This window comes from Uloborus diversus, chromosome 9 (genome assembly GCF_026930045.1).
Source record: "Uloborus diversus isolate 005 chromosome 9, Udiv.v.3.1, whole genome shotgun sequence".
Classification (NCBI taxonomy): Eukaryota; Metazoa; Arthropoda; class Arachnida; order Araneae; family Uloboridae; genus Uloborus; species Uloborus diversus.
The window spans coordinates 54049748-54121836 of record NC_072739.1 but is presented as its reverse complement, the minus strand read 5'-3'; the positions used below and the strand labels follow the sequence as shown (position 1 = coordinate 54121836).

Below are 72089 nucleotides of genomic sequence, written 5' to 3'. Positions count from 1 at the left end.
TAATAAAGTTTGGTATTTTGCAGCATCTTTTAGGTTTCGGCGATAGAAATTGATCAGTCCTAGAAAGGTTCTAAGGTCATGAATAGTTTCAGGCCGATTATAATTAAGAACGGCTTGCACTCTATCTGGTAGAGGACGGTAACCTTCGGATGTAATAAGGCAGCCCAAAAATTCTATTTGTTTAACAGCAAAAACAGTTTTTGAAAGGTTTATGCGTAAACCAAAAGAATTTAGTGTATCCAACACTAGCTTAGATGTTGTTCATGTTCTTCTGAATTCCTATATGCCACAAGTATATCGTCTAAGTACGGGAACACAAAATCTAAACCTCGGAGGACATTATGAATAAAACGTTGAAAGGTCGATGGGGCGTTTTTTAAGCCGAAACTCATAACGTTAAATTCGTGCAACCCAAAAGGGGTGATGATAGCAGTTTTACATTTGTCCTCATCAAATCCTCCTCAAAAATCTTCAATTCTTGGAATGGGATAGCGGTCACGCACTGTTTGGGCATTTAGCTGACGATAATCACCGCATGGACGATAAGATCCATCTTTCTTTTGTGCGAGATGCAAATGATTTGACCATGGGGAATTTGACGGTCGGATTATATCATTTGTCAACATGAACTGAAATTTCTCCTTAGCTATAGCTAATCGAGTGGGATCAAGTTGCCAAGCTTTGGAGTGGAAAGGTGGGCCATTAGTTGTGATAAAATGTTTAACATTATGTTTTATATCCGTTGGAAAAAGATTAGGTTTCGAAATTTCGGGATAGTTGGACAGTAAATTAAAGGATTTTGCAGTTTTATCTAAGGTGCTAATGCTATCAATAATATTGGTAATAGATGCAATATCACAACAAATACTAAGTTGGGTTAATCCATCAATTAACTTCTGTTTACTTATGTCTATAAGTAAGTTACATTTATGTAGAAAATCAGCTCTTAAAATGCCTTTTGTAACATTAGCTATAATAAATGGAAAAAGAAAATCACGGCGTAATCCTAAGTCAAGATTTAAAGTTTTTATACCGAAGGTAGAAATTTCAGTGCCATTTTGTTTATCCTTACAATGTGCTGGTATAATGCTGAAGTTAGCACCACTATCCGCAAGGAAGTGCAAATTCGATCTTCGGTCTCGAACGAATAAGCGAAATTTGCGACAACCAATAATTTCATCCGCAGAAGAGCTTGTCGCTAAATCATCTGCAGATATTAGCTTCCCTGTTCAGTGGTTAAAGTGTTGCTCCAACTACAAGGAGGTTTGCATTTATTCGGAAGGCACTTGGCTTCAAAACGAAAATGATAATAACAAAATTTTCCTTTGGGGTCAAATTTTAATCGGCGGCCACTAATTGAACTCTGGCGATTCCGAGAAAAGGAAGAATTACGTGAACTGGACCGGGCGGTTCTATGAACACTCAATTCTGCAATTTGCTGTTCAAGCATATTTATACGAGTGAGCAATGCGTCAGCGTCAGGGCGGACGGAAGAAGAACCATGAATTTCATTCGCAGGACTGATATCATACATTTTGTCAGCCATTATTGCCAGACTACTAATATCTTCGTTGCTCACAATTAAGATGTTTTTAATAGATTCGGGCAATTTGCAGAACCATGAAGTCTTAAGTAATTCCTCTGAAATATCACTAGTTGCCACAGTTTTTAGTTTTTGTAATAACTGACTGGGCTTCATGTCACCTAACTCAATTCCAGTAATCAAGCGCTGGATTCTAGCCTGTTCACTTTCTTTGAAAAGTCTTAAAAGTCTCTTTCTAGAATCTGTGTATTTAGTAGTGCTAGTGCTACTAATTATATCCCATATGTTATGTACTCAACGTATTTGGGATCTAATTGGGAAACACGATAATTAAATTGAGTTTCTTTGGCAGTAATACCACTGATTTTAAACTGCGCTTCTACTTGATAGAACCATATTTCAGGTCTATCTATCCAGAACGCTGGTATTTTTACACTCACCTTGTATAGTTCTTGATCCTTGTTATCAGATTCCTGATTCTTGTTCTTAGAGTCCTCCTGCGACACGTTGTTTCGATAGTTTCAAAAGTTGCGTGAACGCAATACTCCGGCTCACCAACTGTAGGCCGCTTATTTATTCATCTTGGCTGCAACTATGATATCGTGTTATTATATTTAAATAACTTGAACGCACTAATTTCAGCAACTGCTTTATTTTCAGTACCGATCAAAACATCATAGCATTCGAACCCGAACCAAAACTTCTCTGGCGTTGCCAATTACAAACGAATAACTTATAAATTGCGTGAAATACACCGCCAGCTCACTCATTTCCAGCCGAGGACTGCAGTTTCGTGCTTATTAGCACTCATCAGCCCGGCATAGAAAAGTGACTGAGCTGGAGATGGAAAACCTCTTAAGAAAGTCGAGAGTGTCAAACAAACTGGTAGCTAATACAGAATTAGCACTGACCAGACGAGTGACCGAAGCAATGGTTCGGTTCAACTCGAATTTTGGAGGCAAGGCAGGTATATTCAGTAAGTTACCGCCCTATACCCCTTGTTCCATTGGTGGCTTGCAGCAAGTCTCAGGAATTAAGTTGGAGGAGTCTTTGGTCAAGTTGTGGTAATGATGCTGTTCCGAATCGTTCAAAACGAAAGCAGACTTTAGACGATCAATTGAAATGAATTTATGTTTTCCATCAATCTGCAGCTTGAAAACTTTATCCGTTCTCTCAAGAACCGGGAAGGGTCCGTCATACGGCGGTTTCAGTGGGGGTTTACAGCATCATGTCGTAAGAAGACTTCTGCATAGTCTCTTTTAATTGTTGGACGAACTCGGCAGCGCTTAAGTCCTTTGGAGTAGGTGCGAGGAATTCTCCAGGTAGCTTTAAGGCAGTTCCGTAGACTAGCTCAACTGTTGTAGCTTTTATTGTCTCACGGAATGCAGATCGCATTCCCAGCAACACAGTTGGTAAGACCTCTGTCCAACGGTCAGTTAAGTGAGCTTTTAAAGAGGCTTTCATTGTGCGGTTCCAATTCTCGATCAGTCCGTTTGACATTGGATGATATGCAGTCGTATGAGTATGTTTAACTCCCAATAATTTTAGTAATGAGTTAATAAATGGGATTCAAATTGTCTTCCTTGGTCGGATGTGACAATTTTGGGAATTCCAAATCGGGCTACCCAAGTTTCGTAGAATACTCTAGCTACAGTCTCGCCAGTTATATCGGTGATTGGACAGGCTTCGACCCAACGCGTATGACGATCAATCATTGTTAAGCAATATGTATATCCACGAGAAGGAGGAAGAGGGCCAACGATATCAATATTGATATGTTCAAAACGCTTGTCCGGAACTTTAATATTATGCACTGGACTGTTGGTATGGCGGCATACTTTGGCTCTTAGGCATGGGATACAAGTCCGTGTCCAAATTGTGACTTCTTTTTTATTGCGGTCCATACGAAACGGGATGTTAACAGTTTGACTGTAGCTTTGACGCAGTATGAGCTAGGTTATGGAGCATGTCAAAAGCTACTTTACGAAATTCCAAGAGAAGGTATGGACGAACATTTCTTGTAGAAGAGTCACAAAGAAGTTGAACTTCGGTTCCAGGCAGTAGCATTTTTTGAAATTTCAAAGTTGTGTCTGATTTTAATAAGTCTTGCAGCTCGGTATCGGTACTTTGGGCTTCAGCCACAGCTGTGTAATCCAAAATAGTCGGAAGCTCTAATGCCTCAATTCTTGACAAAACGTCAGCGGGTATATTGTCAGAACCTTTTACAAATTGAATATCAGTATTAAATTGGTCAATATAATCTAAATGTCGTAGCTGTCTCGGTGAGCATTTATCCAACTTTTGTTGAAAAGCGAATCGGAGAGGACGATGGTCAAAAAACGGTGAACAAACGGCATTCGAGCATGTGCTTGAACTGTTTAATGGCAGCGTCAATTGCATATAATTCACGATCGTAAGTAGACCATTTTCGTTGCGGTGGAGACAACTTTGATGAGAAAAATGCAAGAGGTTCGATACTTTGTACGTTGTCAAGTTTCTTTACTTGATTTAGCGAAGCTCCAACTGCTGTATCACTAGCATCTGTGAAAAGCGTTAAATAGGCTTCAGGGTCCGGATGAGCTAAGACTGTGGCCTGAACCAACCGTGTTTCACAAGCTTCAAATGCTGACTTTTGGTCTTCAGTCCATTCCAAATTACACTTCTTTTTACCTTTTTTACCTTTTAGCATTTCATTGAGGGGCGCTTGAATATGGGCAGCATGTTTAACATTAGTGAACAATAATCCTAGAAAACGCTGGAGTTCTTTCACAGTTGTAGGCAATGGATATTTTAAAATAGGCTCAACACGTTCTGGCAGTGGTTTGATGCCTTTTTGATTTACTAAATATCCTAGGAAAGATAACTCGGAAACACCTAAGACACATTTGTTCAAATTAATGCGAATGCCATAGTCTGAGAGTCGTTTTAGAACCAACTCAAGATATGTCTTGTGCTCTTCTTCAGAATGGATTGCGATTAAGATGTCATCTAAATAGGCAAAGGTAAAGTCCAAATCTCGTAAAACTTCATCAATAAATCTTTGAAAGGTTTGAGTAGCATTAGATAACCCGAAAGGGGTGTAGAGGAATTCGAATAACCCGAAAGGAGTGGTTATTGCGGTTTTCGGGACATCGTCAGGATGGACCGGAATTGGGTGGTATGCCTGAACTAAGTCTACTTCAGAAAAAATAACTTTACCATGCAATTGACTTGAAAAATCTTGTAAATGAGACAAAGGATATCTATCTGGTATTGTAATATGGTTTAGAGATTGTAATATGGTTTAGAGCTCTGTAGTCGCCGGTAGGACGAAAATCCTTACCATCATCTTTAGGCACCATATGCAAAGGGCTCGACCAGTTTGAGGTACTAGGTCTGCATATTCCATGTTCAATCATCTATTCGAATTCTTTTTTGGCTGCTGCCAGCTTTGCGGGGTGCAACCGACGAGGTCGGGCAAAAACCGGTTGTCCCCGAGTCAAAATGCGATGCACTGTATTATGCTTAATTTCATTCATTTTAGGGTATGGCCGAAATACATTGCTGTATTTGTTTAATATATCCTTGTAAGATGAGTCGCTTGCTATTAAAGTTATTTGTGGAGTGTTATCAAGTGATTTTTTCCCGCTGCTGATTAAATTAGTGAGTGGATCTTTAAGGCACCCATGTTTCAAAGCGATCAGTAATCCGTAATGCTTTAAAAAATCCGTGCCAATGATTGGTTTGCTTAACTCTGCCAGAATAAACGGCCACTGAAATTTTTAACGCAAGTTTAAACTTAACGTAACCATTTTATTTCCATATGTTTTAATTGTGGAGCCATTAGCAGAAAATAAAGTAAAATTTGTACTATCAGAATTGCATTTTTCCTCTGAAAAGTCAATACGCATACGTCACTGCCACTGTCGACAAGATAAGTTAGTTTCGAAAATGGATCTTGTACAAAAAGGTGACTCTTATTATTTGGCATGAAATCACATTGCGCCAAATTATGTGATTTCTTATTTAGTTTTCCGAGTTTTTAAAACGACAAGGGGAATTGCAATGTTTTGCATCATTTCCAAACTTCCAGTGATACCAACACTGATCATAAGTTTTCTTGTTTTTACCCGAGTTCGAACGTGTGCGACGAGAAAAATGTCGATTCGATGCATCCTTGGCGCGACTTCGCGAGAGGCGTTTAACTTGTTTACTAAGTTCTGCAATTTACAGTTTTAACCTCAATAACGTCAGAAATTGCCGTATTTACGTATTTTACTTCAACTATAATTGCGCTTGCAGTCTCATGTATTTTATCGGCCATTAAAGCTAATTTATCCAAATTATCATCAGATACGGAAAGAATAGCTTGAACCTGACGAGGTAGACGTTGAAGCTAAAGCGTTTTGAGAAACTCATCGCCAAGTGTTTGTCCTGCCAATTGTTTCATTTTTCGTAGCAAATGCGAGGGTTTGTCATCCTCCAAAATTAATTCGGAAAGGACCGCTTTAATTTTCTTCTGCTCGGAGTCGGAAAAATCAGATATAAGCCGCGATTTCAAAGTTTCATATTTGTTGTTCTCAGGCGGCGTTATTACGATATTCAAAATGTCCGAAGTGAGAGCCGCTATTACATTGTAATATTTCGTTTAATCTTGAGTTGTTCCAGAAACAATAAATTGCGATTTAATATTTTAAAACCAAAGTATAGGATGCCAGAGGGATGCCAAGGATCCCAGAAGGGAAGAAGTTTTAATCCAACTCGATTAACTTGCACCAACGTTGGAGTTGCAGCTGTCTGTTGTTCTGGAGCGTCTGTCATGGCGGCAGCAAATTTTAAGCTCACTAACTGACAATTCGAGTATAACATAGCGATATTAAGAGGTCTTACCTTTAGATTCGAAATTGACGGGTCACCACTACACGTACTGGTGTGTCGTTGAAGTCAAGTACCTGCTTAAAGTGTAAGCTGTGACAAGAATACAGATGATTCTTTTTGTCATTTTATTACGAAAATTGAAATTTATATATATATATATATATATATATATATATATATATATATATATATATATATATATATATATATATATATATATATATATATATATATATATATATATATACTTTACTTATACATTTTAAGGAAAAACTATAAGATTTGAATTCTCTCACCGAGCAGTGGAAGAACAGAGAACGCGCGAGTAAACAAAATGCACGCGGGTGCAGTTGCAGTTAAAAAAATTCGAGTTCAGTTCAGTTCAGTTCTTTTGATTAGAAAAGCTGACACCGCAATTAACTTGGTCCGCGGGCCAATTTGCAGGTACTGGGTACTGAATGCACGCAAAAACAGTGCTAAACCAAATTATTTTCTAAGTCTCAATTTTTATATTATGATACTCAGGGAACTATTCCAAAACATTTTTTAAGCAGCCAGACCAATCGTATGGGCCAAACATCCCGTCTGACACAGTTATAACAACCTACCAAGTTACCAGACACGTCCCGTGGGCACTAATGGCTGCCAGCGGCGCAACCTTACTTATTTTCTAAGTCTCAATTTTTATATTATGATACCCAGGGAACTATTCCAAAACATTTTGTAAGCAGCCAGACCAATCGTATGGGGGCCAAACATCCCGCCAGATACAGTTAAAACATCGCTCTGAGTACGAGCGCGATATAGGATTTTAGTGAAACCCCGATTTTACGTCCCCCGAATCTACGTTTTCTCCACATTTCACATTTTTTCATCAGGGGCCCTACAACGTAAGTAACGGCCTATTCTGGTGACGACGTTTTCTCCCTCACGAGAAGCGACAACAACCGAGAAAATAGTCGGTTCCTCCCATTTACTCTTACCACCATTGTATCGAATGAGTATTTTGTCTCTGTTTCCAGCGTTCCGAGAACTACTCGTGACGCGGGAAAGGAATCTCTTCAATCTGACTGGAGTTCTTTTTTCCTACGGCAAAAGAGGCTTGCAACTCCGTTTTCCACGGCATTTGCGGTTACCCGTACTTATTGAGTTTTTTCGTCCACAGCAACGGGGATCCGCAACTTCTAATTCCACGGCGTTTCGGGATCCGAGGAGTTATCTCATGGCCAAACAAATTGGCAGATACATTTCTTGATATGTCATAACCAACTTTTTTTTTCTTTTGTGTTTACGCATTTTATTAATTTTATTTTTGGCTTATTTTTTTCTTTTAAAAATATTCTTTCGGAAGAATACTTTAAAATGCAAAGTACCTTTTTGTTTGCCTTTTGTTTAATATACATCGGCTTTCAACACCTTTTCACGGTAAGTAAGCGAATAAAATTTGACAATGGTATAGTTTTAAGATTACCCCCCCCCCCCTGAATTGTTGACCATGTAGTCTCATTCTTACGATTATGTTTCGTATAATTAGAAATGCCGATTTGGGAAGCACGGTTGCTTTAGTTTGAAACTAGTGACTGTTAATCTTCGTTTACACCAAAGAATTCTCTTTCTTAATGAACTTTCATGCGCCACATATTTGTTTTGATTTCATGATTCTGTACAAAGCCTTGAGAAAGGTGGAATCTTTATTAATTAAAAAAAAAACTGTAAGCAATTGTTATACTTTTTGAATAAATAAACGATGGACTCGCTCTTGATTATCATCTTTCAAAAGCAAAACAAACGGCCTTTCAGAACCATTTGACAGAATTTTTTTGGTTCATAATTACCCCACAAGAAACCGTGAAAACATTATACCTATTAACGCAAAAACAAATCTACTCTTACCGACCAAGATTGTGGACACCTTACCCAATTGTTTAAAAAACCATTAATTATCGAAATTTGTTTAAGGCAAAAAAAAAAAAAAAATTATACTTAATTCTATTGCAGTCAGTTTAGGATAAAGTAGCATATTTGTAATAGTATACCTGAGTTCCGTTATAAAAATAGACGTACTTTATTACATTACTTGTGTTGTGTTTATGTGTTCTTTGTATGATTATGCATTTATTTATTGTTTATTCTATCTTATGTTATAAACTGGCCCTAAATTAAGTTCTTTTCTGAGTGGTGGGAGCTAGTCAGGCTACTGTTATAGCCTTTACTCCCATCTACTCAATCAGGGATTTTCTAATGGACAGGGTGAAATATATTTCGAAAAAAAAAAAAACTTTTTTTATTTGATGCAAATTTGAAGAATAATGGATTAATAGTAAAGCTGGGGAATTCAAAAACGATCGCTTTGAATTGACTACAGTGCCCTTCCTCATTACTTCTAATGAAAAAACAGTGGTCCAGCAAACCAATTTGGCTAGAATACTGTATAACTTATAACTTAACATGAAAAGTGCTGTGGGGTTTTAACTTTATTTTTTTTAATTAATTACATGGAAAGTGTTTCGTGTTGATTTGGTACTGAGGTTACAACAAAACAATGCGTAAACATACTGCGGAAAAAAAAACTGAATGCAATTTGATTCGAAAAATAAAGTTTGATATTTTATGAAATGTAAATTAAAAAATATTTGGTTAGTGAAAAATTTCTAAGGATCTTGAGGTTCTATTAAAATGATCAAATGTCATACCCGACTATTTTTTAAGACAAAATCATATGTACAAAAAAATGAAGGGGGGGGGACTGTAAAAATATTCTCAGTTATTAGAAAACGTCTATCTGTAGAGCAACGTTGCTTAACGTCGCAAAATTGAATCCAGCAATATGCATGTCAAAACTATCAAAATATGTAATTTAAAGGCAGAAACACCAATATGTAAACCAAGAAATGAGTCATTTCTCGCGATTGAAATTGTTAAAAGTGTGTCTATTTGCCCTCATCATAATTAATGTTCATTTAAAAACATCCATATTCGGAGAATGAGCCTAAGAAAAATATGTTCGTACCACTTTATAACGAAAAACATGTTCATAATATTTTGAAACCGAAGATATTTAATTTAAATTACTAACCGATTTAAACAATGCGTCAGTGTTTAATGAAAACCATGTTCCTATAATAATGTTATTATTATTAAAAGTAACTTGGCTGCAATATTTCCTAGACTCCTCCTCTGGCAAAATTACAAGCATTGATTAGAAATCCCACAATTGCAAAATTTCCATCACTACGCAAGTGTAAACAGCCACCGCCATCTTGAGTAGGAAGCACTTCTCACCTCCCGAGAAAGCCATCTCACCACCTGCCACCCGGGTGAAAACGAGAATGGTCCTTCTCGGCAGCTAAAGTCGGCAGCAAGACGTTTAGGATAGCTTCATGGTAGGGAGAAATGGTGCGTCACGGAAAGTGACGTCACGCACGACGAAAAACTGGTTTTCTGACCAGTTTCTCGTTAACGACTCCCTTCTAGATATAATCATTGTAAGGCCCCAGGTCCCCCAATTATGCCTGCTAACTTAAACCGTTTACCAAATTTCAGGTACGATTACTGAATGTACGCAAAAACATTGATAAAGTTACTTATTTTCGGAGTGCTGATTTTTCACGTGCTCGTACTCACAGCGACGTTTTAACGGTATCTGGCCATCACCGTACTAGAGTCTCTAGTGACTCTAGTGTAGTGATGGTCTGGCGAGATGTTTGGCCCATACGGTTGGTCTGGCTGCTTACAAAATGTTTTGGAATAGTTTCCTGAGTATCATAATATACAAATTGAGACTAAGAAAATAAGTTAGGTTGCGCCATAAGTAAGGTTACAGTTAATTGTTTCTGGGGCACACTCCCCCTCTCCTTAACGAGTGCGTTCGCCGACCTCGACTGGTCGCTGAAGCACGTGACATTTTTGACCAAATCGACCCTCCATGTTTTACATAAAAATATAACAAACAAGAGAGGGATCTCGAGGGCTCTCCAACCATAGAGTAAATAGTCCAAGAGCCCAGGGCCGCCAGACCTAAGTTACTTTCTAAGTAACAAAATGTGTAGGACAGCATAGAATTAGCATGTACTTTCAACATACGCGTGTTTATGGACTTGGTCCGAGGGCCAATTTGCAGGTACTGGGTACTGAGTACGCAAAAACAGTGCTAAACTAAGTTATTTTCTAAGTCTCAATTTTTATATTATGATACTCAGGGAACTATTCCAAAACATTTTTTAAGCAGCCAGACCAATCGTATGGGCCAAACATCCCGTCTGACACAGTTAAAACAACCTACCAAGCTACCAGACACGTTCCGTGGGCACTAATGGCTGCCAGCGGCGCAACCTTACTTATTTTCCAAGTCTCAATGCTTATATTATGATACCCAGGGAACTATTCCAAAACATTTTCTAAGCAGCCAGACCAATCGTATGGGCCAAACATCCCGCCAGATACAGTTATAACAACCTACCAAGCTACAGTGCTGGATTAAACCAGCGCGGGGCCCGTAGCAAATGTTTCCAAGGGGCCCTCGTTTTTACATGATATAGCAGAAAATTGTGCACTTCTTCATGGATACGGGAGGTGGACTTAAAACACGATGAATACATAAATATGGATATGATTTTAGAGCTTTACGAGGGTTATAACTCATTTTCGCCTTATATTGCCGCTTGTCTTTCCCATCACTACACGTTTTTAACTTTAAATTCCAAAAACGCAATTTTTGGACAAGGTAAAAAAAAAAAAGAAAAGGGGGCCCGGGGGGGGGGGCTTACCCCTGGAAAATTTTCGAAATTTCAATTCTAAAAACTCATTTCTAACGCCCCTGATGACATTTGGAAGAGAGACGGTTCAGAGTTGACATTTTTTGAAACTGAAGTTGAAAAACGCGATTGCATACCATCTTAGGTAAAATTAAAGGCAAAAATATGGGTTTACAGCGAATCTCCACGCAATTTTAAAAATTAATGTCTTAAAGAAAACTGTTGATTATCTTTTTAATGATAGGGGTGTCCCAAGAAGCCCCAATGGAAAATTTTCGAATTTATTATCTATTATTAATCTAAAAATACAATTTTAAGTAGAATATTTTTTATACGCTAAAATGGTAATTTTATACGATTTTTGCTGATTTTGGAGCGGGGGGGGGGGAGTTCACGAAAGTCATCCTCTTTAGATTTCTTGAAATCGAAGTATTGAAAGTGTGATTGTAGGTCATCGCTGGTTACTTTTAATATGGGATGGGGTTCAGGCACTCTCCAAGGCAACCCGGAAAATTTTCGAAATTGAAGTCTTAAAAGTACATTTTAGCCCATCGTTAACAATGTTGGAGGGGGAGAGGTACAATCCCAAAGAAATTTTTTTGAAATTGTAGTCAAAAATACGCATTTATAGGCCAAATTAGATGATGTTATAGGAAGGGATCGGGTTCGGGATTTCACCCATGGACATTTTTCGAAACTTGAAGTTCCAGGAAGCAGTTTTAGCGGGTTTTCGATTATGTTCAATAATTTTATCCCTGAAATTTTCTGAAATTTAAGTTCGAATAAAAAATTTCAGCTACCTTTGGTGATGCAAAAGAAATGGGTTTGTTTCAGGGCATTGGCGGCAGCTTTTTAGTTCCCTCCCACTCAGAGGAAAATACTTAAAAACGAGATTTAAAATCTTTCTTCCACGCACAATTATTTTAGTTCTTCAACAAATTATACTCTAATAACAATTTATTTATTTTGCTCAGCATACGTGTGAACAGTCAAAGAATCTTTTCTTCTCTTATGTCATGATCTCTTATTTTGCTCCTTTTAGTGTCGTGGGCGGCAATTTTTGAGGGCGATAAATTGAAATGACGTTAAGCGACCAAAGAGTTCAGGACGACTAATTATTACCTTTTCAGGACACTAATTTCGAAAGCTTTAAGACGAAAGACACTTTCAATTTCTGGATGGTAACCCTTTTCCCCTATATTGTCTAATATCGCCCCCTCCCCCCTCCCCAAAGACTGTTTTTAGGATTTGTGCTTAGGGAATATCTAAATCCTCCTTATTATAGGTCGATCCCTCAAACCCTTTCTTCCCAAAGATAGCTTGAAATTGACTTCAGTTTTGAACACAATTTCAGGAAAGAACCCCACACCCTTTCCTCAATTCTAAACAAACAGCCTGAATTTGCTTTTTTAGGCTTGAACGGCTGAAAGTTTTAGGAAGGATCCCTAAATCCCTTAAATTTAATAAAATTTCTTTTTGAAAAAAAAAGAGAAAAACCTATTACTCGTTCTCCTAAAATTACCAAACATTGCCTAAAATTGTAATTTTTAGGTCAGTTTTCAAAATTTTCTGACCCAACTGAGCTTTTTCTTCCAACACAAAGAAAGATTAAATAAAATTGCGTTTTTAAGACTTCAATTAAGAGAAATTTCTGGAAAGCATCCAGTGATTCCCCACAAGCCTTTCGTGCTTCCTCTGAATGACTAAAGATATTGTTGCTACCATCTCTAAATGACGCAAGAAGCCCCCCCCCCCCCGCCTTCCTCTCTGCACCGATGATACTGGTCAGCATAATATTATTTCATAACGAGTCTGCGCTTTAATGAAAAATATAAAATTTTTAATTTGCCTGAACATTTAGAAAAGTTAGATCTAAATAGAAAAATGTAAACGGGTAAAAGTATGGGAAAGTAGTTTTTTCTGGAATGGCGCGGGGCCCCCCGAAGCGCGGGGCCCGTAGCATTTGCTACTTCTGCTCTATGGCTAATCCGGCCCTGCCAAGCTACCAGACACGTCCCGTGGACACTAATGGCTGCCAGCGGCGCAACCTTACTTATTTTCTTAGTCTCAATTTGTATATTATGATACTCAGGAAACTATTCCAAAACATTTTGTAAGCAGCCAGACCAACCGTATGGGCCAAACATCTCGCCAGACCATCACTACACTAGAGTCACTAGAGACTCTAGTACGGTGATGGCCAGATACCGTTAAAACGTCGCTGTGAGTACGAGCACGTGAAAAATCAGCACTCCGAAAATAAGTAACTTTATCAATGTTTTTGCGTACATTCAGTAATCGTACCTGAAATTTGGTAAACGGTTTAAGTTAGCAGGCATAATTGGGGGACCTGATGAAAAAATGTGAAATGTGGAGAAAACGTAGATTCGGGGGACGTAAAATCGGGGTTTCACTAAAATCCTATATCGCGCTCGTACTCAGAGCGATGTTTTAACTGTATCTGGCGGGATGTTTGGCCCCCATACGATTGGTCTGGCTGCTTACAAAATGTTTTGGAATAGTTCCCTGGGTATCATAATATAAAAATTGAGACTTAGAAAATAAGTAAGGTTGCGCCGCTGGCAGCCATTAGTGCACACGGGACGTGTCTGGTAACTTGGTAGGTTGTTATAACTGTGTCAGACGGGATGTTTGACCCATACGATTGGTCTGGCTGCTTAAAAAATGTTTTGGAATAGTTCCCTGAGTATCATAATAAAAGATTGAGACTTAGAAAATAACTTAGTTTCGCACTGTTTTTGCGTACATTCAGTACCCAGTACCTGCGAATTGGCCCTCGGACCAACAAGTTCATAAACACGCGTATGTTGAAAGTACATGCTAATTCTATTCTGTCCTACGCATTTTGTTACTTAGAAAATAACTTAGGTCTGGCGGCCCTGGGCTCTTGGACTATTTACTCTATGGTTGGAGAGCCTTCGAGATCCCTCTCTGGTTTGTTATATTTTTATGTAAATCATGGAGGGTCGACTTGGTCAAAAATGTCACGTGCTTCAGCAACCAGTCGAGATCGGCGAACGCACTCGTTAAGGAGAGGGGGAGTGTGCCCCAGAAACAATTAACTGTAACTGCTATTAATCAAATAAAATCTGTTTTTGTTTTGCTCGTGTCACGGAAGTAAAATCAAAAATGAAAATTATCTAGTTGTGTGTACGTACTCCTATTTTGCAATGGATGCAATATTAAGGGACAGATTAAGTCTTGTTGCTGCTTTAGGAGCAGGTGTTGTTGTTGGAATTAGTGGAATCTATCTTTATTACAAAGTAAACAAATGTGTTACTAGAGAATTAAATCATTTGTCAGGTACCATTGACAGTTTGAGAAGAGAAATAGAAGAATTAAAATCCAGTGCTTCTTTCAATAAAGACAAATCTGGTAGCTCTCCTGCTCAAAAAGGGAACATTCTGAATTCAACCACAGTCGGTAGTAAATATTACAGTTACACTAGCAGCTTGGAGGATGCTGATGAAGAATATTTTGATTTTACTGATACGTGAGTCAGGACGTTTCTCTGAATGTTCTCCCTAAGCTCCTTCCTCATTTATCCGATAAGAATTTCCACTGTATTGTTTCTTTACTTTTTGCTTTACATTTGTACGTGCATAATGTTATGAACGGTACTTTTCCTTGCAAGTACGTCATGGCGCATATTTAATCCATTAAAAGAATTCGCCTAATCAATTTAAAAGATTTTTTTTCCTGTTTTTGCCAAGGTAGATGGAGAACAAATCAGCAAGCCAAGTGTACCTATAACAGAAAAGTTGCCTCTGACCTAGCTGATTACTAATTAAGTTCTCGCCTATCAGGAACAGTGCCCTCTCACTTACGCGTGACCAAAGGAGACAATGAAATTTTTATGCACAAGTGAGATCCGCACATAAGTGAAAAACCCAAATAATAAGCTTAATTGCAATATGTTAACATCAGTTATACTAAAATTAATAGCACACTACTAATACTAATGAATAAATATACACATAATTTCCGCCTATGCATTGTAATTAAATAAAAATGCAAAATTTGAAGTTGTACGTTTTATCGTTTTTAAAAACTACAGTGCGTAAGCGAATTCGCCAAAATTTAAAAAATGTTGCGTGATCAGAGCTATAGTCTGCGAGGATGCAAAAGATCCTTGATAATCTATGTCAATGCCTACCGCTTGATCTCGACTTTTAGTCACATCAACCTTTTCCTGTGTAATCCGTTCTCACACGCTCGGTGTCAATCACTAGACTAATTCCACCCCAATTCGCACACTTGCGCGAAAAAGAACGCGTTCTTAGAAGAATCCGAGCCATGGAATAAAGGCATATGAATGCATTCCAAGTGACAGAACATGAAGGGTACAAATCTTCCAATAAGCAAAGCGTAAATACGCAATTTAACTAAAACTTGAAAAAAAAAATTTGCGCATAAATGAAAGGCTCATTTTAGGTTTTTCGCACACAAATGAATAAGAGTTAACCATGTTTTCCTATATCGCTGGCCGGGCCTGCGAAACACCACACATAAGTGAAAAAAGTGTGTAACAGAGGTCGCGAATATAAGCGAGAGATCACTGTAGTTTACACCTTTCTTTTTAGTTGCTCAATTTTTTGTTCTGATCTCAAATGAACATAACAATGAAAGTATAATAGTTGATATCTGAAGTTAGAGATAGGTAAGAACCTATAACTGAATCATTATTGTGCAAAGTAGGGAGGTCAGATTTAAAAAAGTGTAGTATAGTCAAAGGGGATGATGCTCTCCCATTTTTTAACTTTCACAAAAATCCCCCTTTCCCTATTCTTATTATAATTATGGGTTTGTGTGAGCACTATGTTAGCATCTGCAAGCATCCATCCACCTTTTACTTGAAGATTGCCACTGGTTTAAGTTGAATAAATTCAAGAAATAAATGAAATGTTTACTGTAATCTTCAATTTCATAAATGTTGTGAATCATTTGACTAATATTTCAGGGAAGAAGTTATCGGCGCTTGGTCAACTGTTAATGGTGCTGACGAAGACATTCCAAGTGAATCAAGTTTAACTGTTTTGTTGGATGAACTCGATGCTTTACTAGACTCCGATTCTTCTGACAAAGAATCAATGTATTTTCGACTGACATCAAAAAAGGAAGAGGTAAGTAGTTCAGTTCATTGTTGCAGGTGGGACATAATATTTGGATTTTAATCTAGGGATCCAGTGAAACTTTTCTGGAGCGACCACTCTCCATTCCTGAAGAAAGTGCTGCTTAGTAATGGAGGTTGGTCCCTGTCTGAGGTCTTTTTTGAATATGCAAAAAGCAATCATAGCCTCAATAAAAACAATTTGTGTTATGGTTGCACTATGTTAAGACTATATTTAAAAAAATATATATTTAAATGAGAGAATTAAAAATTTTTTCTTTTAAAATTTTAAATTTAAATTGTACTTCTTACATTTTTATATCTAGAAACTAGTTCACTTTTAAAATTTGAGAAAAGATTCGCCCACTTCAAATTCTTTGACTTTTCTGAAAACCTTTATCTTTGAGTTGCAAAAAATAATGATTATGTCTTTATCATTAATACAATCCTGTCATTAATCTCTAAGTATCTCCAAGTTCTTTCAGTAGTGGCAACTGAAACAGGAGCACTTAAATTCGCTAAGACACTTCTACTGTCATACTTGGTTTCACATAAACTTCTCTGCCATAACAAAGAATTCATACTCTCTAATCCTTCCCACAATATTTTATTTCACCACAGCCCAATCTTTTTGTTGTATTGAACTTGTGTCTTCAGTTGAACTTTAGGTAAAAAAAAGGGCTTTAGGTAAAGTCAAACCATCAAGTAGAGCAGATGGTTTAAGCTCCCCCCCCCCTGTATGGTAGATTCAAAATCTCTGCTGCGAAATGAATTTTTAAAATTTATCCAACATTTCTCTTCAGATTTTTGCGAGTCATTGGAAGCTATTCCAACAATACATCATCTATCTTGTAGGGCTCGACCGATGGCATTTTTTGGCCGATGGGCCGATGCCGATTGTTGGCCGATTGTTCAAAGAAGGCCGATGGCCGATAGCCGATTGTTTTTCTCCAAATGGTCGATTGCTGATGCCGTTGGCCGATGGCAAAAAAAAAAAAAAAATCAAACAGAAATAAATTGATAAGATTGTCAGGGATTTAAAGGATCATTGATTCATTTCACTTTATTTCCTTTCGACGAATAAGGAATTGTAATCATAAAAAAAAAAGATAAAAGAAAAAAATCAGATTTCGACCTAAATTTCTATTTTACGATCACCCAATTTATAATTCACAAATTTTTTCGGCATATCTGTACCTGATATGTACCTAAGAACATATAGATGACTGAAATATGCATTTTGAACGCCTCCTCAGTTAATTATCGCAAATTCTCTTGTGATACCTTCATGCGCATAAATTTGCGTCACTCAAAAACGTTATGAAATAGTAATTTGAAAACTCATACTTACGTAGTACAGACCCCGAAGTGGTTTTTTTTTTGGGGGGGGGGGAGTAGGAAATAAGGAATCAAAAATTAAAGAAGTAGGAAAAAAATTACTTTAAAAAGTAGGAAGAGATAGGAATACACACACATCAAGAGGAAATAAATTTAGTGTAAATTTTATTTCAAATGTAAAATAAACTAACAGTACTTTTGATTTAAAACTGTCTCAAAAATAAACTAACACTACTTTTGAAGTATTCAAGGGATTTAATGAAATACCGAGTTGCAAAAACAAAACGAAAGAAACAAGCTGACAATCATCAATATTAAAAATAAACTGGTGGGAACAAAGATATTAATTACAAAAATATGAAAACAAAATTTAAAAAAAGAAACACCTTTAAACAATACAGTAATAAAATTTTTAAGTGTGAAAGAGTAAAAATGTAATATAAAGATCACAAATAAATAATAATAATAATAAAATAAAACTCATATTTTGGTGCAATAAAACCATTTTTGTTAAAGATTTGTTTTGTCAAAAATGAAAAAATTCCTTCGAGAGCATCCATTTATCATTTAAAAATACCAACACTTTCAGCTCCTGTTGTCATAAATTATGATACAAAAAGCAAAGCAAATATTAAATTAGTTTTAGTTAAAAATTATCAACAGCTACCACCAACGCCTCGGAAGAGCTTCTGAATCTACTTCAACACTTCTGAAGAAAAAATTCAAAAGTCCCTTTGATTTCCGAATTATGTCACTATTCAAAACGTCTTTAATCAATTTCTTCCATTAATGCTCTAAATTCTTTCTAAACAATAGATAAAGTTTGAAAAAAAATCTCTCATTTTATGAATGGTGTTAGTTTTAAAATTAGAAATTGAGGGAGTGGGAGGAGAGGCCTCGCAAGTGTTCAAAATAATCATAAACATTCAGCAGAAAAACCCTTTCAAAACTTGCACCCGAGTTTGTTTTGACGTGCAGTGGCGGATTTCAAATATAGCAAATGTTGCAATTGCGCGAGAAGCCCCATAACCATAGGGGCACCGTAGGAGTTACAAAAATGCTTATGATAAATGTTTTACAACTTGTGTGATAGAGAAATAGGGCTCCAAAATGTATTTCGACGGACCCCAAACTTGTAACTCTGCCGAAGCGATACAGAGAAGACTTCATTACTGTGATTCATATTACAAATATCGAAAAATTAAAAATGACCGTCGGTTCAATGAGAATCTAATAAAATAACACAAAAACCGGTTTCGCATCTCATATTTGTTTCCATGGTCTCCAATTCGGCAATATATCACCAAATGATCGTCAGTCTGAGACGCTATATTAGTTTTGCATTGAAATAAGTAATTAATAGCCACAAAAATGAGTAAACAGGCAGAACACCCTATCGAAAACAAAAAGGGACTGGAACGTACGCACACCCGACATGCGAAAATTTATCCTTTCTACAGCTTACCATTTTTGAGTTATGACTTATGAGAGATACATACGTACATCCAGCTGCAAGAAACAACGCAATAACTAACTTGTTTGGTACCTGAATTCAGTATTAAAAACACTTTCAGGGGTGACTAAAATGGAAATTCATACTGAAACTTAATTAAACAATTTTATATAAAAACAATAACTCCCTTTACTTTGTATAAAAAAGTAAAACAGCAAAGGCCTTTTTTTTTTCAAAAACATCGGCCAATTCCATCGGCTTTTCGATGTTTTTTAAGGCCGATGGGCCGATGTTTCCTGCAAATTAGCATCGGCCGCCGATGCCGATGGCTAAATTGTTGAACCATCGGCGCCGATGCATCGGTCGAGTCCTACTATCTTGTTAAATTGCCCACTGACAAAATGAATTGTGGATCATTTGACTCAAGACATACGACTAACTTTACTTAAGGTTACAAAATGTAAACCATATTTTCAACATGAATCCAAAAACTTCATCTTTTAGGAGCCATTTTAAAAATTCAACTGGGATTTGCTTTCACAAGATTTTGCAGTGCAAACTTGTTAGCTTTTAAGCTTTGGAAGCAGTAGAAATTACTTCTGATTCTAGTTTTTGCTGTTTGTTTTGAAAAAGGTACTTGTTGTGACGTCCTGGGTCAACACTAGTACCAGCTTAAAAATGCCAAGCAATTTTCAATCAAAAACACCACAACTGAAAACATAGACGGGTCATTCCATACGAAATGAGTAAAATTCACAAAAAAGTGGTGGCCGCATGGTAACAGATTTTTATGAAACTTGGTATACAGGTTCCTTTTATGCCTATATAAAAATGTCGAAAATATTTTTGCTTAAAATTTTTTATTTGAATAGTTACATGGGATTGAAAATTGGTCGAATTGAACAGCATTCTCATAAATGAAAATGTTGCATTTTTGAAGGCTTGTATCTTATTAACTATTTAACGAAAATATAAAAGTTATATGTTGTTGCATTTTATGGAGTAGGGTAATTAATCTGATGTCAGTAAAATTTTCAAAGTTATTATAGTTAACTTTTAACTGAGTTTGAAAACTGAAAATATTTCAATTTTCTCATAATAAAGCATTTTATTTTTTAATATCGATCTTTAAGGAATGCATTAGCTTTGATGAAATTAATACCCAATAATGTGCTAAGTATCATAAAAGAAATACTTTACTTTTGAAGTTGTATTTTAACTCCTTTGTCTTCAAAATCAGTTTTAAACTTAGTGACTTTTGTAAAATGATGATTTTCCCCTTCACATACACACAAAAATTCAAATGAGGGAAAATTCAGACAACTTTAAAATTTTACAAGAATATAAAGCTGTGTTTCTACTATTTGCTTGAAGAAACTCGAAATTGGTTTTTGATTTCCAAACGTAAAATAAAATTCAGAAAAATAGCTTATTTTTTTGTTTTATGGGTTAATCCATATAGGTTCGACGGATGGGTGCGCTCGACCATTTTTAATTTCTTTTTGAAATTCATATTCCTAAAAGCTGCATAAGAAAGATGTTTAAAACCACTTTTATTTTTTCTCTCAACTGGACCTTTGATTTTTTTAGAGGTCATCAAAAGTGATTTTCGTAGTCAAAAATGGGACTTTTAGACCTTTGCATTTTGACTGAAATCTATTTGAATTACATTTATGACAGTTAATTTAATGCTTTGATGTTAAAGTGCATAAGTTGATAGTCTTACATGCTGAGTTACGTAGCTGTAAGTTAATAATTAAAATAATGGCAACAGGTTAAAGTTCAAGGCCAAATGTAAAAATTTTACTCATTTCAAAGGGGGATAACTCACGTAGGGGATGGAAACACAAAATGAAATACGACAAAAAATAATCACTGGAACCATTCTAAAAAGAATATGTAATTGTTGCTGTGTGTTTGTGCACCCTTTATAGATTACAGCCCCTCAAAAATTGAAAGAATGACGAAAATGACATTTTTAGACCCCTATAAACCAAAAGTGGATGGAATTAAAAATAAAATTTCCTGGCCAATTGAATATTCCGTTCAACTACTATACATGTTATACATATTGTTTTTTGAATTTGGTTTGTAAAACAGATACAGGTTTTTAAAATTAGGCAATTTTGATAGTCAATTGACACACTAAAACAGAAAAAGTGTGAAAACGTCATGGCACCTTCTTAAATTAGGTATATTGTGCCCTTTATAATACATTATACTGAAAAAACATATTGTAATTTTCAAAATAATTATTTTAATTTGATAACTTAGAAATATTTGAACATGAATGAGTAGTTTATACTGTATGATTGACCTTTAAGTGAAATTACGAGAAGTCGAAGAATTAGATAAATGACTAAATGATGCAAAAGCAAGTAAAATTAACATTTATTTCAATTAAAAAAATGTACACTGTACTTCATAAACATGCTTTTGGGAAAATGAAACACGAAAGAAATGGTTAGTTTTGCTAAACTTACAAAATAAAAAGAAGTAACTAATGACATTTTACCTTAGTTCAAGTTACTCCAGTAACAAAAATACGCTGATACCAATGATTAAAATTTAGTAGCATCTAAAAGACACTTCAATATATTACGTAAAAAAATCGAGTAAATTTAGAGCATTCCCTCATCTTCAAAAAAACATCTGAAACAGAGGAAAAAATGAAATTTTCGATTTTTTAAAGTACAATTTCGTCATCAAGAAATTCACAAACAGTTACTAAATTAGAGCAGATAGTTAGATATAGATAGTTTTTCAATCTGAATCATTTTTACTGTTATTTTTTCATTAAAAGAGCCTGAAGAGTGATTTAAAATCTGAAGTAATTTGGCAAAATTTTAATCTTTGTTAATATCTCAGATTCAAAAAAAGATCCGAATAAATTTTACTTTGCTCTCAATAGAGAATTGTTTATAGAATGCGGAAATATTTATTTTTTAAGTGTACGTTTATAACTTATGGAGTTATCGAGTCAAAAACTGGTAGCAATGGACTCTGAAAATTTAGGCTTAGCGTTAGCATCAACTTCTAATTTCAATAACAAAACAACAAACAGTTTTTTAACATCCATACTTTGCATTCCCTCATAGATATGTAAGGTTTACCTAAATAAAAATTTTCATTGAAATCTGTGACATGTCAGCCACAGCTGATTTGCTCATTTCGCATGGAATGACCCAGACTAAGAACCTTTTAAATTTTAAACAAAAAAATTTATTTACAAAAAAATTAAAAATGTTTGATAAAAAATTAAAAGGTACATTGAAGGGTTATAGTTGTACATTGGCAAACACAGTTGCCTATGGTGAGCATATCAAACTCACGATTTCTTCAGAAACCAGACATGCTTCAAAACAAACAGAACTTTACAGTTCACAGTCCTAGAGCAATCTGACAAAGCCAGATTTTTTTCAAGAGTCTCTCAAAGACAAAGTGCCTGTAAACTAAGCTCCCTTAAAATTTCTAATTGGCTGCATCATGATCACGTGTTTTGAGAAAAAGTGGGATGTATCGTAAAACAAAGCTCGGATTCAAGGGTCAACTGGCGCCTCATTTGCATTCGAGTCCTCCTCCATGTCTGCGCTGACGGTCAAGATTAAGGAGCAGGTGGTCAGTGGCTGTCATCAGGAACTCGACATGCCAATTTTGTAAACTATCAACCCGGTGCCATCCCGTCTGCTCCTATATATCAGCTGTGTTTCTAAACTCAGCTGCACAAAACACGCTGTCGTACACCAGCAAGGGCGTGCCATCGGTTCCTCATCAAAAGCACTCCCACAAAGTGAACACGGAGACAAATCCAGACACTTGCAAGGCTACACCGTTCGGAAGATTTCACAGCTCCTCCCCCCTTAGGAGGAAAATTTACATGTGCCACCGCATCAAGTTTTGGAAGATGTGGGCGTCCAAGTCACTGAACCATGATCTCGAAAGGCAGCCTCAGTTCACAAGAAAAAAAACATAACCGATACAAAAAAAAAACATGTCTGAGACACTTAAACTTATTAGGATTTTCCGAACTAAGCTTATTACAATTTAAATATAGTCGTTTCCAAAGTTCCCAAATTGAGTGCATTAATTCCTCAGTTTTTAAAACCATCATATTCCTTTATGATTTTGTGTCGTAGCTTAAGTTCTTGATCTTCAATTTTTATTTTCACAAAAAAAACTAGCTATTTTAATTTTGACGCCTTAAATTTACACCAAAAACAAAACCATTTAACTGATTTTTCTTTCCGTTAATTAAAAAAAATTAAATTATGAAAGAAATTATTATAACTCCCTCAAAATGCATAGAATTGTAATTAAAGTATTAAAACATTTTCTTACATCACCACCTTGATCTACCAATAACGTCGGAGACCGTTATGGGTCCTGTCTACTACGTCCGTTCGTGTTTCCATTTAAAATTCACTTGTGGTAATCGACGCAAGGACGTGGGTCTTCCCCCGGTATCTCGACTTTAATCATAGGACTGGTATAGTCGGGTTGCCCGATTTCAATTAGCCCCAGGTCCAGTAGTCTTTTTAATTCCTCATGCAAAATTTCAGTTTTCCACAGAGACATTCTATTCGACCGTCATCTCACAGGGTCAGAGATAGTCAACTCGATATCCATCGTGACTAATTTCATACTTCCCGGATCAAAAGAAAGCGCCCCCCTGTGCTTCTGAAGCACGTTACCTAAACTTTTGATGTGATTTTCAGTTGCTAGTTTCTCTAAGTCACTGGCCCGAAACATCTCTCGCAGCTCAAAATGCGTAGGGTCCGGCAGGGATGAGGGATTTCAACTTCATGCTCTACATCTTCCACTTCAACTTACATTAGTAAATTTATGTGCTGAGGGCGTTTGTGACCTATCTTTGCTACAGCCAAGTCTTGACACATTTTAAATCGATTTGTCAAATTTAGCATGTACTCAACTACATACTTTGCTGGGCTAAAATCTGAGCTCTCATGATTTACCATTCAAAGTGTGAATAAAGTTAATGGCAAACTTTTCTCCCATGCTTTCAAAATGCATTTAATTGTTGAGTGCAATACTTCCACAGAATTACTTTGCGGATGGCAACGGAACTGTGCCTGACTTTTATTCCGGACCTTTCCAAGAATTCTCTCGTCAGAACACTAGTGAAAGAGGTGCGAGTACTTATTTGTCACTCTGCTCTTTTTTGAAGGTTTTAACGTCTTTTGCCTTCCCCTCTGTTTTTCTAAACATGCGTCTTAGGCTTTCATAGTGATCTTTTTCTGCTAAATCTGAGGCTTTCCAAAACTCTTCAAGACAAGGAAATATTTCTTAATATCCTTGGCAGGGCCGGACTAAATAAAAGTGATACCCCAGGCCTGCAATAGTTTCGAGCCCCCCCCCCCCCCGACACACACACAACCACTCATTTTCCTATATCATTAAGTGAATACAAAATAAAGTTCTAACTTTTTGGTAGTCTTGGTGCTCAGCCTTGTGTGTGGCACCCTGGGGGCTCCTGATTTATCACTGTTGGTGCATGCCAAGCACCACCACTGCTGAATTATAGCCATTTTGTAACTTCATAGCTCAATTAAATAGTGAAGAGCATATAGATCCCCCCCCCCTTCACACATACACACAAACATTCAAAAGAAAAAACAGGTCATGTACCAGTAGTGATGTAAAATACCTGGGTATTTATTTTTAGGGCTAAATACCCGAAATGGGTATTTACCTGGGTATTTATTTCAAAAATTTATATTCAACTAAAATACTTTTCTGTTTGTATTCCACTATGTATATATATAACCAATCATATACAAAACAAATTTTTGCCCAAAAATTGTATTTTGATCACATATTTAAAGAATTATTGTGTGAAACAACTTAACAATCTAATATGATATTCACATTAAATGTGTTGGATATGCCTAATCAATGTCCCCATCTTTTTGTTTTTCACTTTTCAAAGCAAAATTTAAAGTTTTAACGTTTAAAGTCAACTGCAGCCATCCCCCTTATACCAGCATTTGCTATTATCTCGCCTCAATCAATCCCTTTGTCCTGGGTCTATTTCAGCCGCAAACATGTTAAATATAGAGGAACACTTCTATAGAAAACATAATTAGTTTTATTGACTATTTACAACTTAAAATAGAAAGTCCGTGCATGTTGCTGCTGGCAAGTACGCAAGTGAAAGACAGAGCGAGTAAGCAACTCGCTTTCTAAAAGAAATGCATTACCGTTGCCACATACTCGGTGGCTAAACTTTTCAGTTAAAAGTCAAAAATATGGAAATTCGACTAGAACTAACAAACATCATTCCTCCACACCCTATTCTCAAAAATTTCAAGAAGAGGGATGAAAAAGAACAAGCAATTGAAGCTTCTGTGCAAAAATTTGGACATATCAAAGGGTTTAAAAAAATAAATTTTGAGATAACTACCGAAAATAAAGATATTTCAACTTCCTCTTTTAAGAAGTTTTTCCTCTGACCTTTGAAAATCTTCTTGGATAAGGGTCCACGGTATATTATGTTTAAAAAAATCTGAAGTGAAAAAAAGAAAAAGAATTTTCAATAATGTTTTTCTTGTATATTTTCTGTTTAAAATTGCTTTGAATTGCACATGTGCTTTGAATGATGCTTTCTTTGTAAAATCTCTTAACTCTTGTAACTTTAGTATTCAGGTAGTGCAGAATTTCTTTGGAGGCTGGCAAAGGTGACTCATCTGTATGGAATTGTCGTTCAAGCTAGAGGAGAAATAGAAAAAAGGAAACAATTGGCCTTTGAAGGTTGGAAATTGATTTTCTGTTGCTCCGTTCAGTTAAATAAATTTACTTTTTCTCATTTAGCTTTATAGAATATTTTCTACTTCATTAACTCACTTGTTTACTTTGTTGCATCTCAGTTTTTATTTGGGCTTTAGTGGCATGAATTTGTTTCACTTGAGTAATTTGCATAGATAAAGGGATCTTGTGAAAAGGTCCACTGACAGCATTTTTAGTAAATGGGCAGAATGGGATTGTTTAACAATTTTTCTTAATCATTTATAAGGCTGGTTATTTCTCTTTTCCAACAGCCACTGGAAAAATTTTCTGTAAACAACAAAAAGATTTGGGATGGTAGTTAACATTTGATGTGATGAAATGTCTTGTCAGCATTTGGTTTTCTTTCTTGTTTCACTGGTCAAGGCAAAAAAGGAACAGAAAACATTATCAAACAAGTCATTCCCAGCTGTTAGATATTAAGGTTTTCAACTTAATTAGTTCAAATGATATAATATGTAAAATCTAAAAAAATTTGTTTTATGATTCAAGAATGTCATTTGTTTTTGTTTATTACAATGCAAAGTACTTAGTGCAGACAGTATATTATACTGATAAATACCTCTCTTCGTTTATTCACACCTTGGCTAATAGCTATTTCAATGACATAATTCATATTCGTATTAAAATGTGTTTTTATTCCAATTACATCCACCTAACACTAAGAATTAGAAAGTTTTTATTTAGGAGAAACTTTTCCACATTTTCCACCTTTAAATTCATTATTGTGAGTCTCTCCAGCACTAGAAAACAATTGTTCACTACACACTCTTCTTGTTAGTGTAGAAGGACTCTTATACAGCTACTTGTAGCTACTGCTCTTTTGAGGCAGGTTCGCTGCCGGTTAACTGCCCCTTTGCCAAAACTCTCAGAGTCAACTGATTGACGAGGAGATGCTGTTCAGGGTTAATACCCTGGCGCAAGATTGGCAGCGAAAGTGTTATATAATACTGACCGAAATTTCTTGCTAAAGAAGAAGATGTGGTTCCCTTTTATTGGCTTCATTGAAATATTATCTTTCCCAGGGGCAGATCCAGAAATTTTTGTAAGGGGGGTCAAATTTCAGTGTTCAGTTAAGTGGAAGAAAAGCATAAGGATTGTTGCATTAAAATTTTATACAACTAAGTTAAAATAAGTACAGCATTTTGCAGACATGCGTTTCAGAGTTGGTATTGTAAACGGGTCCTGGGCTTACTGGGCTGAAGCTCATGAGCCAGCAAGGTTTAGGACCTTTATTTTTCAAAGTTACATTTATGCAATAGAATTTGCATTTATTAGACTTCAAGAGACAAGTCTAACAAAACAAAGTAAAAAGTGATTACCTACACTATTTTTTGAGGACTAAAAATTGACTTTCAACAATATTGATAAGTTTAGGAAATATAAAATAATTATTGAGACCGTGTTTCTCATCACAGGGGGGTCAGCTGACCCTTTGACCCTCCCCTGAATCCGCCCTTGTTTCCAACTCCCAAATATATATTTTTCATTGGCACTTTTGAGGTTATATGTGCATAATTTCTAATTCATGTTCAGCTTCTACTGGGAGGGCTCAGTTCATTTCTCTTCCATTTTGCCGTTTGGCTTTAAATCTTATTTCAGCTGTATGAAAGACTCTATGCTTTTGTATGTCTGGTTTCAATCTCAGTTCCAGAAACATTATCAAAATGAGGTTTTTCAATGACAGTGCAATAACTAATGCTCCAAAATTTAAAGCATTAGTAAAACCATTCTTAATCTGTAAAACGTTTTATTGTTCTCTTTTTTTTTTCTTTATCTGAGAAGGTTCATTATTTTTTTTTACAGACTGAATTGTCATTGAGCAAGAAGCAACATCAGTGCCAATTACTTTAGTTATATTGTAGACAAGTTACATATAATTTCGATAATATCTTATTATTTGGTACTAGGGATAGTGGCATATCCTTTCTTGATCCACTGAGTGCTAGAGAATCTTTTTTTTTTTTTTCAAGAAATCTTTCTAGAATTTAATATTGAAATTCCAGCAAGTTGCAACGCTTTATGCCATTTTTAGTTGTATGAAACTATGATTTTTTTTTTTTTTAATTTCATTTAGACACCATTTTGATAGTTCAAATCTCAAGAAGTTTTTGACAAATGAGCTGATAACTGCTAGAAAATATGTAAGAGCCCTATGAGATTTGATGGAATATGAATATATCAACTGATATTATTCTGTTGTATTTTCTTTCCACAAATGGAACTAAGTTTCCTCCCTAAACCAGTTACGATAACAAAGGTTTCCAACACATATGAAGTGTAGAGTTTTTTTTTCAACCAAATATGTAATTGCAACACAGTTTGAAATTAAATTTCGAGCTTGAGTAAGCATTACATTTTTATTGTTTTCTAGTCTTTCAAAAGATTTTTAGTATGCTATTTGCATGTACAGTAGAACCTCTCAATAAGGGATACTAAGGGAACTGGACAAACTGTCCCTTTAATAAAGGTGTCCCTTTTTCGGAGGTAGATTAATTGATGCATGTTGTCTATTTAACTGAGTATTATTTCATGATAAAAGTAAACTACTAACGTATAAGATGAAGTATTGAAAATTTTTCATATCTGTTAAGTAAAATTCAGAATTATTCAAACTGGAAAAAAAAATAAAGTTTTATCACACTCTGTAGCATCAAAGTTTTGTAACTGATTTTCAAAACTTATGATTTTGAATTAATGTGTTACATGGATTTGTTGGATGTTATGAAATTTCCAATGCAGAACCAGGGTTTGTACACGTCCTTACAAATCATGTGTTTTAAACACTGTGACCACATTTAAATGTTTCTATACAAAGCTTGTCATGGGCGGCACACTATCTGTCACGTCCATACAAAGAAATTATTGACAGGAAAAAGAACTTGAGAATACATATTTCTTAATTTTTATGTTAATGTCCAGACAAACTTTTACTAATTAATTTTTAAACAAAAAGTGAGCTTTGAATTCCAGTAAATTCGATTTTTCTAATCCATTTATACGTATATTCAGTAAATTACCACCCATTAGCCAGGGCTAAAGCAGAAATACATGAACTACACCGCCAGCTCAGTCATTTCCAGCCGAGGACTGCAGTTTCGTGCTTATTAGCACTCATCAGCCCGGCATAGGAAAGTGACTGAGCTGGAGATGGAAAATCTCTTACGGAAGCCAAGAGGGCCAAACAAACTGGTAGCTAATGTAAAATTAGCACAGACCAGACGAATGACCAAAGCAATGGTTCAGTTCAGGGCGGTAATTTACTGAATATACCATGCCTTGCCATCAATTTTCGAGTTGAACCGAACCATTGCTTGGTCACTCGTTTGGTCTGTGCTAATTTTACATTAGCTACCAGTTTGTTTGGCCCTCTTGGCTTCCATAAGAGGTTTTCCATCTCTAGCTCAGTCACTTTTCTATACCGGGCTGATGAGTGCTAATAAGCAAGAAACTGCAGTCCTCGGCTGGAAATGACTGAGCTGGCGGTGTAGTTCATGCATTTATACGTAATTTTTTTTTGTAATTTTTCTCTGTGACTGTCCGTTAAATAGGGTCTCTTAATGAGAGGCAAAAACATGGAGGTTCCTATTCAAAGGGACTGGGACTAGAAAAAGTGGCCCTTAAATAGAGGTGTCCCTTAAAGGAGGTACTACTGTAGTATGTTTTAAGTGTTGAAATGATTCTTTGATTTAATGGTTGGATCATTGATGTATAATTAGGAGGAAAAGCCAATTTTTACTTTAAAATTATTTAACTCGATATGGTGGGTAACTTCATTATCAATATGAGCAATAAAACTTGAAAAGTTCTTTTTTTTTCTCCTTCAAAACCTTTTCTATTACTAGAATGAAACAATTTTTGAACCAGTCTTCAAACAAGTTTCATCATCAAGTCATATTTAGGCCTTTTTCTTTTTTTGCCCGAAGACTGATAGATTGAACTGATCTAGGTTTGTCATTACTCTAGTAATCAAAGTACGATTTATTAGTGGTTTTGCTCCGAAATTTCCGTAGATTACTGCGCATGTAAAAAGTAAAACAATCTTTGAAAAGTCGATAACCTGGTGCTTAGTCACAATTTTTCAAATAAATGTTCAAGACTGTAGCTTCTTGGAAAAGTAGTAGAAAGCAGTGATGTTCCGGATATCCGAGGGAAAATAAAGATCTGTATCTGTATCCGTTACTTTTCTGATGGATCTTAAACGGATCATTTCTATTCTAAAAAAATTTAAATATTTGAATAAAAGACTCTTAAATTCCGTTTAAATTAAGTTTTATTCCCTATTTAAATTATAAGGGATCATTTCAGAAGCCAATTTGTACCCCCCCCCCCCCGTTGCAGAAAGGAAGGGGAAATTAGTTTTAAAAGTGTGTATCAGTGTGTCTTTTTGTGGCATTGTAGCTCCTAAACAGAAGAACCGATATTGATAGTTCATTTTTCGTTCAAAAGGTGACTTGATCGAAAGTGTTCTTAGCTTGGCCTCATTTTTGTAGAACTTTAATTACCGGAGATATTAATTAAAAACCGATTTAACGTTTTTCACAATTATGGTAGTAAAAAAATTTACCTGTACGTTAAAAGTGTTGGCCCTAATTGAAAGAATGAAGTTGTCTGCGTTTAATATTTATTTGAAACTTCCAACTTATATACACCAGGAGTAATATCTTGTTAAGTAAATTTTAAATGCAATTCTAAGCCTTTATACGCGTGATTAGTACAGATTTCATAGTCAGAAGATAAGGAGAAAAAGCTCAATGATTTAAAATTTTTACCTGCTGTCAGTTAATATTTGTTAACAATAGGGCTCGACTGATGGCATTTTTTGGCTGATGGGCCGATGCCGATTGTTGGCCGATTGTTCAAAGACAGCCGATGGCCGATTGTTTTCCTCCAAATGGCCGATGGCCGATGGCCGATGCCGTCGGCCGATGGCAAAAAAAAAATCAAACAGAAATAAATGGATAAGATTATCAGGGATTTAAAGGATCGCTGATTCATTTCATTTTACTTTCTTTCTACGAACAAAAAAAAAATCAGATTTCGACCTAAACTTCTATTTTACGATCACCCAGTTTAAAGTTCACAAGTTTTTCCGGCACATTTTTACATGCATATGTATTGAAGAACATATAGATATATCCATTTTGAACGCCTCCTCAGTTAATTATCGCGAATTCTCTTGTGATGTCTTCATGTGCGTAAACTTGCGTCACTCAAAAACGTTATGAAATAGTAAGTTGAAAACACATATGTACGTAGTATGATCTGAAAGTTCAGGACAAATTGTATACAACCTTACCCTGAATAGTTCACATTACCGAAGCACATCTATCTACAAAATAGTCACCTTGGACGACTATGCGTTCCAACGTTCGTATAGCTTTTTGAATCACTCCTGGAAGACATTTTACGCAACCTCCTGTAAGGCCTCTTGCGCTGCTGCTTTTAACTTCATCGTGGGGAAGAAGGCGACTTTCATGTTGAGGATGCACGGTTCGATTGGTCAATACTCTGATATGACGAACAAATAACACAAAATTTCGTCCGACTTAGCTCCGTGTGACTTCTACCTGTTCCCAGCAAAAAAACATTTGCATGGACGCCGTTTTCTTCCGTCAGGAGAAGATAAAGCTACATCACAGAAGGTAGCGAAAAATGACTTCCAGGTGTGTTTCCAAAAGGTATATAAACACTGGACGAAGTACATAGTCCTTCAAGGTGATCTTTTGAAGTTAGATGTGCTTCGGTAATGTGAACTATTCTGGGTAAGGTTCTATACAGCTTGTCCCCGAACTTTTGGTTCTACTACGTACAATATGTACTACATACTACGTACAATATGTATAGGGTGTAGTTATGCTTCTCCTTTTTTGACTGCTGTATGATGAAAAGCAAGAACAACAACGAAAAAAAAGAAAGAAAAAAAGGAAGAAAAGCAAAAAGACTGTTTAATAACCAAGTGATTTGTTTTTTTTTTCTTTTTTCTTTTTTTTTTAATTGAACATATAACTAAGATTTCAGTAATATTGTAATAATGTATGGATTTAGGTACACTAAAAATAGTTAAAAAACATTAAATTATGTTGTTTAATCATTCAAAAAAAAAAAAAGAAGAAAACTATGAAACCGTCAACAAATTACGCAATTAAAGTGAAAAGATTGCACGTAGACATTTTTTAGTCATCAAATTAACCAAAAAAGGTAACAGGTAAATTACAATATTAAATCATAATAGGAATATTTTTGTACCTATTTAAAATTTATGAAAAGAAAAGTTTGCATTTTTCATAAAAGCTATAACAGTGACATACATTTTGCTGAAAAAAGAAATAGTCATAAAAAGAGCGAGGTTCTTAAAACGCAGCTATAATAAACAAACTCAATATTTACACCAAGTTAATAACTGAATAAATATACTGCTTGATCTGATGTTTGCACACATAATATTGAACAATTTGATTGTTTAATCTTCTATGAAGCTTTACAAACAAGTTTAAATTAAATTTTTAAATTTAAGAATAATTTTCTGAAATTTAAAAATTGCATTATAGAAAATCCTTGAAACGTTTCTATAAAAACGAAAATAACTTATTCATTGATTTTATATAAATACAAAAAAAATATTTACTTACAACAGAAAAAATAATCGATCTCTATTAATGATGCAAAAAAGATGGCGCATTACGAAATATAGGTGAAACAAGTATGACAAATACGCAAAATGACATTTCTTGACCAAAACAAATAATCGCTATAAATATTTAAGAAATGCTTAAAACGACGAGGGAGGTTTAAGGGGGGAGGGGGTCACCCTCTGATTTTGGAGTAACTCACACTTCGGCCCCAACTTCGGCCGCATTTTTTTAGTACAGAACCGCTACCACCAACGCCTCGGAAGAGTTTCTGAATCTACTTCAGCACTTCTGAAGAAAAAATTCAAAAGTCCCTTTGATTTTCGAATTATGTCACCATTCAAAACGTCTTTAATCAATTTCTTACATTAATGCTCCAGATTATTTCTAAACAATAAATTAAGTTTGAAAAAAATCTCTAATTTTATGAATGGTGTTAAGTTAATGAGCTCAGAATTATAACTAGAGTTTAATTTCAGAAATTGAGGGAGTGGGAGGAGAGGCACGCAAGTGTTCTCGGAAATTCAAAAAATAGTCGTAAAAAATAGAGTTCAAAATAATCATAAACATGGAGCAGAAAAAAACTTTTAAAACTTGCACCCGATTTTGTTTTGATGTGCAGTGGCGGATTTAAAATGTAGCAAATGTTGCAATTGCACGAGAGGTCCCGTAATTATAGGGGCACCATAGGAGTTACAAAAATGCTTATGATAAATGTTTTACAACTTCCGTGATAGAGAAATAGGGCCCCAAAACGTATTTCGACGGGCCCCAAACTTGTAACTTTGCTGAAGCGATACAGAAAAGACTGCATTACTGTGATTTATATTACAAGTATTGAAAAATTAAAAATTTACCGTCGGTTCAACAGGAATCTACCAAAATGACACAAAAACCGGTTTCACCATCTCATATTTGTTTCCATAATCTCCAATTCGGCAATATATCACCAAATGATTGTCAGTCTGAGACGCTAGATTAGTTTTGCATTGAAATAAGTAATTAATAGCTATAAAAAGTAAGTAAACCGGCTTTTCAGAACACCCGATCGAAAACAAAAAAGGAAGTGCACAACTGGAACGTACGTACACCCCACATGCGAAAACTTTACCTTCTACAGCGTACCATCTTAGAGTTATGACTTATGAGAGATATATACGTACATCCAGCTGCAAGAAACAACGCAATAATTAACTTGTTTGGTAATCTGAATGCAGTATTAAACTCTTTCAGGGGTGACTAAAATAGAAATTCATACTGAAATTGAAGTAAACTATTTTATATGAAAACAATAACTCTCTTTACTTTGTATTAAAAAGTAAAACAGCAAAGGTCCTTTTTTTTTTTTCAAAAACATCGGCCAATTCCATCGGCTTTTCGATGTATTTTAAGGCCGATGGGCCGATGTTTCCTGCAAGTTAGCATCGGCCGCCGATGCCGATGGCTAAATTGTTGAACCATCGGCGCCGATGCATCAACAAGGCCGATGCATCGGTCGAGTCCTAGTTAACAAATGTGTGTTCTGACCCACGAAATTCATCTTAATATGAGGTCGGCTCTCTGGGACATGTATTGTCTTTTTGATTTTTAATTTAATATTATTTTTTGTTATTGATTTAGGGTTTCTGTTCTTTATTTTTGTTTTTCTCAGCATCCAAAAAGTGAGACTAAATTCTCTATTTACTGTTTGTAAAGGTTTCCCGGCTCTGTATTTCGTCGGTCGGAGAAGTTCGGTGGAATGGCTCAGCGCTGCATTAATGCTGAAATAAAATAGGAAAAAATATTTGTAGCCTATCCTGTGAGCTTTACACTCTTGCTCCTGTATCCTACATCTACTGAGTAAGCTAGAAATAATTTTTCACATTCCATCTAAGCAATAATGCAGCGCTGACCCAATCCTTCCAACTCCCCCTCTCCCTCAATTTTAAGAGATTTCTAGAAAGAGTAAATTATAGACTTGATTATATTTTTGCGCAGTTGACATTTTTTGAAGAAACTGCCATTATTCTGACGGGAATACCTTCCGTAACAAATTTTACACTTGGATAGTCAGGGGTCGATCCAGGTTTTATTTTTTGGGTCCCCATTTTGTGAAAAAGTAAAATATTTTTGTGAATTTTCTTTATTTTTGTGAAAAAGCAAAATATTTTTGTGAATTTTCTTTATTTTTGTAAAAAAGAACTTCTTGTGATTTTTTTCTTGGAAAAGATTATATAAAAGCATTTTTAGCTGTCGTATCGTTATAGAAAAGCATTAGACAGGTTTCAGGGGTGATTGCAAGTTCTTGAAGAATACCTGAAAGCCGTCTAGAGAAAATGCGCTGGGGGAGAGGAGAAGTAAGACCCTTAACATTTTATTCGTAATTTGACACACATTACATTTATTGTTTTTTACAAATATACATATGCAAGGCACACTTTCTTAAGGTGAAAGTCTCACAACAGATTTATTGTTTGCCCCTCTCAAATACTTTTAGATCAATGAAAATTGCACATGCTGCTGAACGTAATAATAACTCCCAATAAATACAATATGAACAGACTCAAAGATATCACATATTTCTTAACACAGAGGAATGTATGAGTTTGAAAAACTTAAAAGTAATTAAAACCCAAAATAATACTGCACCAGCATTCAGCGTTTAATTTTTTGACATTTGACGTTCTTACAGAGTAGGTATTTTGCTTAAAACTTTGCAATTTAATGATGTTAATAAATATATAAAGAAATTTTATTTGTTTGCCACTTAACAAGGTACAGTCAACATCAAAAATGCGAAAAATTCATTTACCATGGCGCATGTAAGGAAATCAAGATCTTCGAAAGAAATAGAAATATAAAAACAGCCTATAAAAGAATTTTATTTTTAGTAAAGTTATTTTAGAATTGGATTTCGAAACTCAACACAAATTAATACTAAATATATATTGCGTAATCAAAGTAAAATTTAGGATTTTCCTGAAAACAACGGAATTTTCGTATTTTCAAAGATGAATGTTTTGAACTGAAATGTGGGATAAATACGTGGCATTCTTACCACAAGTTAACAAATGTTTTTTCATTTCATTGTCATCTAAATTTACCCCCAAAAATCTAACTAGAGATTCAAAATTCTCAAAAATGGCCCATTGCTTCATGATTGTAAGTACAAAATTTGAATAAACTTACCAATCAATTTTCTGTTTTTTTTTTTTTTTTTGCTTTATTTCCAATCTCTTCACTTTCAAATTTTTTTGAGAATTCCTTCTTTAGCACTAGATTTTTGTATATTGACAGCCTCTCTGTGATTTTTACTGCACTCATGTTTTTTTTAAAAACTCTATAGGGTGACAGCTTTTCTTGATATCAACTCTAATATTTACTCAAGGTTTGTTCAAATCACTAACATTCATGAAAGATGAACATATTTTGCACAAAAAAACCCTTAACATAGCTGCCAAGTGCTCCGTTTTTCCCGGAGTTTCTCCGATTTTTATTGCTTACTCCGAAAATCCGATTTTTTTCCAAAAAAAACTCCCGTTTTTCTGACTTTGCTTGTACACTTTTTGATTTTTGAGGAAAAAGAAGAAAATTCCCTATCCTCGAAGGCAGGAATTGTGCACAAACTCAACAAAAGAGAAGACAATTTGATGCTTTGGAAGCTTAGTGTCAGGATAAACACTGAGGGGGAGCGTCGATTGGAGATCGTCGTTTTTTCATCGAGCATTTCAGCTACGTGTAAAACGTAGCCGCCATGTTTGGTCATACACAAGATGGAAGTTAGCAGACGATGCTTAAGCACCTCGTTTTCAAAAACAAAGCAGAATTGGGTGTTTCTTTTAACTGCAAACTAATGAAATTAAGCAAAATGTGCTGCAAAATGTTTTTTTTTTTTTTTTTTTTGGTTATTTTAAATAATTTTATTGAAAAATATGAAAACAGTTATACCATTTAAAATTTCATTTTATCCTTATTGCTTTGGACACGAATGTGCTCAAAATTCGCAATTAAATTGTAGTTTCATGGGGATTTTTTATTTTTAAATTATTTTCATGCTATAAATTCAAAATTTTATATCTGAATTTTTGACTTAGTCACCATATTTGGTCATTTGCGAGATTTTAGTACACAAGACTCTTAAGTGACCAAGCTTTCAAAATCGGAATTAGATGTTTTCTGCAATGCAAACTATTGAAAATAATGCAAAATGGGCTGTTTTTTTTCCGGAAAATTCTAAATTTTTCTCTTGAAAAATGCAAAACTTTTTCTTCAGAATATTATTTTATCCTCATTGGTTTAGACTAATGTGCTAAAAACTCGCTATTTCGTCTAAATTTTAGTTTTTTTATTTATAATTGCTTTTTATGCAAGAAATTCAAAATTTTATTTCTGAATTTTTGACTTAGTCGCAATATTTGGTCATTTGCAAGATTTTAGTACACAACTCTTAAGTGGCCAAGTTTTCAAAATTGGAATTAGTTGTTGATTGCAATGCAAACTATTGAAAATAATACAAAATAGGCTTTTTTTTCGAAAAAATTCTAAATTTTTTTCTTGAAAAATGCAAAATTTTTTTCTTCAGAATATTATTTTTCCTCATTGATTTAGACTCTAATGTGATGAAAACTCGCTATTTCGTCTAAATTTTAGTTTTTTAAGGCTAAATAATTATTTATAATTATTTTTAATGCAACAAACTCAAAAATCTATTGTCTTGACTTTTTCGCGTTGTTGCCATGTTTTGTCATTTGCAACATGAAGTAGACAAGACTATTAATAGCCTAAGTTCCCGAAAACAGAATTAGTTGTTTGTCTCAATGCAAACTATTAAAAATAACAAAAGGCAAAAAGTTATGTTTTTTTTAAATAATTTTCTTGAAGGGGAAATTTTTATCTATTTGATCCTTATTGCCTTGTAGGCTTTGCTATAAACTGAAACTATTTCATCTAAATTGAAGGTTCCTGCTGACTTCTCATTCATTTTATTTAAAAAAAAAAAAAAATTATTATTTTTTTAAATAAATCAGAAACCTATTTTAACTTAAATTTTCCATATGCCAAAAAAGTATTGAATATCTCTCTTTAAATCCTATTCATCTATTATTTTTTTTACGGAAGTTGCAAAAACTGCCTCCCCCACTTCAGTTTGTATTTCAAAACTTGGTGACATTGGTGGCCACTAAGTTTTTGGAGTCTAGTGGCCACTGGCCACTTTCAAAATTTCAGAGTCTTGACCTTTACTATGAAGTTGCTTTATTTCCAAGTATAAGAAATAATTGTTTTTTAATCTTCAATATGTTCTTATGAATTCAGAAAAGCATTTTATAAGTGCTTAGAATTTATGAAACTTATGGTACAGAAGGAAGGTTTAGCGCAGGCCACGATTTCATGCTCCTATTTTAACCCTCAGTGCTCCTATTTTTCCCCTTAAGTGCTCCTATTTTTTGTATCTTGAGGTTGGCAGCTATGCCTTAGCTGAATAACTATAGTAAAGCCAGCTATACACCTTTTCATAATTTGCAATGTACTTTTTATTTATTGCATGCTTCTTATTTCCATTTGTACTCTCAAATACAATGCTTGAATCATTATTTGATGGCTCAATCTCAATATCATCATCAGTTGAAGTTGCTCCAGATTCACTTCCAGTATTTTCTGCTCAAAAATCGTTATACTTTCGCGAACTGCCTCACTGTCATTTGATGTACTATCTTTTACCGCATTTCCCGAGCCCTCAAAAACGGGAACATTTGCGTTACTGTTACTGCATGATGAAGTGGTGGTAGCAATTCTATCGGGGTTGTTAATTGCTGACTTGAAGAAATTCACAATATTTTGGGACCGAACGTTCGAAGAGCGAAATTTTTTAACATAATACGCACAATTTCGGGAGGTACCTCCCGTTGCAGGACGTCCTCGTTTCATATTTTAATTTCTTGAAGAATAATTTTCAACGAACAAGCAATCTCTCCAAACTGAGATTATTGCGGCTGCTATCTCCAGCGCTCCATTATTCGCTAAAATTATCTATTATTCGCTTGCACACAAATTATAATTGAATAGAATATCAATTTATTCTTTGATGCGCCTAAAAAATGTCCTCTTAAACACGCGAAGGCGCGAACAAGCTAACTACGAAAAATATCGTCTGCGCTCCAGGATCGCAGACGATCTGTTGCAAAAGAAAAATTAATACCAAGAAAGAAAACGAACTGGAATAATATACAATTACCACATTTTTTTAATTTATCGTCTGCAGATTACGCGATTCCCGCCACTTTTTAATAAAATCCCACTCAATAAAACTTCTTTTGCGCGCTGTTCCCGTTGCTCACCATTAGCGGACATGCGTTAAAAAATTGCGAAATTGCTCATCTGGAAGTTTCATATTTATTTTAAGAAGACAGCAAGATTAAATAGAATGACCGACGATATTTTTCAGCTGGCATTGTATTTTATCAATAAAAGAAGGAATCTAGGAATTAAACTACACAAAAATAATACCGTTATTCTTTTGGTTTACTGTATGCTGTACGCTCAAACTAGCGTGACTTTGGAAGTTATCTTTTGCTCTTACGCGTACAGTCTACAAGAAAAATAGCAGGAAAGAAAAAATGAATAATGCATTTTAAACCAGCAATTCTCCGCAGGCACCGGTCCGCGAGAAAATTTGACCGGTCTTCGAAGAATTATACCCATTTCCAATAAAATAAAATTTCCTTATTTTAATTTTATTCCTAATTTTATACGATATTTTATGCATTAATATATCCATTACTTTGCATACGTTTTGTGGTTTCTCTATAAGATTCATTCGCTTATGAAAATTTATACAAATTAGCTGCGCTTATTTTTACATTCAAAGTGTGTAAGTTATTAAAAAAAATCTTACAATTAACTTTTGTAAGTTTACTTTAAGTAGAAGGGTTTTCTTCCTGGCATTTGTTTAAAAAAAAGGACAAAACAGATTAGTATATTTTAGCGAAAAAAAAAATAAAAATTTCTACCGGTCCGTGAAATTTTTTGACGAAGTTCTACCGGTCCAGATTCAAAAAAAGATCAAGAAACGCTGCTTTAAACTAAAGAATATGAGAAAAAGTGGGTACCCCTGGCCTAATCACACCTTTTTTTTTCGTTAAATGCAATCGTGTCAAATGAGCTTTCGAGAACGGACAGTATCAACTACAAACTACAGGGAATTTCGCCAATCGGTTGTTCGGCGTTTCCCGTGTAGTCACTCATACTCGAACAGGATTTAATTAATTGCCAGACAATACGATTTGCATCAGCATGCGCCAGTATTCAATGCGAATTTCTATGCAATTGATTAAAAAAGGAAAATATAAGATTTTCGAGTTCTTTTCAACCTTCGTTCGGGAATAATTTTCAGAAATTTTGCTCGTCCGTTCCGTAAGATAACCCCCCCCCCCCCCCCCCCCAACTATGAACCTTAAACTTTTTCAAAATAAACTGAAGAAAATAGGAACAAATTGAAAAAACAGGTGAATATTTTTAAAAAATTTAAAAAAAAAAAAGAAAGAGGAAAAAAACTAGAAGATCTGCAACTGGCAAGGTTTCAATTTGAAACTACTTTTGAGAATTAAAAGTGCATAATTTGGCAAAATAATATGGATAAAGGAAGGATGCGTGCAACTAAGACACAATTGAAAGTTACAATGATTCAAAGGAATATTTAATTCAGAAGTATTTGGTCATTGAAGCAAATCAAACCAACAGAATATAGGCGATTAATTTGCCGTGGCGTGAAATGAGTCAGTTTTCAATTCGCACTCGTGGAACAGCAGAAAATCATCGAATCAATTCTTTATCACGTGCTCATTATTTTTCTTGGATTTTCGCTAGCCACCAATCACAAGCATCCCTCTCTCGTCCCCTCCCCCTCTGACACCTCACGCAGCAGGCAAAAAGATAAGATGGGGGAAGGTGGAAGAGGGGTAGGCTTCGCGTAGATGCGTACTCATTTGCGGTAAAAAAATATTGTGAAAAGGCTGCCTTTTTATAAATTTTTGTGAAGGGGCTGCTTTTACGACGCGGAATTTTGTGAATGGGGCCGCTTTTGCGATGGGGAATTTTGTGAATGGGGCCGCTTTTGCGACGCAGAATTTTGTGAAAGGGGTCGCTTTTGCCATGCGGAATTTTGTGAAGGGGCCGCAAAGCGGCCCTAATTTTGCGCTGGATAGACCCCTGATAGTTGACATGGGTAATTTTTTTTTTTTTTTGGGGGGGGATCCATATCCGTATCAGCGGATCTACTTTTTTAATGATCCGGCACATCACTAGTAGAAAGCTGTCTCATTGGCATTGAAATTTTGATCTACTGAATATTATACTGCTTTAATGTATCCACTACACTAAAAAAGTAGTATACATTTTCAGTTCCCCTGTACTTTTGCTGAAGCGTTCAAGCCAGGAAATTTTATACTGCGCTAAGATATTTTTTTTTTAATGTAAGTTTTCAAACAACGCAAACTTGCCGAAATTGAGAGGTTTTCCTATTCTTCAGACGAAAATAAGAAAATTTGTGTAAATTCTGAGTATTTTTTGGGAAATAATATTTGTGCTTAAAATTTATTTTATTGTCTAAATAATCTTCCATCCGTAATATAAGATCATGCTCCATTTTTATAATATTTATGTCCAATTTTCATAATTCACTTACACCTTACGAACAACCAATGGCGACATTCTTTTTCTCATTTTTCAACATAGTTTGAATTGTAGCTTCAACTAAATCTAATGATTTTGTAATGGATGAAGGATTTTGTCATCTTTTTACATAATCTAAAGTTCCATTTTTTCTTTGAGTGAAATACATTTTTCTGTTCAAATTTTTGCTTCTTGATCTTGCCAGAGATTATCTCAATTTAGGGCCCATAATTTGATTTACTATTAAAGTTTCATCTCAAATTTTTACTTACCTTCAACTAAAAAGTGTTAGTTTCCTTTTTTTCTTCTCTCATCTCTTGTGGTTCAGTGCCGTGCCCTTCTTTGTTTCTAGTAGGAAGAGCTTTTTGTATTGATGTATTGTAGTGTTTGTTGTAAAGCTGAAAACAGGGATATTCGGTTAGTAGCCAGTGGCCGCTAGAATCAGTTTTATTAGTGGCCACTTTTTAAAGTTAGTAGCCACTTTTTAAAACTGCAACTATGTTTCAAATTTTTATTAATAATGAAAATAATTATCATCAGAATATCGCTCACACGCAAGAAAGGTGACACAACCGAAAGGCATAAAATTTTACAAAAGAGACCAAAAAATAAAAAAATAAAATAAACTTTTTAGCACAGTGCAAAACAAGGAAAAAGTTTGGTTTTAGAGCATTAGTAAATCATTTTGCAAACCATAGGGACCTTTCTGATGTTTTTCCTGCTGTAAGGAACATCTCAAACTGTTATATATATTTAACTAAACCACAAAATATGTGTTTTGAGTTGTGTTACTTTTTTTGTGCATGAGCGATATATTAAACATTGTTCTCTGTAACCTGCCAACTATTCATGAGCATGTCCTAGAAGATGTATGCAAAATGCTTTTAGTATTTAAATATGATAAAAGACATCAAACTGGGAGGAAAATGTGGTTCGATTGGGAATGCAAGTAGAGTGGCGACCGAGGGTGGCGATCAATGACACATTTTTTAATCCCCACTTTTGCAACTTTAATTGCCACATGGCGAGTGGTGACCGCTAGTTTTCAGCTTTAGTTTGTTGGTTCATAAAAAAAATCAATTGAAAATAGCCTAAGTTTTTTCTTAGACACTTTTCTAAAATATGAACATTATATGAATATAATTTAATGTTTTCTTAGAATGCAGTCTATTTTTAAATTTTATTTAAATTTCAAAAATTATTTCATAGCTTCAAACTATGCAAAAATGGCCTATGAACTAGATCAACAAAACCCTGAAGTTCATAAATGGTATGCTATTACAATAGGATCTCTTGGAGATTACGTTGGTACACAAGAAAAGATAGTAAATGGTTACACATTTAAGGTATGTTGTTTTGTTTTTATTTGTTCTGTTTATTTATGTGTTAGTTTTAAATGTACTAGATAAATATTGAGCAATGTACAGGGGTCGAAGTGGTCCTATATATCCTATATTACCTATATTTTCAAAAAAAGCATCAAAATCATCCTATATTTCCTATATTTTTGGAAAATGTCCTATATTCCTGTTTTTTATCCAATTTATTTCTTTAAAACAACAGTATATAAACTATCTGACTACGGATTTTTCGTCGAAAGTACGCGTGCAAACGAATTTCAAATTAAAAAACGCAACTGACTAAATCCTGCAACAAGCATCTTCTCTCATTGGCTACAGTAATATGACGTCACTGTAGTGGGTGGAGTTTCGAGAACAAAGTCTGAAGTCGGTTTTACAATTTTGCGTTTGGCAACAGCCGTTCGTTTTGTTTTCCAGCGGGTTTTCGTTTTCGGTTTTGCTGGTATATTTTTGTGTTCAGTGCATTTTCTGATCGGAATGTTCTAATATTCTTTTTGCAATCTTTTCTTTTTGTGGAATTTTATAGAACAAAATATCTGTATGTTTGTGCTACAAAGCATTGGTTATTTCCTGTTAGTTCTCAACACAAAGACGGTTTTTATTTATTTATATAAGCTATGTTTGTGACACTTCTATCCCTGCAAAAATTGTGAGTTGCTGTGTTAATTATCAATAAATTTCACTTTGTTCTTTATTTATTTTTTGTCTACAAAGTACACTTTTTTCAAAAATTATTCTTTCAACTACAGGAAAGTCATTTCAGGTGTAAGTTATAATTTTATTTGAGGGTTATTTTTTAAAACAAAATCATTGTAAGAATAACTAAATAATATATATCTATTATTTCTTTTTTTCATAGCGAAACTATTCATATAATGTGTCCTATATTTGTCCTATATTTCTTGTGGAAAATGTCCTATATGCGACAAGTCGATGACTTCTACCCCTGAATGTATTTAGCTCTGTAAAAATTATTGTACAGAGTGCATGCAGTATGAAATGCTATAGCATTCTTCAATTTGTAGCAAAATTGTTTAAGATTTTGACAAAGTGGAAAATTTTTTGGCATGATTGCTAAATACTTTCTAAAAAAGATTTATTTATTTATTTATTTATTTTTAAAGTTTTCATTTAACTCCTCTCATTGCCTAGATGAAAAATCTTGAATTCTATAAATTTACAATTATATTTGTTCTAAAAAGTCTTTCATGAAGTACATTACTTTTTTTTATATACACTTTATGACAAAAAAAAAAAAAAAATTGACACACCAAGAAGGAGAAAATGTGTTAAACGATTATGCAAATCATCAATGCAAATTTTCAAGGCACCATATAGTTTCTCAATATTATCTTGCCAAGTATAAAGCGAGACATCATAACGAACCAATACTAGTGACAAAAAATTACCATTTGTTTTACTCACAAAAAAAAGTTTTTTTGCCAAAATTCAGTACAGTTGAGACCGTTATTTAAAGAAAATATCATAAAGTATTGCTGCAATTGATGGTTGGAATAAATTAGTCATAGAACAGATACATTTGAAATTACACTCGAAATTAACTTGCATAAAAGGGAAAGTGACTGATCAGGTAAATAGAAAAAATAACAAAAAGTTCTGTCTAGAACTAGACGAGCCTACTTTCCCGTATACCCATACTACTTTGTAGTACCTGATCAATGTTCTCAAAAATGGCTTTTTCCATTAAAAAAATCTTTAACAGCTTTCAAAACGAAAAAATAATAATTAAAATTAATAAGCTCATTAAAATAAATACATCATATAAAAAAAATCGTTTCTTTTTCCCTGTTGCCAAAAACAATTTTTTAAATGCATTAATGCACTTACCAAAATAAATAAAAACAATAAAATGTCAACTTAAAGAAATAATTTTCATTGTCAAAAAAAAAAAAAAAAATCGTCTGCGCATATCTTTATGTAGAAACATAAATGACTTTGAGTTTATTCGCCGAAAACTGAATACCTAAATTAAAACTTTAGCGTAAAAGTAAAAACAAGTCAGATCAACAATACTATTTCACAGTCAAAACCATAGCTGCGGAGTCGGAGTCGATCTCATTTTGGGGTAAAGGAGTCGGGGAGTCGAATATCTAAGAATCGGAGTCGGTCATTTGTCCTCCGTGTATAAATTTTTGCCAAAGCTACGAAGTCAGAGTCGAAGTCGGGGAGTCAGAGGCTGATTAATTGTCGGGTACAGGAGTCGGAGTCAAGTGCCCCTAAAATTCTCGGAGTTGAAGTCTAGAGTTTGGCGTCAAGAGCTGTTTCCAACAAAATTTGTTTGAAGTAAATCCGCCTTCAAGAACGGAATATACATTGACTTTCAGTTTCCCTGTAGGCGCTAATGTTAAGGGATTTGAACTGTTCAAAATTGAACGGAAAATTGTGCAAATCAAAAAGATATTTTATATACAAGTTTTTCATCAAAAGCTTTTTCCTACAAAGTTTGTTTGAAGCAAATTCGCCTCACAGTTCGGAATTGCCTTTAATTTCCTTGTAGGTGCCAATGTTAAGTTTGTTTGAACTGCTCAAAATTGAACAAAAAATAGTTCAAATCAAAAGTGAAATATGGGAATGAGGTATCCTCGCCGAGATCTTTCAAACAAAAAAAAGTTTTTTCGAATCTGACTATTCATTCAAAAATTTTTAGAAGGTGACAGACAGACAGACCGACAGACATTTTCCCCCATCTCAATACCCTACTTTCAAGTTTTTAATTTTTCAATATTTATTTAATTATTTTATTTTTGACTTTCTTATGTTTTTCGCGATATTTTTAAGATACATTAAGCCTTCTTTCATGCTTTTTTCTTCTTTTTCTGACTTTTACTGCGGAAGTAGGCTGAAAACATGGTGAGATGAATCGCATTTTTGTGCACCATCTAGTAATGAAAATATAATTTTGCAATCTTTCTGCTACTTTTGTTTAATTATATTCTATTAGTATGCGTTTGAAGCCAAATTTTTACATCAATAGATTGATTTTAGTTTTATAGCGTGGAAAAAGAAATATACATTTGAAATGAAAGTAGATATTTTATAAGTTAAGTCAAAAATTCTTTAATTGAAACTAGTATTCATTATTTTTAGCCAATACCGAAAATACCGGTATTTACCTCAGTAAATACCGGTATTCCGAAATTGAAATATTGTTCGAAAATACTGGTATTTGGTATACCGGTATTGCAATCACTAGTTTCTACCAGGCGCAGTATAACTCTGCAGGGCTCTTGCGCCATTAAATTCAAATAAACCAACCAACTAGTTTCTACCTCTCAGATGGAACATAAAACTCGTAACCTGCTGGACCAAGTAAAAACTAATCCCTGTTTTAAACTTATTCTCTTTGAATTGGTATAAAATATTTTCAATACTTTACCATTTCCATTTTTAATAATTCATGACTTTTTTGTTTTATTAAAAAAAATATATATATATTTGAAAAACAGGAGCATGTGGATAAAGCAATTTCTTTGAAGCCTTCAGATCCTACTTTGTATTATATGCTTGGACGCTGGTGCTATGAGGTGAGTTTGATCAATGCTGAAAGTTAAAATTATTTCTCTCATTATATATTCATTTATTTTAGTTTTTCAGCTTTATTCTATATTCTAGTGTTTGATTCAATTAATTAAAAAAAAACTTGGTGTAGTATTTCTTGAATATGTAAGTAAAACTTTTTTTATCATATTGAGCATGTAGAAAATTAATCTACATTAAATATTGGTTCTAACATTATTAATGATTTTTAAATACAGTTTTCAGAATAGATAGAAATTTTTAAACTATTAAAGGTGTATTTACATTAATAGTTGTATAATTGCATTGACGTACTTGTAAAATTCCCTGTGCCAATTTGTTATTGAAACCTACTTTAGTTTATATAGAGTACCAGCTATATAGAAAATAATGAATGTAAGTACAGTGACAGAATAAGTGTCTGCAAAGAATACTGACCTAATTAATGAGAAATTGTATTGAGATAAAAATCATAGGGTTTAAAAATCATAGGGTTTTTTTTTTTTTTTTTTTTTTTTAATCATGACTTTTCTGATGACAAAAAATGTGTCATTTTGTTACTGGACAAATATTTGCCACTAGGAAAAAATTGAAATCTGTTGATGAGAAAAAAAAGTTTTGACGAAATATTTAAAATGTCAGTTCTTGTAGTTATAATATAAAGCTTAAAATATAATTGAGGCAAATTTATGAATTTCATTCATAAAGGAATAAGAAAAGATGTGAATTGAGGCATAAAGAGCTGGGAATAAGCTGCATAGGGAATTTAGTCTCACCAGATACTAGATTTTTTTATGCTTCCAAATTTTGAGGGACCCTGAAATATTGCATCCAAAAGATTAAGAAGGCCGGGAGTATTATGGGACTGTCAATATTTTCAGGGGCAATTATACACTGTAAAATTTTTGAACGTTTACAAAAACTACACTTCTCTTCTATCTGAGGTTAGCTTTTTGACATTTATTTGTAAGATGAGCTTGTTTAAAATGATAATTGCTGTTGTATGCTATTATCTTTGTCTGCATACAGAAAAAAATTGTTAAGTGTCCCAAGTTAAAAATGAGGACTCCTAGCTTGGGACAATGAATGGGACAATGAATATTTCTTATGAAACATGTCTACACATCTATGCCTTGTTCTGATTTAAAGTACTAAGGCTTGTCCTTAAAATAGAATACTTTGTTCTAATTGAATAAAATATGATTATGATGCTATGAAAAGTAAAAGCAGGGGTGCCCACCAGGGGCACCATCCCTCATGGTGCAGACTGTGCCTTTGAAATTTTTAGGGGAGTATTTTTCTGTTTTCTGTGTGGGAGAGGTTGCTGTTGGGAGGGATGGGCCCTTGGCTGAAACATTTTTTGTTTCCAAAGAATCTTTCTGCATATTAAAAATATTTTTAATGTTCCTTGTAACTTGTAACCACCAACACCAACCATTTGTTATCACTGTATTAAACAACATTAATTTTCTAAGTAAGTATTTCAAGGTCATGTAATGTTAATTTTATACTATATTTCATTTCATGATTTGTGAAAATGTAAGTAAATGTTTTTGTGAGTGTGTTTTTGAACTATCAGCATGTTTCATTGTATATTTGAAATGTTCCAGGTAGCTATGTTGCCTTGGGTCCAAAGGAAAGTTGCTTCTACCTTGTTCTCTTCCCCTCCAGAAGCCAGTTTAGAAGAAGCCAGAGCATATTTATTAAAAGTAAATACAGTCGACGCTCTTTAGAACGACCCCTCATTACGAACGAATGGTGCATGAAATCCCGTTTGCTCTTTCATAGATGTAATGTGAGCCTCCAAGCTGAGCTACTCATTCCAATATAACATCTAAAATTGTGTCAACTTATTTTATAATATTCATCGATTGTATGTTTCTAACATTTTTGGATTGAAAGGAGTTATTAAATGATGAAAGGTTGATCAGAATCCAAAACCAACAATAGATAGTATGAAGTACTGTATCTCGAACAAGACAGAAGCAAACCATGACCTCTAATTTTTAAAATAACCGATTTTTCCCCAATTATTTTCAGTGCATATTTTGCTACATGAATTCGTTTAAATGTAAGCAATATTCAGCTATAAAATTTTTAAAATATGGTTTATTAATAATGCAATTGTTAATTAGTTTGTTTGTTTCTTAAATTGCTTGTAAAATTAAAGCAGGTTGTAAAAGTTATTCCAGTATTTTTTTCTAAGCCAATACGTAATATCGTGCACATTATGATTATAGTGACCAATTTTGTTTGAAGGACAAGGGTTATTATATCAAACACCAACTGTAATTGTTTTATCAAATGATCTAGGGGTCGTTCACAAAAGAAGTCACTTTTTAAGGAAGAAAAAGAAAATCAGAAACTGACAGTTTATAAAAAGGAGAAGGTAGGGGCTAGCAGGAGTGTGACAGCACACGTTTTGGTGTAAAAATAATTTTCATATAATAATGTTGTATACTTCCTGCTCTATTTTGTTTGAAAAATTCCTTTAATTTACTATATTTCTTATGACAATTGTTATGTATAGGCCAGATGATACAACTTTTGTTAACCCTAAAATACTACTTTTTATAAAACTGACAACTCTCCTGTTTTCCAAGGGGGACGTATGTTGATAGACCCTTTTAAGCATCATTTTCTCTTGTTTTTCATTAGATTTATATATTTTTTAACTTTTTAAAATTAACTAATTTATTTTAAGTTTTATGAGATTGTCATTTGTAAGAGAACTATCATTCTTCTAAGGTTCAAAAAAGGGTTCTGCCGTAGCTTAACTCTTCAAGGACCCAACAGCACCACTGATCTGTACAATTATCATATGCACATAGAAAATAGGTGCAATGTTTGTGCATTGCGTGTAATTGGGCTGAAACCTTTTGGCACCTGATTCTGGTTAGCTCTTTTTTCTCATGATTTCCTAAGTTGGACACTGTACAAAGCCGATTGTTCTACTAAAATACAGAGGTATATTTTGCATCCGTTGTTTCTGTCTCCCTCAAAAAAATGCATTTGGAATCAAAGCTTACCGTTCTACTTGAAATATACTCCTGTGGAATATTCTTCAATGAATTTTTCGACAAGAATTTGCTAAATTTTCCCACATATTGCGCCTTTTTCTTACAATTTGTGTTACATATTTTTTTAAACTTATTGACATAATTAAAAGCAAAGTTTTGATAACATCAGTGTTGTAATACTGATGACACTAATTTAAATTGCATTTGTGATTGCTATAATAATATTATTGTTTGATTAGGCACATTATGTCCCTTGCATGCCCTTTCACAAGGTTTATTTAGAACTCTAAGATGGTATTAAATTTATGTATTATATAAGTCTATTTTAAACTAGAAATACTCATATATATAATAGCCAATGATTAAGTAATGCTCCTGACGTCATCAACAATGAAATCGCGCCTCGGCATGATAATTTGATATGTTTTGGTAATGTTTAAAATGCAGGGAAAGGCTTTGTGACAAGGCTGAACTTGATCCAGTCACTTAACTGTTTTACTGGTAAGACTCATTTCAGGGAAATGAAGAAGCAAAAAAAAGTGGTCAACAATGAATGCAAGCTACTGGAGTTTAGGCTTAATCTGCTGCCGTTAGGGTTAAAATTTCAACTATCAAAATATCAACAAACTGGCAATTACTTCGATCAAATGTAGAAGCAGTTTTCACCTGTCATATTTTGACGGGCAATTTTCTAGTACTTAGTAAAACCGCGTTTTTTCTTAAATAATGTCATTTAAAGTCTCCCCTTTTTTCTCTCTTAAAACTTTGATCAATCTCCTGTTTTTTCTTTTCATAAGGTTAGCAGAACCAAATCAATTTTTCCCGCATCATGCGTAAAAGTTGTTTGCCTTTGTTTTAGTTCTGAACCAGCAGGATATGAAATAAATATTGTGTATGATTTTAACAGCAATGATAGTGGTGAAAAGTTTTCTATAACAAATAAATGTTGTTGCTTGGCCAATTTTTCAACACTTTTCATTGTATAAAGTCTTATTATAAATATCTGTACTTTGAACCTTTTATATCTGATACAAGTATTTTTGATTAATGTAACTTAATAAATCATGATGCGTTTCAGTATGCGAGAAAACATTGTACTTTTTGTTGCATGTGCTTGATCTAATTAATATTTTAAAAATATTTTACTTACCTGATGTAATTTGTTTACAGGCAGATAAGTTGAAGCCAAACTGGAAAGAAAATTTATTATTTCTAGCTAAGGTAAGATATTTTAATGCTCCTTTTAAAAATTAAATATTTCATGCTTTGTCATTTAATAACTAAATAATTTTTGATTGGATTATTTTCCACTATGTGTGTATGTGTGGATTGATAGGTTGTAGCTCTGTAACAGTTTATTTTTAAACCTGTACAGCAACAAAACAAAATCACTAGTATAATTTTAATCTTATTTTTCACTTACAGACATATATAGGTGAAGGTGACTATTCAAAAGCAATTTCAGTAGTGGATAGGGCTTTGAAAATTCCTGTAAATAGTGAAGATGTAAGTTTGTAGTATGAATTATTTTACCTTTTATGATGCTTCTTTCTGTGCATGCCGTAACAAACCAGGTTTTTTCATTGTTAATTTACTAACTAATTAATCTTTGTTTTGCTTTTAACTAATTTGTTTCATTTAGAATTTTTTACTTTGACATTAACATGTACTTGAAGTGAATTAAAAAGAAAAATGCTATGTTTTTGACTCAAAGTTTTTTTGCTTTATGATGGTGGAATTTTTCTTTGTTGTAAATTATGTATGAAGAATGTAGAAAATACAACAATCTACTCTGAGCCTTCATAAATGGGGTGTATAAATGATTTATATGGTTAGGTGATGGTAGTTTCTGCATGTTTTCTGTTTTTCAATTTTTGGACATTTATTTTATTTTTAAGTTTTTTTTCAGTGCAGATATGTTATTAGAAATGTGTTACAAGTATAAAATCTTTTGGGCAGTGGAAATTAGAAGTAACTGCTTTCAGGATTGTTGATACAGATTAGTGGCAGTTTTTACATACTGCTCTTTAACCCTTTCAGGACCATAAGCTTTGCAGCAGACGTCACTATAGTTGATACAAAAAAACTATTAAATAGCTCTGTAAATAACATGTATGTCAAGTTTTGTGAAAATTGGTTTAGAATAGTTTGTGTAAATTAATATATATATGTGTCTATAATAGTCCATTACGGATCCAGAGCTGCAACTGTTTTTAATAGTGTCATTTATTATTCAACTCACGAATTTTAATGTAAATAAAAAAATTGCTTATATTCAGTCTTTAATTTAAAAAAAAAAACATTCAATAAGAGTAGTAGCATGACAGTTTGAATGCTTTATTTTCAGTCGATGTTTCATTTGCAGAGTTTTAAACATAAAATTACTGTGTGTTTTTAAATACAATGTCTGTCAGAAAAGCATCTAACATTTGGCCGCAGAACAAAAATGGCAAATCAAGAATATTGGTGACCTGTTTCCCCTCAAAGTAGTTTCCTTGCGACTCCCCACACTTCTTTCAACAGTGCTGCCATTGTTAAAAACATTCTGAGAAAGGCTTAACTTTGAAAGTTGGTAAAATTGTAGATGTTAATAAGAAATTTTTTTTAAAAATTTTTATTTATTTTTTTTCTTTTTGTTATTTTGACTGATTGTTTATTGTTTTCAGGATTCTCTTTCACAAAATGAACTAGAAGGTCTGGAATATAAATATCAAACATATCGAGCCTCAGAAGATGACTGATTATTTTTTACATCATAAGCAGCAAGTGTTTTTTTTTCTATAAAACGTTATTAATTCAACATAAATTTCAGATAATGCATTCATAAAAGAATTTGGGTTATTATGTTTTATTTATCTGAACTTTTGTTGTTTAAAAAAAAAATTTAAGAGAAATTTGCTATAAATTGTTAGAAAAAATTTGTTAATGTTTTATGTTTTACATTTGTTTTTAACTAGTGACTCTTTGTTAAATAATTCTGATTTATCAAAAATAAGTTATTGGTGATGAATATGTTGTGAGAAATGGAAATGCATATATTGTTTGAACATAGGTGTGTAAATTTGATAATGTAGAACATAAAATATGACCTATTTAGATTGGCACATTTTATTTGTGACTTCTTTAAATGTTTTTAATTTTTATTCGTGGAAAAAAATTGAGGGAATTGTGATTTTTAAAGGTATATCTCAATTATACCCAGTAGCAAAATGAAGAATGCATGAAAAGCTATTTCCTTTTCCATAATTTTACACATATTGCTGTTTTGTCATACAAGGAATCTAGACATCATTTTGAAGTTAAATGGGTTAAGAACTACTTAAAATCTATGTACTTTGTACTAAATGGAGAGAAGTAATAGATTGTTCACATAAGATAATATTTGAAGCTTTATTGTATAATTCTTTTGATACAAAAGGGAAACATTTAAATGATATTTATGCTTGGGAAAAAAAAATCAATAAATTCTGTTAAAGTTATTTTTTTTCATTGAAATGAACATCCAAAATTTCAAATGTTAACCACCAAATTGAGGTTGTAATCATTATTAAGATTTAGCTTAGTAAATCAATTTTCATGACTATGTTACTTCACAATTAAATTGGCAAGCAAAAATTAATTTTACTAATGGAAAGTAAATAGTTTTAACAAAACTACAACTTTTTATGAGGAATTATTGGACGTTCACTTATATTTGTTATCTGTCTACTTCCTTTGAAAATCTCTTGATTTTTATTTTTGTTGATTCATAAACCTTGGCTTTTAATGTACTGTTAAATGTGTTACTTTCTTAAACATTTTTTTTATTATTATTATTTTTATTTTCTGTAGTGGGTCAAAATTTAGTCTACTTTGATGTTTAGACTCACTTAACCTGAAGTTAAACATAAACTTTGCTGCCTTTTGCATCTAGAAACATTTTTTCACTAAAAAGTGAACCCGATTTGAAATCCACACACATGTAGGTGAAATATTTCACTCTTTAGTTTGTGTAATATTGGTTTATTGTATTTAGCTTCTGGAAAAAAATATATACTTTTTGTACTCATTTCATTAATCTTTTTAAAAACTTCTCTCTTTTTTTTTCACTAAATATGGCCTCTTTTTGGTGTGACTGGTAGGAAAACTACTTATGAGGTATCTGTTTCATGTATGTTAATAAAACTTTGTTTATTCATGAAGAAAATATGTATATGTAAATAAAATATAGAATACCTACTAAATATGTAAATAGGAAATTTATCGAAAAGGTTATGCACTATTGTAGTTTCTAATTTATTATTTTTTGTTTTGTTTACTTACAGAAATTTTATGCTATGCAACTTTTTTTTTCTTTTTAATTCATTTCATCTTGCCAATAAGTGAGAGTGAACAGTTAGTGTGTCAGTTTTTCTTTGAACTGCTATAGTTTTAATTGCAAGTATATTTGCAAGTTTTCTTTCTGTTAAATGTTTTGAATCTTATTCATTGATAAATAAGTTGTATGATAAGTGTAAAAATTTGTTATATTGCAGAATGCTGCCTTGAAATTCAGTGATTTTAGTACAAATCTTAATACTTCGTTAAAAGTAAGATACCTACTTTTAACTTTATGCAAATGAGTTTTAACTTTATACAGTAAATGCTGAAATGTCTGCATTTTTGTCTGCTTTTTAAAGTAATTTATAGCATCATTATTTCAAATTGCTTTAAATACTTTTCCTTATCTTTTAAGCTGTGTGCTTATCTGTTCTTGACTTTTGTCGGACGTCTTTTCATCCATAAGCTCTTTTCTGTACTTTTTGCATTGAAAAAGGCGTTCCCTGAAAAGCTGAAACACGTGTATGCAGTAATCTGCAAATTTGTGCTTTTTTGACCTTGTTTATGTTTACTTTATGTTTACTTCAATGTATCTACTGGTTTTAAACTTTAATGAAAGGTAATATTAAAAACTTACTTTTGTAAACCTAAAACTAGCCACAAGCCTTTTAAAGTCATGATTAAATGTTTAGCTGTTTTATGAAAAATGGAAAAATTCATTAGACTAGAGCTTAAATAAATGTTTAAATTTCAGTTATGTTTGCTACTTTAGTTGTAATCATGATGACATTCCATCTTCTGCACTTAGATTTTACTGAGCAGGCTGAACACTAAGTGCAATTATGAATTGGGGACCTGTATCAAAGTTTCCCTCTGAACCACCCAGATATGATTGGAGATAAGTGCTGTACCGACCAATAACTGTCCCAGTTATTGTTCACCCACAACATTGGTGTCCCACAACATTGTGTCCCAGAATGCTGTTTACAAACTTGGTAGAAAGGTAGAGAACATGGCAGCAAACAGGAATCATATCAGATCATACCACAGGAAACACAGTGCTGACGAGCCTCATGCACACGAAGCCAGAAACAGACGGTTGCTAAACAGGTGACAAATTTATTGCACAAAGACGATTTCACCCAACATTTGAATTTCGAAGCAAGGCTTAAAGTCATTGTTAAAGTTGATGGCCTGCAGCTATATTACATCCGCCTCAATGACAGTGCAGCAGCCATCACAATGTCTAGCTATTTTCACAAGTTTTCATCAATTGCTGTGTTGATGTTGTGACACATGTATTACAGCTACAGGTCGCAAGTTTTAAAAATGGCTTTAAACCTTCCTTAGAAACTAAAATGATGAGTGACGTTGTATTTGTCCCTCTTTGTAACCTGTTTTGCATCCGTCTGTTTCTAGCTTTGTGTGCATGTAGCTCGTCGGCACTGTTTCCAGTCATTACATTCCGATATAATTCCTGCTTGCCACTATATTCTCTACTTTCCCTCCAGGTTTGTACACAGCATCCTGGGACACTATCCTAATTAAAATTCAAACCTGGGCCTATGGTGTGGAAGCCTGGTGGATACCATCTGTCCCATGACATGACACCTTGAAGTCCCCCGCACCTACCGTTTGCACGGTTCATCAGTTTTATATATTAGGGACTCCCCCAAAACCATCTGTTCCACCAGAAGGTAATAACTTGTTGGTGAATATCCCTCCTCTGTTATTGAAGTTATTTAAGATTTTAAAACTACGATAAATCTGACAAAATTGTCGTAAAGATAAATGTAAACTTTCCCTAAAAAAAACCATTGAAATAATTGGCAGAAAAGCTTCTCTTCTATATGTAGAAACAAGTTATTCTTTGTATAATGACTTGTAATTATTCATTAGTGATATTTTTTAAACTATCCAGTCAATAATTAGTACAAAAAATCGGATGTATTTCATTAATTTCTTGGAAAAAATTGAACTGCAAAGGGGGGGGGGGGGGGTGCTTAATATAGTTTTTAATATTTTCAAGGAATGAGTTTTAGTGTTAAAGTGTACAGCTAATTATATTTTTAGACACTTATATAGTACTTTCAATTCCATGTGTCTTTTATAGTGAGAATAGTACTGTGTACTCTTTGCATAAAGTGTCAGTCTTTTCGTTTTCATATGTTATTTTTCTGTCAATTATCTTTACATGCTCAAACTTTTATTCAGTAAGTGTTCGGATTTGTAAAAATTGTTTATTATCTACTTTAGTTGCATAAAGGTAAATATGTTTTTAAATTAACTGGATTATGGTCACATAAATAATTAATATTTGCCAAATGAGTTCGAAGCTCTATTATTCATAACTTAAAATAAATTTTCAACATACTGTAAAAACCCCTTTTACTAGTATACATATTAGTGTTATATCTCTAGATTTCTTGCTTAAAAAGAGCTGTATTTTTTAAGAATTTTTTACTTTCAGTGCAAATTTAAAGTGCAAATGACCTTAATTTTTCAAACAGTACTTTTTTTTTGCAAAGAATACGTAAACAGTTATTGTTCACTAATTAACAATGTGTTTCCAAAGTGAATAAGATACTTTTCATTTCAGTTTTTTTTTCTCCTCATATACTGTCACAGATTTTGATTAATATGTTTGAACAATGGTAGTGAAATATTTTTAAAAAATTGTCTTAACTTTGTTATTCAGTGGTTGGAAAAACTACATTTTTTTGTAGTGAACTACAACTACTTTGTTACAAATGTAGTTAACTACAACTACTTTTTAAAATGTAGCAACTACAAACTACTTTTGAAATGCAGTCGCTACTTCGCTACTTTTCAAAAAATAAATATGTGAAAAGCAGGCACACTAGGTTGTGTCACAAAAAATGAAAGTCGATTTTTTGAGTCACATACCCTCTTATATTTCTTTTTTTATGTTAAAACAATTGTAAAAAAAAATTTCATATAATTTGAACAACTGTAACCGTGTCCACTTGCCTCAGAAAGTGTAAACCAGCACTTGTACTGTCCGACCATCACAAAAAAAGCCACCGCCGAAATGTCTACTGCTATAAAACAAGGCGCGTCTCATTTTTCCAAGGGAAGGTCAATGTTGGAAAAACTCATACAACTGCACAAAGGTGAGCAGACGAGTGGCCAAATGGCACCAAAAAGCCATCCTACTAACCCTTGCAGAAAATGAACAAAGTCCGTTTCTATGGCAATGACGGGATCAGACTTGACGGCAGGAGCTTTTCTTGTGAAAGCCAGACACTATGTAAAGCCAAATCAGGGGGAAAAATTTTTTTTAGAAACTCCAAATTTTTGTTTTTAAAACGTTGCCCCTCTGTATATATATATATATATACCTCACATGCACAGCAAAAACATTTATTCAAATTTAAAAACATTTTAATATCACAAACTTGGCCTAAAATTTATAATTTCCTTCAAAAAATTGATTCGTTTTTTTTTTATCATTTAAAAAATTACATACTAATTTAAATAAAATATCAAAAATTAAAAGGGGATACATTTTTAGATCAAAATTTGCAAACAAATGATAAAAAAATAATATATTTAAAATTAAAAATTTTACGTAAAACTTGAAAAAACCCATGAGTACTATGCGGAGGGAACAAAAATTTCTATTTAATTCTAATTACCTACTTTACTGTTAATATTTTTCAGCTTGATAATTGCTTAAAATTTTTCTTACATTTTTAAAAATAGATATAGAAAAAAAAATCAATTTTTCGAAGAAAATTATAAATTTTAGGCCGAGTGTGGGATACTTAAATGTTTTTTTTCCTAAATTTAAATAAATTTATTTTGTGGTATACGTTGGGTATAGGTACAATGTTTTAACAACAGAATTGGGCCCATCGTAATAACGAAAATTTTCGGCGCTTGAAATATTTTGATTTTTCAACTTTTGGTCGGTTTATATGAAATTCACGAAATATTCAACTTGCAAAATCACCAATATCTTCCTTTTTGCGAAAATAAGTGCTTTCACAGTATTGGAACAATAGTCCCTTTGAAATCTAAATCCTTCATCCACAGGACATTCTTGGTAGAAAAACAAGTTACTAAATTGGTGGTTATCGCTAGTTCATATACTTTTACTTTTAAGTCAAGCTCTATTCAATACAAATATTGTTGAAATATGAAAGTTATGATGCCAAACAAACTAATGGCGTCAAACAGATAGAAGGTATGGCATCAAAATGATATGCTGAGGTCTGCTCATATTTTTATAAGTCTTATTTCTCGTTGCATCAACTGATTGTACTTGTGCAAACTTTTCGCCAGTCAATTTTGTTTGAGTGTTGATTTTTTTTTTTTTTTTGAAAGTAGTTTCCAGAAATCGCTACAAACTATTTTTTTGTACTGATCTACTCACTACAATACTTTAAAAAGTCCTTCGCCACTCTACAAACTACTAAAAAATGTAGCTACTACAGAAGCGCACTTCTTCCAACCACTGAGTAGGGATAATATTGATAAAACAGTACAGTTGTGTATTAATCTCTCTTGCACCTCCTTCACCCCTCAATTTTAAATTGCAGTCAAAAAAATTTTAATTTGTTTTCACTGAGCATTGCAAAATCTGCTGTGTATAAGCTGTCTGACTTATAAATTTGTTGCATAAAAAAGCAATGGAGCTGGTGATTAAAAGGAAAATATTCAACTCACGTGATAGAGACAACCGCTTGAAATGCCCATTATCGACACTCAAGCCACAAAATCGAAAAGTCTAGCTTAAATTTAAACTGTTGAATCATTATGAAAAATAGCAAAAATTAATCAACAGCCCCATAACCCTGAAAGTAGCGAGGGTTATGGAGCTTTTAGAGAAAGCCCCATTTGACTATGGGGGGAAAAATAAAGAAAAGTTCATGGGTGCAAGGCCTTCCGTTTCAGGACGGATTTTCGTCTTGGACAAATTTCCGAGACGGAGGTCGGGACAGAAAGAATTTCAATGACTTTCTTTCAGTTTTTACTTAAAAAAGAAAAATTGAGTGTTTGAAAAATATGTTTTAACACTACTGGTCCATTCCATAACCACAAATTTATATCAACATTCTCTTGATTTTTCACCATGGGCTTGTTTTGTTAGCAATGTGTTTTGGAGGAGTGGCTTTTAGACTCGCGCCGTTTGACTTTTTTTAGCTATAGCTCTATTATTTCCAACTCACTGCATTGCAGACCGCGGAGTTGCTCGCTATTTTTCCTGAATTTTCAAAATAATAGTCTCTTATTGAAAATTTAGCCTTTTCTCTTGCTATTTTCGATTATCTCTTCAGGTTTTTTTTTCTTTTCATTTGCTTTTTTTTTTTTTTGCACACTTTACACGCATAAATGAAAATTATGTGCACTCTTAAAATGTCTTCAAGTTGAATCTAAATCACTGATTGAGAGTGATTGCTGACGAGATGAAATGTTTATGCCACAGCAAAGGGCGTCCATTCCACATACCAGGTAAAATGGGAACTATCAGGGGTTTTGAAGATTTAAATGAAAAAGGGAATTTTAGAAAGAATCGGGGAAAATCTCAAGCTGGTTTGAACCACCGATGGGCAACCTTTTCCTGCATTTTTGACAAGACTTTGGGAATCACGAAATTCCAATGTAATTCAATCTAACACTCGCTAGAATGGAAATATGGGGAGGGGGAGAGAGAGAGAAAGGAAACGATAAAAATAACGGCAGTACGAGTTTGCGAAAAGTCCGCAAATTCATCCATGATACTGAGGTCTTAAAAGTTTTATATTTTGGACAATCTAAGAGGCGGGGGGGGGGGGGGGCTACTCTTTGCCCCGAAAATTTCTCCATGTTGAAATATTAAAAAGCTGTTTTGGCTATTTTTGAATGAGTGAAGAGTTAGGGAATTCAGGGGTCTTTCTCGAAACATTTTCGAAATTAAAGTCTTAAAACTTTGGGTTGTCTTTGGCGATGTGGGGAGGGGAGTTGCTCTTTGAATAGAAAAATAAATCTTAAACACAAACTTACACTGCCTTTAGTAAACACAATGAGAGGGGGGGGGATATTCAGCTGCCCAGCCTGAAATATTTCCGTTTCTGAAATTTAAAGAGCTTTGTTTTGGGATATCTTTGGATGACTTAAGAGGAAAGAGTGCTGGAAGCTTCTTTCAAAAAGTTTCTGCAAATACAGTATTAAAACTTTTAGGCGGTCATAAATCATGTTTATAGGTATGGTGGGTACTATTCCTAGAAAAAAATTTAGAAACTGAAGCCTTAAAAATTCAAATTTAGGACATTTGTGGTGAACTCAAAGGAAAAGGCTCAGGAGTTCTCTTCCGAAAAGTTTTTGATGCTGAAATATTTAAAACGCCACTTTAGGCTATATTTGAGTGCCTTAAGAGGGATGTGATTCGTGGGCCCTGCCTGGGGTAAGGTTTCAGTTCCCCTATTTCTTTTTTTTAATTAAAGAATATTGGAAAGTGTACCTCGTTAAAAAAAAAAATCTTCTTTACTGAATCGTTTTTTTATTTCTAATTTCACCACCTGCTATCTTATAAAATAATTCTTTTTCAAATGAAGACTGTATTGTTGGGAAGGGGGGGGGAGAATGGTGCCAGTTCATTATCATTAGTCGCCCATACCCTTCCCCCATCTTTCCTTCTTTTCTGGTTTGTTAGCGCTACCTTCGGTAGGCTTTCCTATCAGAACTGATTTGTGATGCAAAAGTGAAAATCTTATGTCCCAAGCGATTATAATGTCCAAGCGCAATAAAAATGTTTGAAATCGACAAAAAACTAATGGCGAGTAGCTGTGAACGCTTTTACCCCTAACATTATCCAACATCTTCTAAAATTGCGTTTTTGGAACTTCAATTTCGAAATATTGCCGAAGGAAGGTTCCTGAACTCCATCCCTTCAATAATGCATTCAAAAAGAGTATAAACGTTGTAAAAAATGGAGTAAAATTTCGTTTTTAAAGTTTCAGCTTCGGGGAGAGCTCAGAGCGCCCCCCAACCCATCTTTCTCTAATATTTTTGAAGGTCACCCAATATTGTGATTTTGAACTGATGTAAGAGTCCCGGAACCAATCCTTTCCTTAAACTTTACCAAAATGGCGTGTGTTAAAAAGAGATGGGTCAACTGTGTGGACACCAATTTTGATATCATTAAATTCAAAAACTGGAGGTCAACGGGAAAGATAAGGACAGCCTGGAGGGATCTCCTAAAGAAGGTTAAAGCCCACAACGAGTTATCGAACCAATTATGATGATAATGATGAATTAAAATATAAAAATGCTGTTTTTATTGATCATTATCATTGTCAGTATGTATTCACATTGTTAAATTGCTGTAAGATTGATTATGTTTCTTGTGTTAAGATAATTTGGTAGTTTATAACAAGTATTTCATGTTTAGAATAACTTTTTTCTGCTCAAAATTAAAGCTATATGCCCTAAAAATACATTTTCTTTCCTAATGTGTAAAGTGAATGCATTTTGAAATACAAAAATCAAGTGGCTGAGTTTATTTGTATTTTCTACGTAATCAATTCCAAACTAAATCCATTTGTAACACCAACACACGCAGATTGTCATATATGGTAAGGGAATTTATTTGTTCTAGATCTAGGGGAATAAGCTAGAAACTCTTGCCCTGGGCGACAACTTCTGAGAGCGGCAAAATCACCCTATTTCAGTTTTTTTTTTTTCCCTTTGACATTCAATATAAAATGTGAAGAACGCTGAATACGTAGGGCAGTTTCAAGATTTGCTCCATCTAGAAAAATTTGAAAGTCTGACACTGCAATTTATTCTGATGGGAATGCATTATTGCTCTCTTTGATCTGGTATACTTTTTTTTCAAAATGACTATTAATAGAACAAGTATGTTGTAGTATGACATTGTGATGATGTTATGAAACATGGTGGTGTTTTGTTTTATGTTGTACTTTTATCTAATTGTTTTTAAATTATTATGTAACTGTTTTATTTAGATTTTATATGTTTTTACAAAGTGTTATATTCCAAAAGAGATATTTAGCAGCTAATTGTTTGCATCAAAGTACGAGTGATTTAGAGATCATTGAAGTGAACTGGGACTGGACTGTATTGTGCAGAGGGCAAAGAAGTTATCGAATAATTTGAAATATTTTTAGTGGCAAAACTAGGAGTTTACTGAATTAATAAAAATATTTTATCTTTATGATGTCTCCAAATTTCTGAAAATGAAGCATTATATATACAGAAAGAAATGCCCAATAGCACCCCTTCCCCCATTGGACTGCATAGCTGCAATCAATATACTGGATACTGTACATTGGCAAGGGCGCCCAAAGAGGGGAGCAAGGGAGCTCAAGCTCCCCCCCCCCCTTTGAGATTAGAACTTCCTTGCTTTTAGTACTTTTTTCTTTGCAAAAATATGAAAAAAAAACTTTTCTAGCCATTAATGACTAAGTTATTAAAAATATTAAATTTTAATAACTCTAATTTGTGCTGAAATCTGTTTCCATGGGGAAGATATCCTGCTAAACCATGGGGGAAATATCTGAGAACCCCCCCCCCCCTTAAAATTTTGCATTTGGGCACTCATGTACATTGGTATGACTATGCAGGCAGATGATTATAGAAATTGATTAGCATTTAGTAGTCAAGCTTTGGATTTATTCACCGTTAATAGCCCTCACTAAGTTGACTATTCCCTGAAAGGAAAATTATGAGTTTGCATTGTTTAATTTGTATTTGCATTGCAAAGTTTTAGATTTGCATTTAAAAATAGTTATCACCAATTAGGAATTATATATTCTTAGCATCAGAAAGGCTTAAAGTAATCAGCCAGTTATTATTATTACTATTATTTAATATTGCTAAAGTATATAATGTAAGTTATTTTGTAGAAAGATTGGGAGTCCCTACAGTCAGTCCACACCTGAAGTTCACATCAATGTCATTGAGATTAAATCTGTGTGAGATTGATTCTGTTGTCACTTGTTGAAATGAGATCTAAATTTGTTGTATTTTCTTTTTCAAATGTAAAAAGAGTTATGTATTTAACAGTTTATTATACATAGTTTTCTGAAAAATAAATTGAATCATTCCACAACGTATTTGTCTCTTTTGCATTTTACAGCTCTAAAAATCTCCAGTTATATACTTTAAGAGTCCATCATGGCAAAGTTTCCAAAATTGTGATAATGATTTTTGAATAACTAGATGCCATGACTACCAGAATAAGCTCTCCGTTTCAATTTTTATAAAAGGACAAATTTTTATCGCCATGGTTACATATCGTCTGCGTTCATTCAAGGCTTCACTTGGACAAATTTTGCTTTTAAGAAGGGATATAAAATTACCCTTTTTTAGGAAAAATATCAACAAACAAGGCCATATTCAGATTTTTTTTCGGGAGGGCCCCGGATTCGCACATTGCCCTAACCAGGGGCGGATTCAGGGGAGGGTCAAAGAGTCAGCTGACCCCTCTGTGACAAAAAAAATTTTAATACTATTATCAAACTTCAAACTTTTGGATCCAAAAAGATAGTACATGGAATCAATGTAAATATCTTGTTTTTTTCTTGTTTCTGTAAATTTCCCTTTATAATTCAAAGAATTTACTGGGGTTCGTTTACTAAGTAATTACCACTGGAGTTTTTTGTTAATTTTCATAAGAAAAATCATCTCTAATGAGATAAACGTTTTTTCAGAGCTCTTTTCCACCTCAAACTTTGCGTGTGTGGGCTGTAAAATGTGTATGTAAACGCATCCAAGTATTCTATAGCTTTAAGTTTTAATCTCTTGTATAAAAAGCTTAAAGTAAAGTCACCAGCCTGTCTGTCTAAGGAAATATGACATTTTATGTAATTTATGGGAATATAATCCATGACACAGGTTGCGCTTCTGAAAGAATTTAGGGGGGGGGGGGAAGGAGGGAGGTTTCAAAAAGGGTTTTGATCCTATCGGGGGGGGGATCCATGCACATGAGGGATGTACCACTGCTCTCGGGGGGGGGGGCACTCATGCCTTACTGATACCTTTTGAAAGAAGAGGCTTCAGAGGGTGAGCACAGAAATTTGACTCCCTTGGTTTTTCGCTGGACCAGTCGTAACCCTGAAAGGAAGGATCACTGGGGACAAGTAGAGAGTCAGTTTAGCTGACCATATCCATCCTATGATGCAAACTTTGTTCCCTGAAGGAGATGGAATTTTCCAAGATGATAATGCATCTATCCATGCAGCGGGACATGGCCAATCATGGTTTCATGAACACGAAGATGCAGTTAAACATCTGCCTTGGGCAGCACTGTCACCTGACGTTAATGTAATTGAACCGTTATGGTCTAATTTAGAGCAATCGATATCCTCCACCAGCGCCTTGCCCAGAGCTTTCACAATATTTCCATGAAGAATGGTACAAAATTCCACTGAACACTATTCAACACTTGTATGAATCAATTTGTCAGCAAATCCAATCTGTTTTACATACCAAAGGTGGTCCTACCCCATACTAATAAAGAATTCTTTATGAATCTTAAGTGTTTCCATTATTTTGATAACTACCTGTACTTATAGACACACATAACAGCATAAAAATATTTAACATAGAAGATGTCTTTTGTCTCGTTTTTTAAAGATTCCACTGTTGGACTGTTGTTATTTTTATTTTAATTCACCTTGTAGTAGTAAGGATAACTGGAGAGTGTCCCTTTAAGTCGGATGTAGAACTCTGGATACGGCCTTTTCAACAAAGATGAACTTAAAATGCAAAACTTCATCTGAATACAAAATTTCCAGAATACTAATTGCCATCATTTAAGATTGATAAGAAATAAAAATTCGTTGCGTTGTACGCTGTAAGTAATCTTTATGATACGTGTACTGGTGGATATCAGCCACAAAATCTAGATTGCCGCATCCTGACCGCAACATCTTTTTTATGGATATGCCTCGCATTACTGGGAGGAGGGAAAGTCTGCAACATTTTTACCAATAATTAAAACAAACTTTTAAAAGGTAGGAACTTCGCCAAGACAAGGGAGGTCTTTGAACCTTATAGCTCCAATTATAGTCATCAAAGGTGGCCAAGAAATGCATTTTTGAAACTTTGATTTAGGACAGACATCAGGGGAGAAATCGCGAACCTCGTACCTTCCCCTATCGTCATTAAAGTTGTTGGCTTTCAGAGGAGAAAGCCCCTTTCCTACCATTAAACATCGTTTTTAAAATTTTCTTTTTAAGACTTCAATTTGGGAAACTATGGAGATCCTCCGTTATCAAATATAGTCTCTCTCTCTCTCTCTCTCTAAAACTTCGTTTTCAAGGATTCAATTTCAAACAAATTTCCGGGAGAGAGCCCCCAACCTATCTGATAACAATCAAAACAATCATTTACAAATGCATTTTCTTGACTTTCAGTTTTAGAAAATTATAGAAGGCGAGCTCCCTGAACCTCTCCTCCCTCTAACGTTACCAAAGATCGGTTGAAAACTGTTTTAAAAGCCAACTTCAAAATTTTTTTGAAGGAGCGTTTCTAATCTCGTCAACGTCATTAAGTATCGTCTGAAATTTCGCTTTCAGTGCTTTAATTTTGGAAAATTTCGAGGATAGCACCCATGGATCTCTCCTTTCCCTAACATCACCAAAAATCAGCTAAAACTACACGTCTAGGACTACAATGCGGGGGGTGTTACCGGAATTACCCTCTTCCTTACATAATTGGATTAAATCTGCAATTGCATATATTTTTTATTTTTATTTATTTATTTTATAATTTTTTTTTTCTTTGAGCAATCATGATTACTTATTGTTCTCATTTCACTGTTTTGATGTTCCTATGATTTTATTTTCCCGCCACTTCCCTCTGCAGCACCACCGTTGACCGGCCTCATGATGCTGCTCCTCTAGTGAAAACCGTCTCCATGTTACGTCTATATCCAACATACACACACCTGCACACAGACATAAACACCCACGCATACATCAGACCCCGAAGAGTTCCTATTTTTCCTACTTTTTAAAGCTCTTTCCTTACTTTCTTCCTACTTTTTCTTTCTTTAGTATGCACTTCTAATTGTGCATTGATTCTTATTTTTACAATGCCGCATCGATAATTTTCTACATGTTTCAATTTTGAAAAGCAAAAGAAGCAAGCAGATCCTGAGCTTTTCATTGACATGCATTAATTTCTGGAAGGAACGCCGCGGTAGCGGCGTTGCGTGTTTAAAAGTAAAATTTTCGTAAGTGACTTTTTTGCCGTTGCGGCGTTTATGATCGACTTTTCTTTTTTATCGCCCCGACTTCAGTCCTACTGTATTAACGAAACTAAAAAAATAGATACTGGCGCATTCTGATGCAATTATATATTATTTACCCGTCAATTAGAAGCTTTAATTAAAGTAAACGGCCGACTGTTCAAAAAGTGCGGGAAAAACCGAATTTCCTTTTCGCCAATTTTTTTGTATGATTACTAGTGAAATGGAGCTCTATTTAAACAGAAAGGCAGTGTAAAACTTTAGAAGGAACATAAGGAAGCAAAAAATGAAAAACGTGTACACTATACATATTTTATTGATGTTAGTTAAAAGCGACAGATAACAAATTCCGCAAAAACGGACCACCTCAAAAATAATCTCGGAAACTAACTTTTTTCGTACATAAATATGATTATTGTTCATTCTAAATCGTACACATGATTATAAAATTTATAAAATTTCATTTTCTTTCCTTGCAAAGAGTGTATTTGCAAAAAAAAAAAAGTGGCAAAACGTTGCCGATTTTTGGAGAAAAATCAGAAATCAATTTAAATGCGATATTTCATTTTTATTTCTTCACATTTTTAAAAGTTGGGGGATAGAGCCACAAATAAATATGTATTTTTTTCTTTTCGATTTCGAGTCACAACTGACTACAACTGTATTTATGTCAAGGACTGCATACTAAGTGCCTTGCCTCCATTATTTTTTATACCGATAGATGGCAGCACCATCACCGGATCGAACAGTTAATGAGAATTTAGAACTAGACCAGGAGCTAATAGCTACCTGGTGCTAGCACCCCCAGAGGTATCGTTTCACTTGGAGGACATTGAGACCACGAGCATATTTAACGTCGCCCAGTCCCCTTTAATGACGACGGTTTTTTTTTCTTTTCAATGGGTATTTTCTACTCTGATATCATCGATATCGAGGAGTTGCTCATCATTTTTATGTGCTGTGTTTATGGCAATGCGGCATTTCTGAGCATTTAAAATTTTTTTTGACAGACTCTTACTCTTTTCGAGGTGCGGCAAATATACCGATGCGGCGTTTCTACTGTAAGTTATTGTACTTACAGTAGATACGCCGTACAGTAAGTTGCGCCTGATCAAGTTGAGGGGAAAGCAGCAATCATGAAAATGAAAAATGGTGAAAGATTTCTTTGTGACTGCTGCCAAAGGTCAGTCAGGAGTTAAGAACTTTTTCTACGTTGAAAAGGTGTTCCGTGAAAACCTTGAAACAATGCACATTTTTTTCAGTTTAATCCAACAATATCGTTTACTTTAATATTTATGGCCTATTACTGTTCTTTCTCTGACCTTAGAATATGTAACTATACTTTTTGAAACTAACTGGATTCAAGTTTTCAATCTCCTTTTTAATTCTCTTGAAAGAGATATATGCAGGCATTTGATGCCAGGTGCTCCCCCCTCACTCTCAATTTCGTGAACAATTTCCGAATGAATATTTTTGTTGTATGGTGAGGATAGAGATAAGTTACATGCCTTGCCTTTTATGCACAGAAAAACGTTAGTAACTGATCTTTGTCTTTGATAAAAATGTTATGTTTACCATGCATGGATGTTTCCTTTTTTTACGTGAAAGTTTTGGAACAAGAAGGAGATAAAAATCATCAAACAATTAAAACAATATTCGTTTTTATTGCTTGATTGAAATTAGAACTGGCCCTTCATTTTGATTTTTCCCCCGGGGTGCCTAGGGAAGGATGTATACTGAATGCAAATTTTATCTGAAAACAACAAAAACCACACAAACTTGTATAGCTAAGCATTAATTTTCCAAAGCCAGGGAGGGGAGAAATTGACCCCCATAAATGACGTGCCTGAAGCAAAAATGTATGTTGAATGCTAAAAATACATAACATAGTACAAACCCTTTAGTTGACTTATTTCGTTATTTATTTAGTTTAATTATCTTATTATGAATTTTACGCCCCATATTTAAGAGCACATTTATTTTAGTTCTGCATTTTCAATCGTTTTCCTTTTTTTTCAAATTCAAACATCTGCCTCTGTTTATGCAAGAATGCATGTCAGCTGCTGATTATTTTTAACTAAAACTATTTTAATATTTGCTTTGATTTCGTATCTTAGTTTATGATAACAGGAGCTGAAAGTGTTAGTATTTTTAAATGATAAATGGATGCTCTCGAAGAAATGTTTTCGTTTTTGACAAAACAAATCTTTAACAAAAATAGTTTTATTGCACCAAAATAGTAGTTTTATTATTATTGTTTTTTTTTTTTTTTTTTTTTTTTTTTTTGATCGCTATATTGCAATTTATTCTTTCACTTTTAAAAATTTTATTACTGTATTGTTGAAAGGTGTTTCTTTGTTTGGATTTTATTTTCATACTTTTGTAATTAATATCTTTGTTTCCACCAATTTATTTTTCATACTAATGATTGTCTGTCGTCTTGACGTGTGTGTAGTCCTATCTCTTCCTATTTTTTCCTACTTTTTTAAGTGATTTTTTTCCCCTACTTTTCCTACTTTTTAAATTTTTCATTCCTTATTTCCTACTTTTTCCCCTCAAAAAACCACTTCGGGGTCTGATACATACACACACACACACACACACTCATGCTTGCACACAAACATAAACACCCACACACACTCATGCCTGCATGCAGACACAAACACACACGCATGCATACACATACCTATATACACACACATTACCCACACACTCGTGCCTCGACACAAACACACACGCCTAAATATACACACACACTCGTTATTGCGAAAAACATAATTTGAATTCAAAGTGCTATAATTCAAATTTTTTTTCTTTTTTCAAATGTTGAAAAAGAATCAGGCGGCATACATACGTACAATACAGACCTCACAAGAAAACTCAGCGGAATGAGCTCAAGATTGGGCGCTGAAAATGTTTAAATGCTTACTCCGTTTAGAGATAACAGATTTATCGTGGGCGAAGACATTGTCGCGCACATGGCGTCACCTCATCGCGTGTCAGTAAAAGAGCAGATTTCTTCCACGCATCGCGTAGTGTACGTTGTACTGTCCCACACCCAGGTGACCAATTTTTCTTTGACACAGCAAACCACTTTGAATAATTCGGCAAAATGTATGCAATGTTGATTAAATGTTGAATTAAATTCTCAAGCCTCCAAATAATGCTGCTAATTTCTATCAACCAGTTTTTGAAACTTTTTTTCATATTTTTAAAAAATATTTTCGTTTTGAAAGGGGGGTGGGACGTCGTCATTGAGGTGGGTGGCCATCTCTAGCTAAATCTCTGCTTTCTAAGATCTGAAATAACGACAGCCATTGGCTATCTTGATAATCTAAGCATTTTATTCTAATAATAAGAGCAAAGACTAGTAAGGGGGGGGTCATATATGGCACAGGCTATACCATTAAATCTTCAGAGAAATTCTTTTAAAAGAATTAAAGTTGGTTTCTTCATTAGGGGGCTATCTTCAACGATGAATCCATATTTAGTCTCAGGTAACTTATTTCACTCCATACCATGCCGTGTTTTGTCATGTATAGCTGCTAGAGGAGGCTATACAACTTATGGTTTTGTAACCTTTGTTGTGTCATGACTTCTCAATTAAACAATCTTTTGCTCTGATTTGTAATAATTTCCTTATTTTGTCATGGACCACATCCATTTTTGAGTTTCGTGAAGATCGCTCGTTTCCTTCTGGATAAATATTTTGTGTGTGTGTGTGTGTGACAGTGTGTATTTCAACAACTGGAACACAGTTCAGTTGTCGCCACTTAATCATGCCCAATGATTCTGGTTTTGAGCCGAAAATTTAAGTTTAAGTCCAAGCATTAGAAAACATTTAATGAGATTTAAAAATAGCAGTTGGAAATAGTTGTTCGTAACTCCAAAGTCTAAAGCGCCCTCTATCGGCATTTTTTAAACTACATCTTCAAAATTTATTTTCAAGAAAATACTGATAAAAAGAATAATTTTACCGAAAACCGCTAGCGAATCGACCAATTTTTCCGTTTTTTATGATCATTTGAAATTTTGGACCCTAAACTTCAATGGCATCGATCTCCTTCGAAAGACGTTTGGGACCCTTTTTTATTTGTATTTGTACCATTATATTATATGTCTTGATATGTACTATCACCCCTTAAAGTTTTGCCCAAGAGTTCAGAAACACCCTGTATTATTTAATTTTGTACATCGTTCATGGCTCAAATACTGCTCTTGGGTATAGGTTATCAAGCGATTCACATAAAATCAATGTACAGGGCCGACGCCAAGGGGGGGGGGAGGTTGCTACCCCCTCCAGTTTTTCAGAAGTGAGGCCGCCAATTTCATTTTAGCAATGCAAAGAACGAAGAAAAAGCTCTTCGTAGTTTAAAAATATAAAATAGTAATTATAAATGAACAATTGAAATAATAGTGACAAGAAGTATTTTTTCTGTAAAATTTGAATAGAAAATGTAATTTTAAAATACAATTTAGGAACATACATGATTCTCTTTTATTAAGAGTATCTAAGTAAGGGCCGCGGACGCAGAAATGTGTGCTTCAAACATTTTTTTACGCAAAAAAAAAAGTATTCAGTAGGGGAGACCGGGGCTAGTTACATAGTTTTCACTTTTCAATTTTTCTATGGGAGTTACGGTAAAAGTAATTTATGCCTACGATAGGGTAACATCTTGACTACAAAAAACAATGAAAACATCATCTAAACTTTACTGGGAAAGACATGAAAAATAATTTCCGAAGGCGTCTCATCAGTGCCAACCTACTCCGAAGTCGGGGTAAGTTGGCAGATGCATCGGAGTCAGTTGGCATTCTTCGGGGTATGTTGGCATAACATTGTTTGAAATGGCAAATATGTATCAATATAACAATTTTTTATTTCTTAAATTTTTATTTCAAAATAAGGTAATAAGTCAAAAGGTTTGAAAAAACATGTATTTATATTACAAATGTTTCATCTCAACTGCAAAAGATGATTGCTTGCTCATCTGAAGAGATTGGCTAATCTTCCCCAGAACTTTGTTGTTGTGATACTAGACTGTCTTGTGGCTCTGGCCACTTCCAATACTTCATAATTTTCACCATAGTGGAAACTAAAAAGTCCTCGTTATCTACTTCCAGTATTTTTCCTGGATATTTGCGGGCCCCATACTTCACTACCATTATACTCACCTACATGGTAGGAATCAACTGCAATTGCAGCATTTAATGCTGTCTCATCTGCAGGTGGTAGGAGCTGTGTAGGATGTATTGGTTGGAGAAGACTAGAGTTAGGAATAGGCTCGCCTTTTTTCTTATCATTGGATTGGGGAAACAAGGAACAATCGCTATCCTCACTTTTTGAACTTGTAGAAAATTTAATGAAATGATTGGCAAATTTGATGACATTTCTCTCAACCATCCATCCTGACTTGTTGGCATCACCATGGAGCAGATGTTACAAAATGAGGCTTATAGTTGACCCGAGGAAATATGAAGAAAGGGGGAATACTGCAGCCTCCCCCCCTCGCTGATACACATGTTGCTACAGTTACAAGTGATCCTCTTTCAGTTGAGGTGACCCTTCCGATATGTTTAAAACCTCTTCTCGTTACCACTCTTTCCTCTTTTTGAGCGGTCGTCACTCCCGTTTCGTCCATATTTTTATACATCATGAGTTGTTAACTGAAATCTGTTAAAAACTATTTTAAGAAGCCCAAAGAATTTCCTAACATTTATTCGATTGAAGCTGCTTGTCCTAGCTCGGCTGGTTGCCTCAGGTGTACGAAAAGATAAGTTTGGATGCCGCTTAACGAAGTAATTAAACCAATCTGGTCCTGCCATCTGCTTATCTTTCCAACTTTGGGGACTTTTAATATCATTTTTGTCAGCGAATTGATAATTTTCTTACCTCCTTTGGTGTAAGTCCGAAATAGATATCGGAAGCTTTAGTCACATATTCAGCTAGCATGAATTCGCGAGCGACAGTGAAAATTTGCAACAAAAACACTGAAAATTTGCAGAAAACCATCTAGGCGGAAAACTGAAAGAAAAGCTCTCAAGACATTAAATGCATAAATGTGAACAAAAAATAAATAAAAATTAACACACACACACACACACAAGCGGTAAGTATCAAGGTTTGGAAGTAGGTATGAAAATTTAGGCAGAAAGGTAACCTACTTTAGATTTCAAAATCTATAAGGTCTATTCATTTATTTGTTTTTTACCTATTTATATTTTAGGTCTACCTATTTATTTAATTGGTTTTTACTCTTACCTGCCTGATGGGAGCTTGATATCCACGTAGATCGTCAATGGGTCATAGCTGCCAACCTCAAGATACAAAAAATAGGAGCACTTAAGGGGAAAAATAGGAGCACTGAGGGTTAAAATAGGAGCATGAAATCGTGGCCTGCGCTAAACCTTCCTTCTGTACCATAAGTTTCATAAATTCTAAGCACTTATAAAATGCTTTTCTGAATTCATAAGAACATATTGAAGATTAAAAA

The 72089-nt window shown here is 34.1% G+C and overlaps 1 protein-coding gene across 1 annotated transcript; it reads left to right on the top strand.

The window, feature by feature from the left end:
* Positions 1–14327: 14327 nt before the first annotated feature.
* Positions 14328–51814, top strand: LOC129230220 (regulator of microtubule dynamics protein 1-like). Its single transcript, XM_054864622.1, has 9 exons — positions 14328–14668; positions 16136–16298; positions 25733–25844; positions 42365–42501; positions 45984–46061; positions 47664–47762; positions 50244–50294; positions 50499–50579; positions 51740–51814. The coding sequence occupies exons 1-9, from the start codon at positions 14346–14348 to the stop codon at positions 51812–51814; spliced, it is 1119 nt and encodes a 372-aa protein (XP_054720597.1). The 5' UTR covers positions 14328–14345.
* The last annotated feature ends 20275 nt before the right edge of the window (positions 51815–72089 follow it).

Excerpts from the sequence above, each read along its gene's own strand:
- LOC129230220 (XM_054864622.1), top strand. The coding sequence starts at position 14,346 with ATGGATGCAATATTAAGGGACAGATTAAGTCTTGTTGCTGCTTTAGGA. Across the intron at positions 14,669-16,135 it reads TATTTTGATTTTACTGATAC|GGAAGAAGTTATCGGCGCTT; the intron begins GTGAGTCAGGAC and ends CTAATATTTCAG. Across the intron at positions 50,295-50,498 it reads ATTTATTATTTCTAGCTAAG|ACATATATAGGTGAAGGTGA; the intron begins GTAAGATATTTT and ends TTTCACTTACAG.